This window comes from Balaenoptera ricei, chromosome 4 (genome assembly GCF_028023285.1).
Source record: "Balaenoptera ricei isolate mBalRic1 chromosome 4, mBalRic1.hap2, whole genome shotgun sequence".
NCBI classification, from domain to species: domain Eukaryota; kingdom Metazoa; phylum Chordata; class Mammalia; order Artiodactyla; family Balaenopteridae; genus Balaenoptera; species Balaenoptera ricei.
The window spans coordinates 145,351,815-145,423,903 of NC_082642.1; the positions used below are offsets into that span (position 1 = coordinate 145,351,815).

At 36.2% G+C, this 72,089-nt stretch overlaps 1 long non-coding RNA gene across 1 annotated transcript; it reads right to left on the minus strand.

Moving 5' to 3' along the window:
• Positions 1-13,181: 13,181 nt before the first annotated feature.
• On the minus strand, positions 13,182-57,220 carry LOC132364930 (uncharacterized). The gene is made up of 3 exons (XR_009502962.1): positions 57,150-57,220; positions 21,097-21,165; positions 13,182-13,203 (listed from the first exon to the last, which is right to left on the minus strand). It is a non-coding gene; the product is annotated as an uncharacterized LOC132364930 (long non-coding RNA).
• Positions 57,221-72,089: the final 14,869 nt, after the last annotated feature.

The window sequence follows — 72,089 nt, forward strand, 5'->3', positions numbered from 1 at the left end:
CTATAAATTATTCCATTGTATAAATATACCACAGTTTATTTATTCATTCTACTGTTGTTGGATATTGGGTAATACCTAATTCAGGCTACTCTACAATGGGACCAGGGTCGATCCTTGACAAAATCAAAGAGCATGAAGTTTGCCTTTGACATTGCTTATTTCTTTATACTGGGCATCCCACTGTATATTTTCCTCCCTTCTCAATGTCTTTTTCCTCTACAGATTCTATCCTGTTCCAGCTGCTTAACAATTAATAACAATAAGGTTTGCTGATTTGGTCTTCGGAAGTTACACCTCTGCCCAAATTTCCCTTTAGAAGGAGGTTCCAGAAGACCAGAAATCATTTAAACTGAATGGAATGCCTCTCTAGACTTGAACTTCAGAATGTGGGAAATATTCAGAGGATGGCTGGCATGATTTTTCCCAAATCAAACAGGAAAACGCATGGAGACTTTCATTACACAATAAGACCCACACATAGTGTGCTAGTAGATACCACGTGATAAAATGATAACAGGTACATCATTACTGCTTCAATAATGCTGCACAGAAAACATCCACTTCGACTATCCATAGCTTAGAACAACAATTATTTATTCTCACAGAACTGAGTGTCAGCTACAGTTTGGCTGAGCCAGGCTGGACTCCTGATCCAAGTTGCAGGATAGGTTCAAGTCTGCTCAACATTTTTTTTTTCTGGGGTCCAAATTTCAGAGGCAAGAAAGGCAAGGTTAGTGTGCAAAAACATTTCAAGCCTCTGTTCAATTCAATGTCTCGACCTCACCTCAATTCAACATCTAATTGACTAAGGTAAGTACCATGACCAAGCAAACAGAAGTGGGGCAGGGAGGTATATTCCTCCATGGAGATGAGGAGAGTGAATATTTGCTAAATAGTAAGGTAATCCACCACAGAAAAGATGAGAAATTTCTATGTTTAGATGACATAAGGTAGAGATAGAAACAAGCTGAAATTATTTGCCTCTGACTTGATGATTTTCTCCGGTTAGCTAAGGGTTTCTTAGGCTGAATATCTTTCCTGATATTCAAGATATAATGGTGAGCTGACAAGATATAATGGTGATTGCATTAGTTTGCTAAGGCTGCCATAACAGATACCATAGACTGGGTGACTTAAACAATAGAAATTTATTGTCTCACAATTCTGGAGGCTGGAAGTCCAAGATCAAGGTGTTGACAGGGTTGGTTTCTTCTGAGGCCTCTCTCTTGGCTGGTAGATAACTGTCTTCTTCCTGTGTCCTCACATAGTCTTACTTCAGTGTGTGTCTGTGTCCAAATTTCTGCTACCTATAAGGACACCAATCATATTGGACTAGGGCCCACCCTAATGACCTCATTTAAACTTAATTACTTCTTTAAAGACCTTATTTCCAAATACCATTACATTCTGAGGTACCAGAAGTTAGGATTTCAACATATGAATTTGGGAAGGACACAATTCAGCCATAACAGTGGCCAAGAGCATAGGATCTGGAATCAAAGAGAAGTGGATTTGAATCATGCATCCACCACTTTCTAACTAGATGACCAACTATTCCAAACTCTCCAAACCCCAGTTGTCCCATCTCTAAAACTAGAGATCATAATACCTCCTCAGCAGATTGCCTTGCCATTGTTTTTAGGAGTAAATGAGATAATACACATAAATTACTGTCACAGTATCTGACACAGTATTATAAAACTCACAAATAATTACAGCTGCTGTTATTATAAAACATTTAACATGTAATGCATTATATAACATACGATCGATTTATAAAATCATGTAATATAAAAATCCCCTTTCATCCCAATGAAAACAAGATACCTTCATTTGTAGGCCAGAAACAACCCCTAAATAATTTTATACATTTTTATAACAACTTGTTCTTTTTAATTTTTTAAAAAAACACTTTCTTAGTCTTTCCCTACAAAGGTCTTCTGAGCCAGGTATGCACGTTATTTTGCAGCTGAAGAATGTGGGGCACATGGAAGTTTAGTGATTTGACTGGCAACATGGAGTTAGTGGAAGGTAAGCTACTACAAGAATCCAATCTTTCTCTACAAGCTTGGCTCACAGATCTCAACTGAACTGACTTTACTCCTTTCTTTGCTTTGATGATCATATACAGTTTGATTGGAGAGTTACACTATAATTTCACAGTGATTACATGCCCCTGAAGATCATTTTGTAAGTAAATGTTTTGAAACCAAAGATAATCATTGTTATATGACCATAACCCTTTTTCTTATGCCATATTCTCCACCAAGAATTTAACCAAGCTAAAGTTACACTTCAGAGTCTCAGTAGCCTGCTCTGGGCTCTGTTCTGCAGTTCTGGAACTACAATGCCATCAGGCTATCTGGAGATGCATTACTGTTTTCTGGCCTCTGGGATAACCTCTATCCTTTCCACTTAAGCACAAGTACAAAGAAAGCTGCCACAGTGCTCTCAACACGAGGACTCTCAAACACAGCACGCTAAGATGAATCAGAACACAGGCCTTGCATAAGTCGTTCAAAAGTGGAACATCCTGTCCAGAAGCTCTGAAATGTGCTCCCAATATCTGGACATACCAAAGGTCCTCCTCTCTTTTTAGAAACTTCCTAATTGCTTAGCCACATTGTCTCCAGGAACGTTGCCAGGTTTGAGAATTCTCTACTCTAGGTTGGTAGCTCAGAGCTACCTCTACCTAATAACTCCAGAGAGTACCTCAGAACTGTGGCTTCCTGAGTTCTCTATTGACAAATAAAGCAATAAACTACAGTACTGGATAATAGGGACCCCTGTTCTAGGTAATCTACCTTTCCTGCATTTTCAAACCTGACTGAAATTTTATAACGAGTGATAAAAATTTAGATTGTACCCATTTATAGACCTTCAGAGTGAATAAGCAATTCTTTACCCATAAGATTATCCTTCTTGCTCATAAGTCCCAGAGTAAAGAGCAAAAGAGAAGTATCTTGACAATTATATCTGCCTTTGGCATTGGACAATAAATTATATTTATCAGCTACCATTTTTCCAGAGTCACAAGAGAAAATGTGACACTTTTTAAAGATAATAACATAAAAGGCTTACAGTTTACATTCCTTCAGTCTCTGTCACTTAGTTCTCAGAACCCTGTCTCACTCTTCTGTTGTCATGTGGTAAAACTCATCTGGAACACATAATGTTTATATTGATTTGCCTTTTTATTCCATTTTCACTGTTTGGTGTAAAAGCAAAGGCTTTCTGGGCTTAATAATGTTTTTCACTCATTTCGTGGCAATGATTTTTAGAAACAGAAATGATAGCAGTTTCCATATTCACAGTTCCCAATAAACTTGTCATCAAAAGTTCTCAAAGAGCTCTCATTAATCACTCTTAGTCATTTCTTCCATGCAAATGAAGAGGGCTAGAAATGATTTGAGCTGTGCTTGCAGTGGATTCAATGGCAAAATCTAAAATAATATTGCTTTTTTTTTTTTTCAAAGAATTGAAGATGTCCCTCTATAATTCCTAGATACTGATAACACTAGGGAATCTGACTTTCCTGAAGACAGGAAAATAAGGAGAATGCACCTCCTGTTTGAAGCAGGAAAAACAAGAAAAAGGAAAAAAAAAAGCACCTTCTTTAGAACAGTCTTAGGAAAAGATATAATTTAAGTTTAACAGTTTATATTGTGCTCATTTGAATCCGGTGGATATTGTTTTGAACACTGAACTATTGAAATCAAGAGATAAACAATGTAGAGGATCAAAATTAAAAGTTAAATCCTTGCATGTGTGTGGATGTGTGTCTCTGTGTGTATTTTCTTCAAATGGGCAAACCAGCTTGTACTTTCTTTCATCTGAAACCTGCTTTGGCAAGGATTGCCCTTCCAGAACTTCAGATAAACTATTTAGGTGAGATTTCTGGATTGGTTGCTGGAAATGCGATCCCAATCGGCTCCCTGATTTCCTGTGTAACCTGGAGAGCTTAATCTGTGTACCCTGTTTCCTCATCAGTAACTTTATTCAAATGTGGTTGGGGGTGAGGGTGGAGCGGTGGGAAAGTCACACGGAGGTCAAGAGGGCAAAGGGAGAAACACAAGGGATAACTTTTTTTAAGAGTAGTAACGTAGATTGCCTGAATATCTCATCAAGCCTTCATGGGCCACACATTTTTGCTGGGAGAATTCATTATAAAAAGCAAGAAAGAGAAAAGATTTTGTAGGTACATCTATCTATATATCCCAAAACTATTATAGGTCTTTAAACTTAGGCTATGGATAAGACATAGAATGAAGGTGGAGTGGTATATGTTTCTACATATCCATGACCCTCTCTCCCCAACTAAAGCTACTAAACCATCAGATTTGCAAGCAGAGAAGAGTGAGAATGTTATTTAAGTCAGTTTAGCTTTCTTAATGTGACTGTGAGACAGTGTTTTTCAACCCTGAGTGGGCAACAGAATCTCATCTAAATCTTTCAAAAAATATAAATGTTTGGCTCCACACTCATACTACTGAATCAGAATTTCTGAAATACTCATAAACCCCCACTGGTAATTTTGAGAAGCAGCCAAAATTGGGAAATATGTAGACCTGAACGATTCTGATTTTTTTGGAACTCATAAAGAACATTCTAATCACTGATTGCTATTTTTCCTTACTCATTTTAAAAACATTAAGTAGGCATAGTCTGAATTAAGCACTTGAGTTTGTGTTGAATAGTTACAGTAGGTACTTTCCTGCCTAACACTGTCCAAAAAAGTTATTTGTATTTCAAATTCCTACCACCCCACTATGTAGATCAGCAGAATCTTAGCCCTTGAAAATATCTTTCCCTGGGTCAAGGTTTCTCAGCCTTGGCACTATTGACATTTTAAGTTGGATGACTCTGTTGTGAGGGACTGCCCTGTGCATGATACGATGTTTAGCAGTATCCCTGGCCTCTGTCTACTAGGTGCAGTACCGCACATTGTCTCCCAGTTTTGACAACCAAAAATGTCTCCTTCATTGCCAAGTGTCCCCTAGAGGGAAGAATCAGCCCCAGCTGAGAACCACTGCCTTGTCTGAATGGAGGAAACACACAGCAATAGCATTACATTAAATATTTCTCACCCATCAAGCTTTCCTTGACTTGGGTCTTTCAGAACACTCAGGGGATCTTCCTGATGCTCTGGCATTAATGGAACAAGTTCTCCCTACTGCTACCACCACTTGTTGCATCCTTTAATTATCACCTCTTCTCTAATATCCCTGCTGTCTCTACTAGGGAGAGGTAATTACTAACCACTAATCACTGCTCCATTCCACCATCTCTAAGGGCAATCATGGCGCTGCAAAAGGCTATTCTCCTTCCACAGACCTCTCCTGTGAAGCTATCCCCTCCAAGTTAAGTCCATCTCAAAGAATTAACTGCTAGAGGCTCTAGACATCAGGCATCACTGTGACCTTAGCACAGTAATTTTTTTTTAAGCATCTTTCTTGGAGTATAATTGCTTTACGATGGTGTGTTAGTTTCTGCTTTATAACAAAGTGAATCAGCTATACATATACATATATCCCCATATCTCTTCCCTCCTGCATCTCCCTCCCTCACACCCTCCCTATCCCACACCTCTAGGTGGTCACAAAGCACCGAGCTGATCTCCCTGTGCTATGCGGCTGCTTCCCACTAGCTATCTACTTTACATTTGGTAGTGTATATATGTACATGTCACTCTCTCACTTCGTCCCAGCTTACCCTTCCCCCTCCCCGTGTCCTCAAGTCCATTCTCTAGTAGGTCTGTGTCTTTATTGGCACAGTAATTTGATGGACCCTGAAAAAGAGTGAATTGTCTTCCCTCTGAGGCATAATAACTATGTTTAATTATTTGTCATTGTACTTTTTCATTTCTTTTACCATATTCTTCCCTGAATAACTGAAGTAACAGGGAGGGCTTTCTTTATACAATCCTGGACAGATATAGTCTGAAACAAAGTTACTTGAAGCACTGAATAGGTTTTGTAAGTCAATAGTAGAAGCAGATGTCCTGAAAGCCAAGATGGTACATATGCCCATTCTGGGACTCAAATTACATCCAAAGGATAAGAAGGTAAATGGGAAAGAGAAAATCTTGAACTGACAAAATTTAAATACTAAATTGATAAATGTAAAGGCACAGTAATTATTTCAACTTAAATTGGAAAATCGAGTTTTCCTTGACAGTGGCAAGGAAGCTGTTATAGTTAGGCTTGGGTATAGAAAAGTTGTTTTAAAAAATATATTTCTGCAGGTGTGAATCTGTAAATGTTTAATGACAACCCCTACACCATTTTCACCCTGGACAAAAGCCTCTGAACTCCCCAAATGATCTTCCCACTTCTGCTTGAGCCAACAGTTTTTCCATTTCCCCCTCACTGGAAAAGCAAACTCAATTCTATGACAATAGGTTTTTTTAGCTTTTTTGTCCAAAAGATTGGTAATATCATGTAAAACTTTTGAGTTCACAAAGTGCTTTCTTGTCCATTATCTCAATAATTATCTTCATTTTTCAAATAAGAATCAGGCAAAGAAAGATGAAGTAACTTGCTCAAAGTTAATAAATGACAATTCTCAGACTACCATGTTGATCTGCTGATTTAAACACTGTGTACTGTACAATGTAGCCTGGTAGCTAAATATTCCAAAGTGCTTTCGGTTGACAGGAAATAATTTTATAAGTATCTTAGGTTATAAAATAATTGAAGCAGAGGACCACCTTCCATGTTTGTTTATTTGCATCACTTGGTACATAACAAAACAATATTGCAAGGGGCACAGATGGAAATGAGATCCTTGCAATGTTATGACAGCATCTTGGCTGGCTTCTTAGCAATCTATTTTATTTTATGTAGGCACCACTTTCTCTTGTCAGATCCCTGGCTTGACTTCCTTTTCATTCTGTACTGTTTTTGCTGCTATGGATCTCTGGGATAAGCCTCATCACGTACTGAAAGCCTGTGTCCTGGAATGGTTTGTCTTACAGCCCAAATACTGACTATTCAAACCTCCCTGACCCCTTCCTCTAAAGGTCAGTACATAATGGAATCATTGTCGCTCATGCTCAGATGCAAATACTGTGTTCAGTTTTATATTCCATTCTAATGAATATGGCGAATACATATCATTCCTCTTCCTGTCCACACCCTTCCCAAGGATCTATAAAGAGGGAGGGGACAGGTGGGGTTTTCCCTTTTCTTAATCAGGTTTCCTGGAGTTTTCTATTGTTTCAAATGGGAATAGTCTACTAATAAGCAATTAATATTCTGAATTTATCATCTTATCACAGAAATTTCCAAATCCTTTCTGATAAATAGAAATCATTTTCCAAATGTTCTCAAGGGAAGCAGGAACATCCCTAACTACTAGTCTCCTGGTACAAGAACATTTGGTCATCCTAGCTCACAATCCTGATATAAAAATTTTCACCCAGTATGAAAGGCAACTGCTTAATATTAGTCATGACTAGGAAAATTCTGGGACAAAAAACCATTAGTGATGCATTTTATTAACTGGATATTATTCTCATTCCTTCACTGCTGCCTATTTATGGAAACTTATGGGTAGGTGAATTATGCTAGTTGCAACCATTAGAAAAACAAATTCTCTAAATAAAATTCTCAGTAAATTGGGTAGGAGGAGAGAAGAGAGAGAGGAGAAGGGGAATGTGAAAGATAAGAAGCCCATAATTATCATCAGTACAGAGTGAAATTATTACAGCTATAGATTTGGCTCCTCTTAAACTCTGGAGGCTCGGCAAAAAGATGTAAATCTGCAGGGTTTTTCCAATGAATGTGTAAATACAGTATGAATTGTCATTTCTATAAAAGCCCTTTGAGATTGTATGTGACTGTATTTTTTGCTGTTTAAGGCAATTTCATCTTATTCCGTGACTACCACCAGCTGAGGCTTCTTCCTTTGACTTCCCCATAACCAAAGGTCTACCTGACATCTCTGCTCAAATGGTTCACTGGTACCAGAACCTCATATATCCCAACTGAAGCAATTCCTTTAAGTAAAATGGAACAAGCATCTGAAATTCCTAAACTTGGCATATTTTATGTCTATTAAAAAATATGTTTGACAGGTGAATACAAAAGTAGAATATGCTAGGGACTTCCCTGGTAGTCCAGTCGTTAAGACTTTGGGCTTCCAATGCAGGGGGCATGGGTCCGATCCCTGGTTGGGGACTGAGATCCCACATGCTGCAGACAAAAAAAAAAAGTAGAATATGCTACTATAAAAAACTAAATTAACTATACGGGAATGAGGACATTAATACCTTAGTTAGTATTATTCCAGTGTTTACTTGCTTTTTTGATTCTCCTAAAGGCATGGGTAATTATTAGGTTTAAAAAATTGATGTTATTAAGTACCTTTATTCTAATCATAATGTGTTCCTATGACACCATTTTCCCCTAAAACTCCTGTGTGTCTTCCCTCCTTCTTCCCATCCATATTTACTTACCTATTATCCTTCATTTTATTTACTTTATTATTTAGGATCTTTAAGGCTCAATTAATTAAAAATATATGATCAACTATCTAAACAAACTTCTTTATTTTCAAAAACAAATATGGATCACCAGCTATTTAAAAATCAAAATATTCAATATATCAGAAAATAGACATTACTACAAGTGGACTTATTTTTGCTTATTTGTAACACTTGGTTACTGTTCTAATCTAACAGTTCATGGTGATAATTTTTACTTTAAACAATCCCATAATGCTATTAATGGTTTTATTTTTTACACTCGACCCATCCATAAAAGTACCTACATGACATTATAATTTAGCATTATTAGTGGTTAAATTCCAAACTAAAGCACTCAATCAGAATGAGACCTCTGATTCTTGAATCAACAATTTTCATATGTTCTATTTTTAGAATGTATAAGTTATGTAGTCTGTGGTGTGTCCAATAGGGTGAACATGATGAAATGTATAAAACCTTACAAGTAAGAATGAGGTCCATTAGTCAAATTGTGCTTTTAATCTGTAAAAGCATTACATCATGAGTCATTTAGAGGAAAGGGTAGAGTTTCCTCTTGAATTCATTACAGCATGAAAAGTAACATTTAGAAGGTAGAGTGTACAAAATGAAATTGTACCTCTAAGGTATAAGTATTTTTCCCATGAGAAAGTACACCTTCTATTTAAAAAGAGAGTAACAGTATTCTTTCTCTAATTCTTAATGTAAAAATAACTGGAAACCTATGAGCTCATTAGTAAAATCTCTAGGACTCCTGATGCCAAAAAGAGGGAGTGAAAATCAAGGCTATATAAAAATATAGCAAAGAGAGATTGTTTCATTTAGGGAAATGGTATATGTCGATTTTTTAACTTGAGTCTAGAAAGTTTTCTAGCAACAAAAAAATCCAGTCAAAACATATTTCTTGAAGAGCGCTGAGTAAATAAAATGGATGGCTTCTCTCACATTCTTATCTTATGATTTACCAACTTAATATTCAGGAATTTCCAAAATTTGTATCCTTGATTAAACATTAAAACACCAGAAAATTAAAATTTTAATGTAATTTTCTGTGACCTAAATTTATGTCTAAACTGTTTCTTTCTTGCAATAGTTATTTTTTTTAAAAGATGGCAACAAGGAGGCCATAATATAAAAAGCTAGTGGGTATCAGTTCTCTTCTCTTCCAACCAATATCCTAGCCTCTCAGTTTTCTCATTGTAAAGGAGTTTTACAAATCCTTACCTATTTTACAATGTTACTCTGAGAATAAATTCAAGTGACGTATGTGAAAGAATTAGAAACCTGAGCTATATCAGGATCATGTAATGAATAGGTGAGAGAATTTGAGCGTATTTAGCCTAGAGAAGAGATGATTTGGGTTGCATGGAATAGATGTCATCAAATATTTCAAGGATTAATCCATGGAAGCAAGATTAGAACTGCTCAATAGTACCTTCAACATACACACACACACACACACACACACACACACACACACGCACGTGTGCATGAACACACAAACTAATAGATATATATTAACAGAGAAATGGGTTGGAGTCAATGGAAAGGAAGGCATTTCTAAAGAACTTTGAGAAGTATGCATTTTCCTACACTGGAGATGTTCAAATATAAGTTAAGAGACATCAGACATTATTATAGGAGCTGAAGGGAAAGTTAATTTACCAAAGGGCAACTGGGCTATATGATCTTTATGTCTCTTCCAGAGTTAAGAACCTAGTATCTTGAAATGTATAGAGCATAAACATATAGAGTTACTACTGATCTTGTTATTTTCAACGTTCTTTGCATAAGTGCCCAAACTACCTGAAGTGTGGGCTTCATAAAGCTATAAGGTTCTTTCACAGGGACAGTATTTTTATACCTTCATCATCTCCATATGAAGGAGAAACTAAGCAAGCAGAAGTGCTAGAAATGTTAGTAGGAGCAAACCAAGTACATAAATACATATGTAACAGGCTGGAGAACTGGGCAGGGAGGAAAGTCACAAGAGAAGTATGAGGGCTTACCTAATGGCATTGCTTTGCCCTGGGATTAGCTCTGTGCCTGCAAAAAAAGGAAGAAATATATAGGTCACTTATATGGCTTGGGTTTAACCAAATTGATAGGATCTGTGATGTTGAAGTCTTTGTATCTAGCTGTGAATAGATAAAACTTGTGTAAAAAAATCATTTTAAGTGATTATACAAATAATTTATTATAATTATTAAGAATAAAATTGATAATCACTAAATTAAATAAATTACATATAGACTAATTAATTCAGGCCCTAACCTTTCTTTTCCTCAATATCATTGTTCCTTGTTGTTGTTTTTCCATGAATTACCCAGATAATTTCCTCAAAGCTCTATATCTTTGCTTTTCTGCAAACACCCTGGGTGAGCTGTGAACACAATGCTAACACTCCGACAGTATTCTGAAGAACTTTGGCAACATCTAGCCTTTTGCTGGGAGGCCTGGAAGTGCCTCTTAGCCCAATTTTAGTATCAAATTCAAAATATACTCAATATTAAATCAAAGGGACATAAAAGTTTATTTAATAAACATGTTGGGGTGTCGTGCTAGAAGTTGGAGCCATGAAGATAAACATCACCAACAATGAGATCTTGTGGTTCAACAGACCCATTTCAGTCTCTCCGGATCCCACCTTAAAATATATATGTACACATATTCAGGAGTCTCAGATGAATCCTTCATAAGGTACTTGTGTACCTTATTATAAAGAAATTTCACAAATATGGTAAATATTTGTCCTAAAAGCCCTTTAAATAGAGTACCATGTTGACCGATAAATTTTAGTCTAGATCAAATGGTAATTTTATAAAGTTTTTTATAGTAAAGGCATATATATATAACCCACTAAATGAAACTTATTTCAAGTATTATTTCTTAAATTAGCTTTTAACTATAAATAGCTGAAAGAGCAATTTTAGATAACTATGGCAATAGAGTTAAGCTGTGGCTTGCCTGAAAACTCAGATATTAGTGTTCAGATATCTCACCAGAAATGGAAACTCAGTGAAATCTAAAGTTCTCAAAATGTTCAAGAAAAGTCATCCTATTATATAAACAGCAATACTTCATTCCTTAATCTTTTTTTTTCTTTTTAGCCACTAGAGTCCACTAAAATAGTTATCCATGTTACAAATCATTTCAACAGAAAGAAAAGCTCAGAAAATTAAACATATTTAACTATCTAGAAACCATCAACTAAACAGGAAGTTCAAACTAAAATTTTGAACTTATAAGATGATAACAGTTATATGTGCTTTATTCAAATCAGAAAATATCAATTTGTAGCAACTAAATAGAGTCCAGATGAAGGCAGAGATGTAAAAATTCACCTCTTTCCTGGTAGCTCAAAATAAAAATGGAAATACAAAAATGTTTGAACTTGGATGAGACACAACAACAGGCAAGAACAACTTGTACAGAATTTTTCGTTGCCCTTGTTTCATCTTCTTCCTCTCTCCTTCATTAATCTTGATTCTCTTAAGATGGGGAAGGAGAAGGACAGTAAGATGGGAGTGGGGGTGAGTAGACAGAATTGCTGGGAAGGAAAATAACATGGGCACCTTCTTCTAAGAACTGGGTCTTTTCAATTTACAATTCCCCAGGGTCTAATATAGTCCTTGTAACAAAACAGACATACAATAAATATACATAATGGAATTAATGTTTTCTTCCAATCTTTGAGTTTCATTTCTCCTCCTTTCTTCTCCTCATTCTTCTTTCCTTTCACCTCTTTCTCACACCATTACCCGATTTAAGCATATGTCTTTCAAAAGCATAGCCCACTTCCCAGATACCTTTTCTAGATGAATTCAAGCTCCTAGATAAAAGTGAAAGACCATAAAAATATCAATATCTGGAGATAAAAATAACTAAAGGGGTAGATACTCTTTTAGTTCAGAGCCAGGCAGGAAAATTCTTGCCCTATCCATCATGGTCTGCCCAATCCCATTAATTTCTTGGTCTGGTTTTGTTAGGGGATAAAATCCAGAACCCCTATGCTGACTTAAAACACTGAATTTCCTGGTACACCGACCACCTGAGTCAGAATCACCTGGCATCCTTATTAAATATACAAATCCCAGGGTCTCACCCCAGACCTGTTCCATAAGAACTCTCTGGGGAGCAGAGACAGGGTATTTGCCTTTTTCTTGAGCTCCCAAAGTGATTCCCAATGCAAAATATAGTTTGAAAATCACCATTCTAGAACATCTGACCCAATTTCTAACTTCCTTGAACTTAGGTTTTCTCCACATTTTCCTCAAGAAGACTTTTATTCATTCATTCACTATTCATTAAAGGCCTGGTTCAGACTTCCAGATTCACAAAGAAAACTAGCCTGAGCTTAAATATGTTAAGTGTCTTTAACCTCCTACAGAAAACTACCTGCTTAATCAAGAAATTAATATATTCTGCAGATCATGGATTTTTAATTTTATTAATTAAAATTTAATTAATTTTATTAATATTTCCTTTGGAATAAATTTCTAATGGCAAAAACAATTTCTTAAATGTTTCATTTGAATCCATCATTATGAATATCAATGGCTCCATAAGAAAGGTTATAAACTTGGTACATTAATAAAGAGTGCGGGACTTCCCTGGTGGTCTAGCGGTTAAGACTCTGCTCTTCCAATGAAGAGGTCACGGGTTCGATCCTTGGTGGGGGAACTAAGATCCCGCGTGCCATGCGGTGCAGCACCCCCCTAAAAGAAAAAAATAAATAAAGAATGGCTTATTTGAATCAATAATGTTACAGATAGGAGATCTGTGGGATAGGGAAGGTGGGAGGGAAACACAAGGGGGAGGAGATATGGGGATATATGTATATGTATAGCTGATTCACTTTGTTATAAAGCAGAAACTAACACACTATTGTAAAGCAATTATACTCCAATAAAGATGCTAAAAAATATAATGATACAGATCCAATTTGGAAGCATAATTTCCATCACACCTTCCAGCATGATGGCCTTCATGAGTGTTACACCTGTGTAGTTACACAGGGTCTCACTCTCAGAAGAGGCCCAGCACTTGGTTTAATGAACTGCTATTGCCTTCTTGAAATTATTAATAATCCAAACTTTGAATCTGAGTTGTGTAAGCTGAGCCCACTGGGACCATGAAGCACGTACATGATCAGAGGAGCTATAACCCACTGGGAGGCAGCCAGCACATGTGCGGGCTTAGGAGGTGAGCTCAGCCCGTCACTGCTGGAGGTAGGCAGCGTGGAGCGTCTGGCCTGGCTAATCATTGTGCACACCTGGGGTAGCTCTGGGCTCCTCAGGGCCTCCAGGAGCAGCCGTGGTAAGATCGGGACCCACATGGGCATTGACAGTGGCAGCAATAGCAGCAGTGACAGCAGCGGCTGCAGCCCTGGAGGAAAGGAGGGCCTCCCATGGGGGAAGGACCCTCAGTGGGAAAGCAGCTGGTCTGACCCTGCCTGGAGCTCATCCTCACAGCATCTGCACAGCTATTAACTCTCTGGACTAGCACAGGGACAGAAACTTCCAGTACACAAGCAATAAACTTTGTCAGTAAATTATTACAAAGTCAAAGTGGACATTGCAATAAGACATATCAGGGAGCTATTAGATTTGTCAGAGTTTAGAGCCTCTGGTTTTGAAAACGGCTGCAACATTGCAAAGCAGTTATCTGCAGGCTTGGGAAGGGAACTTTAAAGATCATCACATTTGATGGAAAAGATGTAGTATTATTATTTTATTCTGGCACAGAAATACTGTATTTTGTATTTGCAAGTTTATGCTGTTATACATTTATCACTATTACTCCTATTTCATTTTATAAGTAACAGAATATGTTTTAAGGAAAAAGCTGTATATTTTACTCTTTCAACTGAACTTCATAAATTTTCTTTTTGAATGAGGGACCCTGAATTATCACTTTCAATTGTGTCCTGAAAATGACATAGCCATCCCTGCCTGAGAGGAAAAGGCCTTTGAGGCCATTTTACCATTGAGAGGACTAAAATCCATGAGGGTTAAATGGCTTGGCCATCATCCCAAAGCCAGCTAAGGAGAGTCGGTTCCTAGACTTGGAATTTGAGAAGATAGAGCCTTGAGCCCATCAAGAACCCACCTAGAACCCATCTAATTATGAGAAGGAAAGACTCAGGAGTGTTTGCCTGGTTAATAATAACCACAGGGAAACAGAGGAGCAGCCAACGGTACACAGTCACCAGGGAGAGCAGAGGAAACTAAAAAATAGGCATGCTCTCAGTGCCTGGCATCCAGCAGGGAAAGGAGTCCTCCGATTCAGCAGAAACTATTTATCTTTTTCTTCTCAGTGAAAACCAGCACTCTTCGGTGATTGCCTGTGGGCACCAGCCAAAATCCCTGTGCATTGTAAGTAACTGAGGCCTATTTTGTATACCATCACTTCCAAAATCGTAAGGTGCACACTGATGACATGGGGATCGTGTCAAAATGCAGGTTTGGATTTGTCAGATCTCAAGTGGAACCCAGGAATTTGCCTCTTTAAGCAGCTCCCAGGAGCTGCTCCTGCTGCTTGTCCAGACATCATGTTTTAAGAGACAAAGTTAGAGAGACCACTTCACCCTAGAGCAGTGCAGATGTGATAGTGTGTACTTACTATGGTGCCATGCCAGTTGTGAAAATACTGACATAATTCCATAGAGACTAATAAACAGCCATTGGACCAGGGCCCACTCTCCCTGGTAATCCAGCTTCTCTCTAGGCCTCCCCAGGACCCAACAACAATTGACAGATGCCACTGGGGGCCTCCAGAGTGGATTCAGAGCTGCCAGAATTCATTATGATGGGTCAGTGACAGGCTGACCAGGTGTTCAATGTTCCGGCTGTCAGTCTGGGAAAGGGCTCCCAGTAAATAAGTGTTAGATAACCCTGTGGAAAGGGTTCAAGACTTGCTGCAGTAGAGACCCCTGCTTATCTTTCCCCAAACTTATTCAACTACTGGTCCTTTTTGGGCAAACATTGATCTAGCCCACCCCACTCATCTTGCTCATGAGAAAACTGAGAATCAGAAAGTTAAGGTTATTCACCCAAAGTCTGACAGCTAGGGAGAAGCCAATGTGGGGTCAGAAATCAGTTCTCACTCTCAAATGTCATGCCCTGTTGAATTTTCCTAAGATTAAAGATGATTTAGTCTGACTCCCATAGACTGGTGACAATCTATAAAGTTGATATTGTGAATCAGTTAAACTATTTGAATTAATGTTACTTAATATATAGTGCCATTTCTTTAACTTCAAACTCTCAGCCTTGAAATATATTTTTATTGGGGCTTTAAAAATATTATAGGAAAATTCTCCTGTATCTAAAATTTTTAGGTCATACTGTTCAAAACGCCTCATTGCAGATGCAGAATTGAACTAAAGTGACTTGCTTAACATCACATAGCTATTTAGTGACAAATCCAAGACCAGGACCCAGATCTCTTTACTCTCCCTGTGGCACTCACTCCTCACAACCACAACTGCATTCACGTTTATTTTTTAAAGGAAGTATCTGTGTGAATGACCAGTTTAGCACAATGCAAGCTGACGTGTAGCCAGTGTAATCATGTAACCTGACTACAAGTTTACTTTTCTCTAGGACAAGGTGTGAACAACCACACCTGAGAAGTGAGGGGAGCTTAGCAATGATATACTACTGTAGGCTTGAGGAAACTGCCCTCTACTGGGATGAAGAGGCGCATCCCTTAACTGTACCTAAAGGAACAGTTTTTGAAAAACAGGGACTGAACCATTGAGTTCCCTGAGTTTCAATGAGAAACAAAGGGAGTAAGCAGAGATATCAATAGATGGAAGCAAAATGTCTTGCCATGTGCCTTGATAGAAAATTATTTTCCAGCTGCAATCATATTCACTTTTACAAGGGCATGTGCAATTGTAATACCCACCGTCCAGCATCCGGCTTCTCCAGCATGACCTTAGGGCATATCTGTTACTGGGCTGGATGCTCTCTTGTGAGAAATCTGGGAGCTACATTCCCTGCTTTACATCCATCCCAAACCATGAGGACACAGTGGTTACCTTTGTGTTACCAGATAAGATTACAGAAGGAATTAGAGAGGTGCCTGTGATTCCGTTTAAGGCCAACGTAATTGCTACGACCTCGTCATTGAAGGGTTTTGCAGAGGAAATAAGCATCATCAGGTTGCAAGGGTGATTTTCCTGTCCAGTCCTAAAAAGGAACTGCCCTCAATAAATCATCTTCCTAATGGAAATGACAGAATTATTCTCCCAGGAGGGGTCAACCCGGAGGACTGCACAAACCACACGTCCCTCTCAAGGGTAATAGGAAGGAAACGCACAACCATCGCTGCCTGGGAGGATCTAAGGCTTCCTAGGGACTGTTCATCTCTCTCCCTCTGGGGTCACTTTTAATGCCTTTTACAAGTCATTGTTTACATATAAAGATAGAACTCCTCTTAGTAAGTAGGCTATATGTTTTCTGTTTTGTTTTTTTTTAAACTGTCTCTGTGGTTAATCACAGAGGAAAGGGAAAAAAGCCCATCATGTATTTTAAGTAAAAAGGAAAGGTGTAAAATTAATGTAAAATAACTTTGTATTAACGATGCCAGCAAAAATTAAATAATATTGGGGGGAAAAATCAACTGGTAACAGTGGTAGCTTTTGTGTAAGATTGTATGTGATTATCTTTCCTTCTGTGTGCTTTTTTAATTTTAAAATTTTCTATGCTTTAAAATTGGATTTTAAGATACTTGTTATTTAAATTCATTTATTCTATAATCCGTAATTAAAATAAGGGTTGGGCTGCATACTAATATCAGAATCTACTTTTTGAAGTGGAACAGAAAGATATGGATACTGTAATGGAATTTTAAAACCAGAACTAATAATTCACTTTCTTCATCAACTGCAGTAGTTTAAGAATTTGTAATGAGCTTTGTAAATGGCATTAGGCAAAGAAACTTCAGCTCATTCTTTCTGAAATGAATTTGTTAGAACTCAAATTTTCTTTTCCAATCAAAATGTTAGGAAATGCCACTCCCAATCAGACTGAGCAGTCAGGCTTTTGATTTCTGAGAAATTCGTGCCCAGGTCACCAGAGAATGAAAGGTCAGCTTTGAGGAAGTTTCTGGAACATGAAGAATCTCAATGAAATTGGCTGGAATTTTTTGAATGGTGAAAAAAATATCCCTTCAATAAAGCATGGTATATGGGAGTTAAGATCACAGTTTTATCAAATTCAACCTAGGCATTTAGTCAGATCCTTTGAAACTTTTTCCCATGATTAAAATTCTTATTTGTTGCATTTTTGGCATGATGACTAAGTGATTTGGGGCACTGGCCCAAAAATCATAGATTTTATTTTTGTTCTTGTTACAACAAATTAGAGGAAACCTTTTTTTTTTTTTTTTAAACATTCACCGTGAATAGCCAGTTTGGGGAGAAAAAAATCACAATTTGTTATATGTTCTTTTTGCATTTTTAACTCTTTTTCCAAAGATTGCCATGATAAACTCTATGGAGAACTTGAATAGAGCAGTTCTCCAAGTATGGCCCAAGGAATCCTAGGGGTCCCCAAGACCCTTTTAGAGAGTCTACAATTTCCTCCCTCTTCCATCTAAAGATCTGCATAGAGTCATATCATAATAGATTCAATGCAGATGTAGATAAGAGAGTTTAACTTCTATTAATCCAGACAATAAAAAGATTTGTGAAAAATTTAAAATAATGCCACTTTCTCAATGTTCTATTTTGAATAATATAGTTATTTTTCACAAATATATGTCATTTATGTTAAAATTTTTATTATTGCTTTTTATTACTTTTGTTTATTACTGTTATTTGTAATGTAGTAATAAAGATTTTTAATTTTTCCATTTTAATTTATAATACAGTAAATATTGATAGCTATAACCAACCTAAATCAAAGGTCTTTGGGATCTTCAATAATTTTAAGAATATGAAGGGTTCCTGAGATCAAAAAGTTTGACAATGGCTGAAATAGAGAAATTCCTTTTAGAACAAGCTCAGAAAGGAGGCTAAAGGATGAGAGAACACATGGAATAGAGCTATGTTCTTCCAGCTGAGGCCATCCTCAATCAGCTGGCCCACCATTTGTATAAGCCCAGCCAAGGGCAGATGTATTTGGCCTAGATTAAAAGATACCCAGCCAAACTGTAAATTTCTGAGAACTAATAATTTTTGTTTTGAGCTACTAAGTTTTGGGGTGGTTTCCTGTTAACATTATTTTTGCAATAAATAACGATTTGTTCCTCCTCTCATTTCCGCAGAGAATTCACCATATATTTACAATGAATCCCACACATTTATGCTTCATTATATATTGTCCTATATTGTGAAGTGATGTTTCTAAACTGCTTGAAGGAGGAGGAAGATCAAGATAGCAGAGTGGAAAGATGGTGAGCTCACCTCCCCCAAAAACACATCAAAAATACATCTACATGTGGAGCAACTCTCACTAGAAACAAGACTGGCAGGAAAGCTCTTCTACAACGAAGGCTGTAAAGAAAGATCCACATGGAGTCAAGTAAGAAGGGTAGAGAAGCAATCAGATTGAGACCCACATCCGTGGAAGTGGGGGGTGGCTATCACAGACTCAGAGATCCTCCCTGGGGAGTGAAGAGTTCAAGCCACATATTGGGCACCACAGCCATGGGGTTCAACACTGGGAAAAGGAGTCCACTTAGCTGGTTTGAAAACAACTATAAGAAAGTGAGACTCTTTTCATACATGCAAGAGTGTATGTACATGCTTGCTCACTCCCAGGAACAGCATGGTGGAAGCAGATTGAAAACTGCCTGAAGCTCTGACCGGCTCGTTGGGACCACACCAGCCTGCAACCCAGCTCACACCAGATGCCTGTTCCAGCCTCTCTTGCTCCAGCATTGCTTTCCACTAGGCTGGACGCTGCCATTCCCAAAGAGGGTACACATATACATAGAGGAAATGAAACCAGCTTGGACCCAACCCTCAGGACTTTTTCTCCAACCCTTTGGGCCCCAACCAGCTCATAAGGTGGTGACTGTCACTGAGCACAGGATAAGCCTCAGTTCACACCTGGATCTGGCTCTAGCCCTACCTCACATCAAGACAGCAGCTGTCAGCACACCCAAGGATAAGACATGACCCATGCTCACTTAAGATCCTGCTCTCCCACCAAAGTCACTGGCCACATACAGACCACATAGGGACTCTCCCATAAAGTACACCCCTTCAAGACCAGGACAGGTAACTCTTTCACCTAATTTCATAGAGGCAAAGAAATTTAAACAACTGAGAAGATAGAAGAATGTTTCAAACAAGAGAATGAGAAAAAAAAAAACCTGAAAAAACCCCTAACGAAACAGAGATAAATAATTACTAAATAAAGAGTTCAAAGCAGTAGTAATAAAAATGCTAACTGAACTTGGGAAAAGAATAAATGAACACAGTGAGAACTTTAACAAGGAACTAGAAAATACAAAAAAGAAACAGAACTAAAAAACACAATAACTGAAATGAATAGTACTCTAGAAGAAATTAACAGCAGACTAGGTGATATAGAAAAATGCATAAGCAGTCTGGAAGATAGAATAGTGGAAATCAACCAATCAGACCAGCAAAAAGAAAAAACAGTTTTGTTTTGTTTTTAATGAGGATAGTTTAAGGGACCTCTGAGGCAATATCAAACATACTAATATTCACATGATAGGGATCTCAGAAGGAGAAGAGACAGAGAAAGGGGCCAAAAATAAATTTGATTAAATTATGGCTGAAAACTTCCCAAGCCTGAAGAAGAAAAGAGGTATATCCAGATACAGAAAGTACAGAGAGTCAAAAACAAGATAAACCCAAACAGACCCACACCAAGATATATAATAATAAAAATGGCAAAAATTAAAAATAGAGAATTCTAAAGGCAGCAAGAGAAAAACAAAGAGTAACATGGGAACCCCCATAAGGCTATCAGCTGATTTTTCTGCAAACACTTTGCAGTCCAGAAGGGAGTGGCATGATATACTTAAAGGGATGAAAGGGAAAAACCTACAAGCTGGGATACTCTACCCAGCAAGGTTATCATTCACAATTGAGGGACAATAAAGAACTCCTCAGACAAGCAAAAACTAAAAGAGTTCATCAATACTAAACTGACCCCATAAGAAATGTTAAAGGTTCTTCCCTAATAGAAGAGAAAAAGCTACAAGAAATAAGAATTTATAGGAAAGAAAAAAAAAATCCCACTAGTAAAAGCAAAAATTGCAAAAATCAACTATACTAGAATAAACAGTTAAGGGATAAACATGAAGGTGTGAAATATGACATCAAAAACACAAAATGTTGGGGGGGGGACTAAAAAATGTAGATCTTTTAGAACATGTTAGAACTTAAATGACTATCAGTCTAAAATAAGTATATATAATTATAAATCAACATATATGAACCCCATGGTAACCACAAATCAAAAACCTACAACAGATACACAAAAACAAAAGAGAAAGCAATACAATCGTATCACTAAAGAAAATCATCAAACAAGGGAAGAGACTAAAAGAAGAAAAAAGGAACTGAGAAGAACTACAAAAACAACCAGAAAACAAGTAAGAAAATAGCAATAAGTACATACCTATGAATCACTTTAAATGTCAATGGACTCCATATGAATGACCCAGCAATTCCACTCCTGGGTATACATCTGAAAAAAACAAAAACACAAATTTTAAAAATACATGCATCCCAATCTTCATAGCAGCACTATTTAAGATTGCTCAGATATGGAATCAACCTAAGTGTCCATCAACAAATGAATGGATAAAGAAGATGTGGTATATATATATATATATATATACAATGGAATACTACTCAGCCATAAAAAAAATGAAATTTTGCCATTTGCAGCAACATGGATGGACTTGGAAGGCATTATGCTAAGTGAAATAAGTCAGAGAGAGAAACAAAAATACTGTATGATAACACATATGTGGAATCTAAAAAATACAACAAACTAGTGAAAATAACAAAAAGAAACAGACTCACAGATATTGAGAACAAGTTAGTAGTTACCAGTGGGGAGAAAGAAGGGGGAGGGGCAATATAAGGGTAGCAGATTAAGAGGTGCAAACTGTTAGGTATAAAATAAGTTACATAGAAGTATTTTACAACATGGGGAATATAGCCAATATTTTACAGTAACAATAAATGGAATATAACCTTTAAAAATTATGAATCATTATGTTGTACCCTGTAACTTATTACACATCAACTGTAATTCAATAAAAAAAGTCAGTGCACTAAATGCTCCAATCAAAAGGCATAGGGTGGCTGGATTAAAAAAAAAGACCCATCTATATGCTACTTACAAGAGACTCACTTGAGACCTAAAGGCACACACAAACTGAAAGTTAGGTGATATAAAAAGGTATTCCATGAAAATGTAAATGAAAACAAAACTGGGCTAGCAATACTCACACCAGACAAATGAACTTTAAAATGAAATCTGTAACAAGAGAAGAAATATATAACAAAGAAGGGCATTATATAATGATAAAGGATAAATACAAGAAGAGGATATAATACTCATTAATATATATGCGTCTCATGAAAGAGCACCTAAATATACAAAGCAAATATTAACAGATATAAAGGGAGAAATTGAGGGAAAAGTTGACTGTAATGCAATATTAGTAGGGGACTTTAACACCCCACTTACATCAGTGGACCGATTATCCAGAAAGAAAATCAATAAGGAAACAGTGGCCTTAAATGACATATTAGACCAGTTGGACTTAACAGATAACTGTGGGACATTCCATCCAAAAACAGCAGAATACACATTCCTTTCAAGTGCATACAGAAAGTTTTCTCCAGGGTAGATCACATTCCAGGCCACAAAACAAGTCTCAACAAATTTAAGAGGATAGAAATTATATTAAGCATCTTTTCTGACCATATATGCATGAAACTAGAAATCAATTTCAGGAAGAAAAATGGGGAAAACACAAACACGTGGATATTAAACAATATGCTACTGAAGAAAACCAATGGATCAATGATGAAATCTAAAAGGAAATCAGAAAATACCTCAAGACAAATGAAAGTAAAAACACAACTTCCAAAATCTGTGGTTCACAGTAAAAGCAGTTCTCAGAGGGAAGTTTATAACAATAGAGGCCTACATCAAGAAACAAGAAAAATCTCAAACAAACAATCTAACATACCATCTAAAAGAGTTAGAAAAAGAAGAACAAAATCCAAAGTCAGCAGAAGGAAGTAAATAATAAAGATCAGAGAGGAAATAAATAAAATAGAGACCAAAAAATAACAGAAAATAATCAATGAAACCAAGAGCTGGTTTTTTGAAAAGATAAACACAATTGATGTGTTTAGCCAGGTTCACCAGGAAAAAATAGAGAGGACACAAATAAACAAAATAAGAAAATAAACCAAAGAAATTGCAATAATCAATATCACAGAGATACAAAAAATCATAAGAGAATACTACAAACAGTTATATATGAACATATTGGGCAAGCTAGAAGAAATTAATAAATTGGGATGAATAAATTCCCAAAATCATCCTACAAGGCCATCATTATGCTGATATCAAAACAAGACAGGGCTTCCCTGGTGGCGCAGTGGTTGAGAATCTGCCTGCTAATGCAGGGGATACGGGTTCGAGCCCTGGTCTGGGAGGATCCCACATGCCGCGGAGCAGCTGGGCCCGTGAGCCACAACTGCTGAGCCTGCGCATCTGGAGCCTGTGCTCCGCAACAAGAGAGGCCACGATAGTGAGAGGCCCGTGCACTGTGATGAGGAGTGGCCCCCGCTTGCCGCAACTGGAGAAAGCCCTAGCACAGAAACGAAGACCCAACATAGCAATCAATCAATCAATCAATAAAAATCTTTAAAAAAAAAAAAAAAGACAAAGATTCATAAAAAGAAGAATATTAGAGGCCAATATCTCTGATGAATATAAATGCAAAAATCCTCAACAAAATATTAGCAAACTGAATTCAACAATATATTAAAAAGATCATACACCAAGATCAAGTGGGATTTATTCCAGGGATGCAAGCATAGTTCAATATCTGCAAATCAATCAATATGATACACCACATCAACAAAATGAAGGATAAAAATCACACGATCACCTCAATAAACACAGAAAAAGGATTTGACAAAATTCAATACCCATTCATGATAAAAACTCTTATCAAAGTTGGTGTACAGGAAATATATCTCAACATAATGAAGATTGTATATGTCAAACCCACAGATAACATCATACTCAATGGTGAAAAGCTGAAAGCTTTTTCTCTAAAATCAGGAACAAGACAAAAATGCCCTCTCTTGTCACTTCTATTTAACACAGTTTTGGAAGTCCTAGACACAGCAATCAAACAAGAAAAAAAAAAATAAAAGGAATCCAAATGGGAAGGGAAGAAGTAAAACTGTCACTATTTACAGATGACATGATACTATATATAGTATACCTAAAGTCTCTGCCAAAAAACTACTAGAACTAATAAATGAACTCAGTAAAATTTCAGGTCACAAGATTAGTATATAGAAATGTGTTGCTTTTCCACAGACTAAAGATGAACCATCAGAAAGAGAAAGCAAGAAAACAATCCCATTTAAAATCACATCAAAAAAAAATAAAATATCTAGGAATGAACTTAACCAAGGAGTGAAAGACCTATGCTTGGAAAACTACAAAACATTGATCAGGGAAACTGAAGATAATGTAGAGAAATAGAAAGATATCCCGTGTACACGAATTGGAAGAATTAATATTATTAAAATATCCATACTACCCAAAATAATCTAGATTTAATGCAATCTCAGTTGAAATACCCATGACATTTTTCACAGAACTAGAGAAAATAATTCTAACATTTATATGGAACTACAAAAGACCCCAAATAGCCGAAGCTACAATGATATATTACACAGTAAGGGAATAAAGCCAATATTTTATAAAAACTTTAAATGGAGTATAATCTATAAAAATATTAAATCACTATGTTGTACACATGAAACTAATTAATAAAATAAAAAATTTATACTTGAGGGAATATATCTTAGCTTTTCTTTTTTGGTTCAGTAAATGTTTAATTAGTTCATGGACTATTTGGGAACCTAAAATTTCTAGACAGAGAAGGATTCTTTAAAATTCCTTATTTCTTACCTCACCCTCTTTTGCCCCCCTAATGTCAAAAGAGAGAGAACTTCCCTTTTGAGGAATTAGTTTATCTTTCCTGTGTTTTTTTTTTTTTTCTCCAAGGCTCAACCTCAGTGAGCCCCAGAACTCAACGAGCATAAAACAACAGCCTGATCATACAACATACAACAATGGCCTGATCTGCCAGAAGAAAGCATTTTCAGTTTAATAGTTTTCACATTCCTATCATCGAAATTCTAGAACTCTGTAATCTGCTTTCTCCATCACTTTTACTATTGCTATTATTTGGGGGACTGTTAAAAAGAAAAGTGAGGAGGAGAGGAGCCAAGATAGCAGAGTAGAAGGACATGCTCTCACTCCCTCTTGCGATAACACCAGAATCACAACTAGCTGCTGGACAATCATCGACAGGAAGACACTGGAACTCACCAAAAAAGATACCGCACATCCAAAGACAAAGGAGAAGCTATAATGACACGGTAGGAGGGGCACAATCACGGTAAAATCAAATCCCATAACTGGTGGGTGGGTGACTCACAGACTGGAGAACACTTATACCACAGAAGTTCACCCCCTGGAGTGAAGGTTCTGAGCTCCACGTCAGGCTTCCCAACCTGGGTGTCTGGCAACGGGAGGAGGAATTCCTAGAGAATCAGACATTGAAGCCTAGTGGGAATGGATTGCAGGACTTCGACAGGACTGGAGGATACAGAGACTCCATTCTTGGAGGACACACACAAAGTAGTGTGTGCATCAGGACTCAGGGAAAGGAGCAGTGACCCCCAGGAAAGACTGAACTAGACCGACCTGCTAGTGTTGGAGGATCTCCTACAGAGGCAGGGAGGTGGGGGGCTGTGGCTCACCGTGGGGACAAGGACACTGCAGCAGAAGTTCTGGGAAGTACTCCTTGGAATGAGCCCTCCCAGAGTCTGTCATTAGCCCCACCAAAGACCCCAGGTAGGCTCCAGTGTTGGGTGGCCTCAGGCCAAACAACCAACAGGGAGGGAACCCAGCCCCACCCATCAGTAGTCAAGTGGACTAAAGTTTTACTGAGCTCTGCCCACCAGAGCAACAGCCAGCTCTACCCACCACCAGTCCCTCCCATCAAGCCTCTTAGATAGCCTCATCCACCAGAGGGCAGACAGCAGAAGCAAGAAGAACTACAATCCTGCAGCCTGTGGAAAAAAAACCACATTCACAGAAAGATAGACAAGATGAAAAGGCAGAGGGCTATGTACCAGATGAAGGAACAAGATAAAACCCCAGAAAAACAACTAAATGAAGTGGAGATAGGCAACCTTCCAGAAAAAGAATTCAGAATAATGATAGTGAAGATGATCCAAGACCTCGGAAAAAGAATGGAGGCAAAGATAGAGAAGATGCAAGAAATGTATAACAAAGACCTAGAAGAATTAAAGAACAAACAGAGATGAACAACACAATAACTGAAATGAAAACTACACTAGAAGGAATCAATGGCAGAATAGCTGAGGCAGAAGAACGGATAAGTGACCAGGAAGACAGAATGGTGGAATTCACTGCTGTGGAACATAATAAAGAAAAAAGAATGAAAAGAAATGAAGACAGCCTAAGAGACCTCTGGGACAACATTAAATGCAACAATATTCACATTATAGGGGTCCCAGAAGGAGAAGAGAGAGAGAAAGGACCAGAGAAAATATTTGAAGAGATTATAGTTGAAAACTTCCCTAATATGGGAAAGGAAATAGCCACCCAAGTCGAGGAAGCACAGCGAGTCCAAGAGAATAAACCCAAGGAGAAAAATGCCGAGACACATAGTAATCAAATTGGCAAAGATTAAAGACAAAGAAAAATTATTTAAAGCAGCAAGAGAAAAACGAAAAATAACATACAAGGGAATTCCCATAAGGTTAACACTGATTTCTCAGCAGAAACACTACAAGCCAGAAGGGAGTGGCATGATATACTTAAAGTTATGAAAGGGAAGAACCTACAACCAAGATTACTCTACCTGGCAAGGATTCATTCAGATTCGATGGAGAAATCAAAAGCTTTACAGACAAGCAAAAGCTAAGAGAATTCAGCACCACCAAACCAGCTCTACAACAAATGCTAAAGGAACTTCTTGAAGTGGGAAACACAAAAGAAGAAAAAGACCTACAAAAACAAACCAAAACAATTAAGAAAATGGTCACAGGAACACACATATCAATAATTACCTTAAGTGTGAATGGATTAAATGCTCCAACCAAAAGACACAGGCTTGCTGAATGGATACAAAAACAAGACCCATATATATGCTGTCTACAAGAGACCCACTTCAGACATAGAGACACATACAGACTGAAAGTGAGGGGATGGAAAAAGATATTCCATGCAAATGGAAATCAAAAGAAAGCTGGAGTAGCTATACTCATATCAGATAAAATAGACTTTAAAATAAAGAATGTTACAAGAGACAAGAAAGGACACAACATAATGATCAAGCGATCAATCCAAGAAGAAGATATAACAATTATAACTATATATGCACCCAACATAGGAGCACCTCAATACATAAGGCAACTGCTAACAGCTATAAAAGAGGAAATTGACAGTAACACAAAAATAGTGGGGGACTTTAACATCTCACTTACACCAATGGACATATCATCAAAAATGAAAATAAATAAGGAAACAGAAGCTTTAAATGACACAATAGACCAGATAGATTTAATTGATATTTATAGGACACTCCATCCAAAAACAGCAGATTACACTTTCTTCTCAAGTGCTCATGGAACATTCTCCAGGATAGATCACATCTTGGGTCACAAATCAAGCCTCAGTAAATTTAAGAAAATTGAAAACATATCAAGCATCTTTTCTGACCACAACACTATGAGATTAGAAATGAATTACAGGGGAAAAAATGTAAAAAACACAAACACATGGAGGCTAAACAATACGTTACTAAATAACCAAGAGATCACTGAAGAAATCAAAAAGGAAATTAAAAAATACCTAGAGACAAATGACAATGAAAACACGACGATCCAAAACCTATGGGATGCAGCAAAAGCAGTTCTCAGAGGGAAGTTTATAGCTATACAAACCTACCTCAAGAAATAAGAAAAATCTCAAATAAACAATCTAACCATTAGCCAGACTCATCAAGAAATATAGGGAGAGGACTCAAATCAATAAAATTAGAAATGAAAACGGAGAAGTTACAACAGAAACCGCAGAAATACAAAGCATCCTAAGAGACTACTACAAGCAACTCTATGCCAATAAAATGGACAACCTGGAAGAAATGGACAAATTCTTAGAAAGGTATAACCTTCCAAGACTGAACCAGGAAGAAACAGAAAATATCAACAGACCAATCACAAGTAATGAAATTGAAACTGTGATTAAAAACCTTCCAACAAACAAAAGTCCAGGACCAGATGGCTTCACAGGTGAATTCTATCAAACATTTAGAGAAGAGCTAACACCCATTCTTCTCAAACTCTTCCAAAAAATTGCAGAGGAAGGAACACCCTCAAATTCATTCTATGAGGCCACCATCACCCTGATACCAAAACCAGACAAAGATACTACAAAAAAAGAAAATTACAGACCAATATCACTGATGAATATAGATGCAAAAATCCTCAACAAAATCCTAGCAAACAGAATCCAACAACACATTAAAAGGATCATACACCATGATCAAGAGGGATTTATCCCAGGAATGCAAGTATTCTTCAATATATGCAAATCAACCAATGTGATACACCATATTAACAAATTGAAGAATAAAAACCATATGATCATCTCAATAGATGCAGAAAAAGCTTTTGAAAAATTTCAACACCAATTTATGATAAAAACTCTCCAGAGAGTGGGCATAGAGGGAACCTACATCAACATAATAAAGGCCATATAAGACAAACCCACAGCAAACATCATTCTCAATGGTGAAAAACTGAAAGCATTTCCTCTAAGATCAGGAACGAGACAAGGATATCCACTTTCACCACTATTACTCAACATAGTTTTGGAAATCCTAGCCACGGCAATCAGAGAAGAAAAAGAAATAAAAGGAATACAAATTGGAAAAGAAGAAGTAAAACTGTCACTGTTTGCAGATGGCATGATACTATACATAGAGAATCCTAAAAATGCCACCAGAAAACTACTAGAGCTAATCAATGAATTTGGTAAAGTTGCAGGATACAAAATTAATGCACAGAAATCTCTTGCATTCCTATACACTAATGATGAAAAATCTGAAAAAGAAATTATGGAAACACTCCCATTTACCGTTGCAACAAAAAGAATAAAATACCTAGGAATAAACCTACTTAGGGAGACAAAAGACCTGTCTGCAGAAAGCTATAAGACACTGATGAAAGAAATTAAAGATGATACCAACAGATGGAGAGATATACCCTGTTCTTGGATTGGAAGAATCAATATTGTGAAAATGACTATACTACCCAAAGCAATCTACAGATTCAATGCAATCCCTATCAAATTACCAATGGCATTTTTTACGGAACTAGAACAAATCATCTTAAAATTTGTATGGAGACACAAAAGACCTCGAATAGCCTAAGCAGTCTTGAAGGAAAAAAACGGAGCTGGAGGAATCAGAATCCCTGACTTCAGACTCTACTACAAAGCTACAGTAATCAAGACAATATGGTACTGGCACAAAAACAGAAACATAGATCAATGGAACAACATAGAAAACCCAGAGATAAACCCATGCACATATGGTCACCTTGTTTTTGATAAAGGAGGCAAGAATATACAATAGAGAAAAGAATAAGTGGAGCTCTTCAATAAGTGGAGCTGGGAAAACTGGACAGCTACATGTAAAAGAATGAACTTAGAACACTCCCTAACACCATACACAAAAATAAACTCAAAATGGATTCAAGACCTAAATGTAAGACCGGACACTATGAAACCCTTAGAGAAAAGCATAGGAAGAACACTCTTTGACATATATCACAGCAAGATCTTTTTTGATCCACCTCCTAGAGTAATGGAAATAAAAACAAAAATAAACAAATGGGACCTAATGAAACTTCAAAGCTTTTGCACAGCAAAGGCAACCATAAACAAGACGAAAAGACAACCTTCAGAATGGGAGAAAATATTTGCAAACAAATCAATGGACAAAGGATTAATCTCCAAAATATATAAACAGCTCATGCAGCTCAATATCAAAGAAACAAACAACCCAATCCAAAAATTGGGAGAAGACCTAAATAGACATTTCTCCAAAGAAGAAACACAGATGGCCAGGAAACACATGAAAAGCTGCTCAACATCACTAATTATTAGAAAAATGCAAATCAAATTTACAATGAGATATCACCTCACACCAGTTAGAATGGGCATCATCAGAAAATCTACAAACAACAAATGCTGGAGATGGTGTGGAGAAAAGGGAACACTCTTGCACTGTTGGTGGGAATGTAAATTGATACAGCCACTATGGAGAACAGTATGGAGGTTCCTTAAAAAACTAAAGATAGAATTACCTTATGACCCAGCAATCCCACTACTGGACATATACCCAGAGAAAACCATAATTCAAAAAGACACATGCACCCCAATGTTCATTGCAGCACTATTTACAATAGCCAGGTCATGGAAGCAACCTAAATGCCCATCAACAGGCGAATGGATAAAGAAGATGTGGTACATATATACAATGGAATATTACTCAGCCCTAAAAAGGAACAAAACTGAGTCATTTGTTGAGATATGGATGGATCTAAAGGCTGTCATACAGAGTGAAGTAAGTCAGAAAGAGAAAAACAAATATCTTATATTAACGCATGTATGTGGAACCTAGAAAAATGGTACAGATGAACTGGTTTGCAGGGCAGAAGTTGAGACACAGATGTAGAGAACAAACATGTGGACACCAAGGGTGGAAAACCGCAGTGGGGTGAGGATAGTGGTGTGCTGAATTGGATGATTGGTATTGACATGTATACACTGATGTGCATAAAATTGATGACTAATAAGAACCTGCAGTATAAACAAACAAACAAACAAAATCAACCTATACTAAACTTTCTTTGGGTTATTTGTATGGAAATATGTTAATATAAATGTTTCAGACATTACATGAAATTTCTAAAAAAAATTTAAAAATAAAGAAAAAAGTGAGTCACTGCCTGCAGAGAGATTGTATCCTGCTCTGTGGTAACCCCTAAAACAATCCCTAAATGCCTGATTATCTCTGCCATATGTCCCCTGAAACCTTGTGCTCTGAGAAGCCCAAGACAAAGATGTGAAGTTTGTCTTCCAGATCCTCACATTTCCTTTCCTGTCTCTCTCTTTTCTCACCTCAACCTCCTAGGAACTCAAGGCCTCCATTCTTTTTCTGACTAACAAAAGCCCTACAATAAACCACCATTTTCCCTTCAAAATATTCCACGCTCCAAAAGTTACTTGCTTTCTTCCCCGACTGAGTCCTTACCAATGTCACCACTCTCACTAAAGTGTCCTTTACCTCACCATAATGTCTAGTAGAAGAATTCTACTAAAGTAATTAACATGAATGAACATTAGCTTAATACATTAACTTGAACAAGCGTTCGCATAAAGGAGACACTTGTTAATAAAATTATACCAGTGATAATGATACTATGTGTGGCAGAGTTTGCTATCTGCTTACCATAATATTCTGTTCTATTTTCCTTCCTGGGAACACAGCCTATTTCATATCCAAGTTTACTTTGGAAGCTGCCTGTTGAAGAACTTGCATTTACCAGGTTCCCTGAATGACTGTGTGGAGGAGGGCTTCTTGCTAACCTCTTAACTGTTAATATACAATACACAGAAACTTTGATTTTGTTTACATTCAAAAATATTGGGGTTAATTTGTATAACAGCTATAGTTACCCTAAGTAATACACCATTCTTTTTTTTTTCTTTTTTGCTCACAACTCACACACACACACACTGTATTTTATTTTTATAAGAGATAAATAAACTGACATCAAGTATTGTAAATGGATGACCACCACAAAAGCAACAATGATTGCAAAGTAATACACCATTCTTTTTTACATAATGTGACCTATCCTTTTCATGGCACTTTATGTCCATTCATTCACAAACAGAAGTACCAAACTTTTTCTCTATAAGGCCAAATAGTAAATATTTTAGGCACTGTAAGCCATAGGATCTCTGTTGTGACTGTTCAACTCTGTCATTGTAGCATGAAACAAGCCACAGACAATTCGTCAAACAACCGGGCATGGCTGTGTTCCAAAAAAACTTTATTTACAAAAAGAGGAGACATGCTGGATTTAGCCCATGGTATACTTTGTCAACCCCTCTGATAAATGATAGGTAATCAAAAATCGAATAACAGTCCCTTCACAAAAGAAACTAGAAACTTAGCTTTCAGGGTGCTTGATTAGGGCTGGAACTTCTAAGATGGTTTCACACTCCGATCTGGTGTCTCACCCATTGTGACTGAAACATCTGGGGGCTGACTGAGCCCAAGCTTCTTTACACAGATCTCTAGAGGTCAACAACGGAAGCTGCAATCCTTAAGACCTTAAAACTTGTAAACTGCAAAATGGTGGGCTGAGTGCATTGCTAGAGGTTTGTGCAAGTTAGAGTAGGAAGAGCAAAGAGAGCGAAGAGTGGTAAGAAAAGTACTACAGAGGCTTCATACAGGAAATGACGCTTCAGCTGAGCCCTGAGTATAGCTGAAGTGTAAAGTACGATGTAATCAAATGTTCATTTCAAAAAAATTATTGGTATGAATGCAGAGAGATTAAAAATTAATAAAAGGGAAAAGCAACTTCAAAACCTGACTTTTGAAACAGTCTAAGCAAGAGAGCTTAGCTAAGGCCATGGAATTGGAAATGACCAGCAGAGGTAGAAATCATAATATATTTAAGACACAGAAACTGATAAGATTCAGGAGGTAAGGGGAAGTCCAGAAGAGTAGGATCAAGCCCATGTTTCTGACCTGGCAAAACGATTATGCTAACAAACAAAACACAAGAGCCAAGGTTTGGCAAGTTTGTTTTTGTAGGTCTTTTTCTTCTTTTGTGTTTCCCACTTCAAGAAGTTCCTTTAGCATTTGTTGTAGAGCTGCTTTGGTGGTGCTGAATTCTCTTAGCTTTTGCTTGTCTGTAAAGCTTTTGATTTCTCCATCGAATCTGAATGAATCCTTGCCAGGTAGAGTAATCTTGGTTGTAGGTTCTTCCCTTTCATAACTTTAAGTATATCATGCCACTCCCTTCTGGCTTGTAGTGTTTCTGCTGAGAAATCAGCAGGGGTGGCAGCAAATATAAAAAATGGAGGCAGAATGGAGAAGCCATCTAAAATACAGAATACAAATTATTCACCTTATTGTTAATAATTGAAAGCAAGAGATAACACTTCAAACCAAATGTGAGATGGTAGGAGAAGAAAGGGAAAAAGAATATACTAGTTAATTTTAATACTGTTTGTAGTAGGAAATTCATAACCAAAATATATAATCAGCAGGGGTGGCAGCAAGAAATTACTGAGTTTGAATTACCTCTCACATATTCAGGCAGAGCGCTTCAAAAGACAGTAGGATAATTCAATAACAGGGACTAGACCAAAAACATACTTTAATAATCTTCAGGCAAGAGGGAAGAAGTATGGGAACATATGTATATGTATAACTGATTCACTTTGTTATAAAGCAGAAACTAACACACCATTGTAAAGCAATTATACTCCAATAAAGATGTTAAAAAAAATAAATAATCCTCAGCATGTAACATAATAAATGAGTTAAATCAGGGAAAGTCTAATGAGAAAAGAGGCTTGAAGAAAGAACACTGGTCCACAACCCTACATTAAAAAAAAAGTGATTGATGAGCAGTTAAAACATGACTGGAAGCAAACAGTGAGAAAGATGAGTGGAAAAACCACAAAAGCACTGGGAAAAATAGGTTTCCTGATGAGGTGAGTATTCGCACTAGATTTGGAAGTTCAAAGATCATGGGTGAGTTGTTCCAGCAAAAGTTCAACTGAGATGGAAATTTACTTAGAGTAGGTGATAAAAAGTGAGGAAAGTGTGTGTAAATAATCCCCATAGCACTCAGCCATGAAGCAAAGAAAAAGAAAAGAATTTAGAAAGAGTTCAAGGTGAGAGGAGAATCATAATAATAGTGGAGAGACTTGAAATGTTGAGGAGGAGCTATTGCAGAGGTTATGATAGAAAATAGAGAAGGAAGAAGTGCTATTTTATGAAGCAAATCCATAAGGAAATAAAGTGGGAGATAGCAAAGAGAAGAGATGGAAAATGTAAATAGAGGAACACCCCATCCTCCCATGAAGAATGTATCCGTGTGGAGGCAGAGTTCACGCTCTATCTCATCTCTGAAGAAGGACTTGAGGTTATCTGCATGGAGGGATGTGAACTGTGAGCTCCCACGTGACACAGAGGACCTGCCTAAATACTGTGCTAAGAGACTTGACCAAATGTCAGCTTGGCTTCCACCTGCACTAGACCATAATCCTAAAAGTAACCATAACCCTCAGGCTGTCTTTGCTCAAGAAAACACAAAGCTGCCAAACTGCAAAAAAATACACTGTCCCAACCCACCTTGCTAAACCATTCTCAGTAATTTTCCGCCTATCTCCTTCTGTAATTTTTCTACTTCCACTTCGCCCCCTAGTCCCTTCCCATTTTACTTCCTTATGGTCCCTTTTTGTTCCCTATCCGTTCTCCCTTTAAAAACCTCAGTCAATGATGTCTTAATTGGAGTGAAATTCACTTTATACTGGAGTCCCTCTTCCCTATTGCAGTAGTCTGAATACAATCAGTTTTGCCTCATTTAACAGTCTCTGTTTTTCTTGAACAAGGGTATGGGAGTAAGTGGGGGGAAAACTGAAGAAGGGCTCCATCATCCCCAACAACTACTTCACTATACCACACTCTACTTCCACTCCGAGAATGGAAGTGTATGTGCAAGCAAAATCATCTTTTGACTTGGTGATTGTATCAGTTATCTATTGCTGCCTAACAAACTATCCCAAGTCTTTGTGGCTCAAAACAACAAAAAGCTTTATAGTTTTCTTAATTCCATGGATTGGCTGAGCTCAGCTAGATGGGTGGTTTGCTTCTCATGATATTACAGTACACTTAACAGGGTGTTGGACTGGAGCTGAACTTCTAAGATGGTTTTACTCTCAGTATTTGGTGACATCCAGAGTGACTAAAAATTCTAGGAGCTGATGAAGCTCAAGCTCCCTTGCATGATGCTGGATCTCAAGAAGCCGATAATGCTCTTTAAAACTTAAGTCTGACAACCCTCAGAATGGGAGAAAATGTTTGCAAATGAAGCAACTGACAAAGGATTAATCTCCAAAATTTACAAGCAGCTCACGCAGCTCAATATCAAAAAAACAAACAACCCAATCCAAAAATGAGCAGAAGACCTAAATAGACATTTCTCCAAAGAAAATATACAGATTACCAACAAACACATGAAAGAATGCTCAACATCATTAATCATTAGAGAAATGCAACTCAAAACTACAATGAGATATCATCTCACACCAGTCAGAATGGCCAACATCAAAAAATCTACAAACAGTAAATGCTGGAGAGGGTGTGGAGAAAAGGGAACCCTCTTGCACTCTTGGTGGGAATGTAAATTGCTACAGCCACTATGGAGAACAGTATGGAGGTTCCTTAAAAAACTAAAAATAGAACTACCATACGTCCCAGCAATCCCACTACTGGGCATATACCCTGGGAAAACCATAATTCAAAAAGAGACATGTACCATAATATTCATTGCAGCACTCTTTACTATAGTCAGGAATATGGAAGCAACCTAAATGTCCATCGACAGATGAATGGATAAAGAAGATGTGGCACATATATATAATGGAATATTACCCAGCCATAAAAAGGAACGAAACTGAGTTATTTGTAGTGAGGTGGATGGACCTAAAGACTGTCATACAGAGTGAAGTAAGTCAGAAAGAGAACAACAAATACCGTATGCTAACACATATATATGGAATCTAAAAAAAAAAAAAAAAAAAGGTCATGAAGAACCTAGGGGCAAGATGGGAATAAAGATCCAGACCTACTAGAGCATGGACGTGAGGATACAGGGAGGGGGAAGGGTAAGCTGGGACAAAGTGAGAGAGTGGCATGGACATATATACACTACCAAACGTAAAATAGATAGCTAGTGGGAAGCAGCCGCATAGCACAGGGAGATCAGCTCGGTGCTTTGTGACCACCTAGAGGGGTGGGATAGGGAGGGTGGGAGGGAGGGAGATGCAAGAGGGAAGAGATATGGGAACATATGTATATATATAACTGATTCACTTTGTTATAAAGCAGAAACTAACACACCATTGTAAAGCAATTATACTCCAATAAAGATGTTAAAAAAAAAAAAAAAACCTAAGTCCGAGATCACACAGTTGCATCTTCTCTGTGTTCTATTGGTCAAAGCAAGTCACAGGGTCAGCCCGGATTCAGTAGGAAGGGAAATAGGCTCCCCTTCTTGAGAATGGAGTGGCACATAACCAACAGACAGGGGAAGAATTGGCAACTGTATTTGCAGACATCCTACCACGACAATTCACATCTTTCCCACGTGTAAAACCCTCTCACCCCCCCTCCCAGCACCTTGAAGACCTCCCAGTATCTTGATCACCTAGTGTTATTAAGTGCTTATGGGAATATCCCACACTTAGATGGAGGAGAAAAAAAGGATTGATCAAAGTTTGGAGTTTGTGAAAGGCTCCAATGGGAGAGAGCAAAAAGCAAGGTTGCTGTGGGATGGAGTGCAAACCTTGAAATAGCTCACTTGAAAGAACATGGGGTGGGTCCAGGATGAGTAATGAAGACTGTAAGGTGAAGAAAGAGATGATAGACTTTTACATTTATCCCATTTGATGAGATAAATCATCTCTTAAGTGGGGAAACATTTATCCTTATCCTTATCCCCTTCAATTACATCATTGGTCTTGGTCTTAATCCAAGGGAGTGACAGTTTCCAGTACAGTCACTTTCTGCAAGCTTCAGCTTGAAAAATAAAAATTAAGAAGATGAAGTTCAGCACTTGCCTTTCAAACAAGCAACTGTACAAACTGCAATAATACTTTCAGATGCTTGTTATGCCTCTAGCATCTGCATTTCACAACTATTCTGAACACGTAATTATAGCTTCTAGCAATTTTTTTTCCCATTGGGTCAGGAAATTCACTATTTTATGAAAGAAAAAGTCAACCACATTTGATATATGTCATTCAAGGACAAGGTAATAAGCAAGATTTTCATAATGCAGTGTAATATGCATCTCTAAGACAACTTATGAAGGAATAAAAGTACAGAGAGATTGGCATGAGATATCTCATCAGTTGATTTCTAAGGCAGACTGGGTCTCCAAAACCTTCTAAGACTAAGGGATTTGGGGGAGAAAGGAAGAAGATGAAGGGTTTATTTGCTGACATCAAAAAAGAAACACCTTTTATTTTATTTTCTCAATGTGGTACTATAGTGTGAAGGGGAAATGTGTGGGAAAAAGGAAGAAAAAATTCTTGGGAACTTCCATGGAAAACCACTCACTGGGAACATTTTGACCAATATTTCTAACTAGCTTTGTGTTGCATTTTACATCCTTCTCTTTCCCCTCCCACTGCAGAGCTCTCCTAACCAAACCAATAGAAGACCCTTTTTCCTAAGGTCACAAGGCTTGACTAGGTTTTTCCCAAACCAAGGAAGGGAAATTGAAAGTTGACAGGAAAGGAATAAATAGAGAGAAATGATAGATGATAAATAGATAGATAGATAGATAGATAGATAGATAGATAGATAGATAGATGATAGATAGATAGATAGATAGATAGATAGATAATAGATAGATAGATAGATATAATTCATTTCCCATTTCATTTGCTTTTTTTCTTTTATTCTCTTTGTTAAAAAGACCTTTTAAAAGAAATTTCACTTATTTGAATCTAGTATTTCATTCTTAAGTCAAACTATGTATAAAGCCAGCTGAGGTATGAGGCCACACCCAACAGGCACCAAATAATACTACCAAAGCTACCATAGATGGGTGACAGAAAAAAGTTTGAGAAAATTTATTGTGCAGGGGAATTTTTTGTCCTCAGGCTATATCCCATGAGGGATGTAGAAAACCAACTGGGTTGTAGAAACAACTGAGATGTTTAAAACCCAAATGCAGAAGATCTTCTCTGTAGAATTATACATTAACTGGACACATTTTTATGGCCATTTATTCCATATTATTTTTAATTTTTAGAATTTTAATTGACTAGGAACCAATTTTAACTGAATTTTGTTTTATAATTATATAAACTATTTACAGGATGCAAAAATTATATCTGCAAAATGACATGTACTCAAAGAAGCCTAATTTCTCCTCCAATCTCCAATGTAACTTCTTTAATTTTATGGTTTATCCTTTAATTTTTTTAATAAAAGCAGATGTATATATGCATAATACTTTTTCCCTCACAATTAATAAACTGTAGCATATTACAAAATTGGTTTCATCTCATATTTTCACTTATCCAGACAATTGCTCCATAGTAGTGTATGAAGACTACATAGAAAAGTTTCTCTGATTTTCCAAAGGGTAACCTGTATACAATATCTTTATATAATTCCACTAGGCTCCATTTTTGGTCATTATCAATTGATTTTCTACTATATACCATACAAATATAATGCATATAAATTATGTATATTTTGGTTATGAATTTCCTACTACAAACAGTATTAAAATTAACTAGTATATTCTTTTTCCCTTTCTTCTCCTACCATCTCACATTTGGTTTGAAGTGTTATCTCTTGCTTTCAATTATTAACAATAAGGTGAATAATTTGTATTCTGTATTTTAGATGGCTTCTCCATTCTGCCTCCATTTTTTATATTTGTACTATGTTGATATTGCCAGAGAATATAGCTATTACATATGTGTGCTTCTCTGTTATAGTGATCATTTTATGTGACTTATACAGGTCAGTATATATTTAAGCTCACAGTAACTCTGTTTTCAGCACTTTTCCAGTCATTTGGTTGTCTGAAAAATCTTCCTCTAGTAGATTCCTTAGGAAGCACTCATGAAAACAATAAATTCTAAGTTCTCATATGCTCATAGTAGTTTGTCTACTAGCCTTTATAGTTAAAAGGTAGTTTGGCTGAATATAAAGCCCTTGGCTCACATTTTTTTCTCAAATATCATAATAATGTTACTCCATTGCCTTCTGGCATAAAGCATTGACATAAGCAAGTCGTACGAAAATCTGATTTTATTTGCATGATTAATTTGTTTTACTAAAATTTATCTTGATATTGATAAATCTGGTTGATTTTCTCTGTATCAATTTTCTGTTGCTGTGCAACAAATTACCACAAATATAGTAACTTATATTTATTAAATATAGCAACAAAATTTATTATCTCTCTGTGTTCATGGATCAGGAGTCCAGGAACTTAGCAGGATTCTCTGCTCAGGGTCTCACTGCAATGAAATCAAGAAGTTGTCAGGGGCTGTAATCTCTTCTGAGGCCCGTGGTCTTCTTTAAATCCTGCTGGTTGTTGGCAGAATTCAGACCCATACAGCTAAATGACTAAGATCTCTACTTTCTTGATGGCCGTCAGTTGGGGGGCACTCTCAACGCCAAGAAGCCATCCATCATTTCCTGCCATGTGGCTCTCTCCACAATATGGAAGTTTGCTCCTTCAAGGCCAACAAAATAGCCTTGTTTTAAAAGACACTATAAACATATTTTTTCTGAATATTTTTTAGAAGTCACCCTTTCTGTGTATTACTTGTTGAGTTATATATTTATTCCATGTTTAGTGTTTACAAGGAGTTATAAGATCCTAAAAAATATGTAGTATAAAAAACAGAGTAAGGAAATTAAGGCAAAGAGAAATTAGTGTAGAAGGAATAATGATTTATTAACAGGATTCTCCAGAGAAACAGAACCAATCGGATGTGTATATAAGCAGAAAGAGATTTATTTTAAGAATTTGGTTCACAAGATTATAGAAACTGGCAAGTCCAAAATCTGCAGGGTGGACCAGCAGACTGGAGATCTAAGATGAATCAATGTTGCAGTTCAAGCCCAAAAATCATCTGCTGGCAGAGTCTTTCATTCTAATCAGGCCTTCAACTGATTGAATGAGGCCCACCCACATTATGGAGCACAATCTGCTTTATTCAAAGTTCACCAATGTAAATATTAATCTCATCCAAAAAACACCTTCACAGAAACATCCAGAATAATGTTTGATCACATATCTGGGCTCTGTGGCCCAGCCAAGCTAACCCATAAAATTAACCATCACAAATGGCCAAGTTTAAAGTTATACCCCCAAATGCGTAATATGAAATCATATTTATATAGCTGGTCTACAATTATATTCTAAGTTTTCTATCTAACGAAGCAGGGAATGAAATAGACTTTCCCTCTGAAAAACTTTTTTCTAATAGAGAAACTTAAGAGAAATTTTTCCTGTGGATCCTCATGAAAAGGGCACTTTGCGGTACAGTAAGCAACCTACCAGTTGGCTTCCCTAAATAACGCCAATGGTGTAGTTCCAACATTTAATTTCCATAAAAATAATTTTATGAGCAAACAAAAAATGTGGCTTAATTCAGCATCATCTAAGGTGGAATTTAGAATATTTCTGGAAACACATGGATTACAAATTCTTTAGTCAATTCTCCATGAATATTATTACCCCCAACTCTTTTTTGATAAAAATTGCATAGCAGGGAATTCTCTGGCTAGAACCTGAAGGTCATATGGCATGTAGGCATGTAAACAATAGCTAGCAGAATTTTATATGTTAATGGGCCCATAGGGAGACTGACATCCCCTTATTAAAATGAGAAACCCAACCAAAACTCAGGCTTGAATAGACTCTCATCCAACTACTGCATGGATTTGATCCAAGATAGTGACTCTGGGAAGACCTAACCTTTTACTTAGTTCTCAGCTGCAACTGAGGCCCCAAAGTCATCCATTATAGACCATGGCTACAAGTATTTTGACATGGAAAATATTGTGAACAGGTGTTACAAATCACCACAGCACCCATTTATAATGTCAGTAAAGCATTTGTAGAACAATGACTATTAAACCTAGAATTTAAGCTATGTTTGCCTTCTAGTGACCTTTTATAGTGAACAAAAAAGACTTGTAAGGTACAGATTTTTCTCCAGTTCTACTAAGAAGCCAGGGTTGAAGATTGTTGAGATGTAGTGACAGATTTACCATAAATTTCATGAATGGCAGGAAAGAAAAATGAAACCAAAAGAAAGATGTTAGATCTGGAGAACACAGCAGGTCCAAGAAACTGACAATTATGGTAAGAGTTGAAGAACAAGCAAGAAGGGAGTGAGAAAATTGGAATGATAAAATAAAAGACCCAAATGCTAAAATGGGGAAATTCCAGCTTTCAATTTCAGAAAAGACCCAGTTCCACTTAGAATTTCCAAAGTGTGATAACATAAATTAATTACTGATGTGAAAGTAAGAAAAGTTTTTAGAGGAGAAAAGGCTAGGGGCTGTAAACCTGGAGTTGCCAGAGTCTCAATGTCCATTAAGCCAACATATGCTCACTTCTCAGAATTACAAGCTGAATTTCAATGATTTACTAATTGTTATTTCCTGTTATTTATGTAAGGTGCTTGATTGAACTGATTGGTTGGAAAACAACAGCTAGAAAATTAAGCACAAATTGGTTCATAATTCATCCATTTTGTCAAGTCAATTGAACTCTGCATGTTCGAAACTTTGTCATCAACAATAGTGATTAATGATTGAAAAGGGAAATATAGAAAAGTTAAATGAAGGAAAATGAGAACTTGGATTTGTACTGTGGTCCAGTTGACTAGTTGTGAAATAACATTGACACACTGATAGTAAATGAAAAAGACTAATGGTAGAGAAAGTGGTTAAAATTTCACAGAAAATTACTTCTAAGAGAAATATCATTTTTGATTGTTCATCTTCTAAATGAATATTTTGTTAACAATCATCATTTTCAAGATGATTTTTCATCTTTCCATTGTGATTACTAATGCATCTGAGTGCCTTGTACATTCTTCTCCAGTGTTGTATATAAAAGGTCAATGGAAAAATAAATCACTTTTTTACAACCTATACTGTTGTAGGTTGAATTGTGTCCCCCAAGAACCCACATGTTGGAATACTGGCCCCCAGTACCTCAGAATGTAACCTTGTTTGGGGATGTAATTGATTCAGCTAAGGTCATCCTGGAGTAAGGTGGTCCTCTAATCCAATACAGTTGGAGTCCTTATAAAAAGGGGAATGCATACATGCATACAGAGATTGAGTGATGTGTCTACAAGCGAAGGAACACCAAAGATTGCCAATAAACTCCAAGAATCTAGGAGTGAGGATAGAACATATTCTTCCTCAGAGCCTTCAGAGAGAAGCAACCTTGCTGACACCTTGATCTTGGACTTCTTTGCTCCAGGCCTGTGAAGCAATAAATTTCTGTTCTTAAAGCTACCTGGTACACAGTATACTTTGTTATGGCAGCCCTAGCAAACTAATACACACAATACTGGGTAAATATTTTAGACATGGGTAGGGTGGATTAAAAATTTGTTCATGAGGTTTAGTAGCTATAAATTAAATCGAATCCCTGAACTAAATAAGATACGACAGAGCCAAGAAGGACATTTCTCTGTGCTTTAAGAACATGTGGCAAATGAAAATAAAAGAATTGCTAGCACAAGGAATGACAATCTTTGGTGCTTTCTCAGCTCAGACTTCAAGTATCTTCATTTGCTAACTCCCCTGCATTTATTCGAAGACCAGCTAAGAGAAGAGAATTGCTGCCCTTCGTTGGGGAGTTTGTATTCTATCCAACGAAGTGGATAGAACGGGATACTGAGCCTCCCATTAACAGTTTGCTTGGGTAACAAATTTGCTACAATTCTTGAACCCTGTGGTCCATCTCTTCACTGAGAGATTGCTGAAAGGAATGAGAAGCTGTCCCATAACAGGTAGTGAAAGGCAAGGGACTAACAGACATCACTATTCTCATTTTATAAATGAGGAAACCAGTGCTTAATGATAAAGTATTCTGCTCCCGCTCTTACAGCTAGTAAATAAAAGGTCAGTATTTAAGCCCAGAAATGACTCCAGTCCTGTATTCATAACCACTGCCATATGCTGTCTCCCAAAACTTACTCATCAGTATCAGATGATGATAGTGTTTGGAGAAAGTTTTTCCACTCTGGATTTTTTTAACTTAAAAAATAATGCATGGATAAGCCAAATAATATTGAGTCACATAAAGAAAATAATTAATGTTACTTACTTTCATTTTCCAGATTATAACCTCACTCCCTTGAAGTAACCAGTGTCAACAGTGTGGAGCTTATCTTTCCACATGTTTATCTACATTCATGCAACTATATCCCAGAAAAGCACAGAGGAGTTTTTATTCCTGTATTTTATAAAAATAGGATGCTACTCTTTATATTGGCCATTCTTTCAGGTTTTGTTATAGCTATATAATGATACATAGATAGACATACAGATATACATACACATATGGATATGGATATAGATAGTACATGTGATTATACCCTATTGTTGAGCGTTCAGGCTGCTTCCAAGATTTTGCCACTATAAATGTTACAATAAATATTCTTCTATATATCCATATATGCTAGTGATTTTTTATCTGCAGAGTAGATTCCAAAAACTGGCAATGCTGGGTCAAGGAACATATGTACTTTTTAATTTTTATAGCAACTGTTAAATTACTTCCCAAACTGTTGTACCAATTCACACTCACATCAGTGTTGCTGAACACTGATGAAAATGGCAATTTCCCCACATCCTTGCCAGTCCAGAATTTTATCAACTATGTCGATATGGAGGCCCAAACACAGGCAATGCCAAGGCTGGTTAATTGAGCAGCTCCATAATTTTAGTTCTCTGAGTTAAATGATATAGGATTCCTTTGGCTATCAGCTCGTACTTATAAGTTGGCTGCTGCATGTCTAGAGGTGTCTTCTTCCTGTGGAGATGTAAGCAACTGAGTCACTCAGGGTGACTTAGGCATAAAAAGCACTTATTAAAAAGATAATAGGTAGCTCACAGAATCATTGGGGAGGTTGAAGAACTAGGCTTAGGGATAAACAGCCTGAATGACAGACAAACCATGACACAGAATTGGTCTGAAAAGAAATTTTAGATCATTTCAAAGACTGTGAAACAAAAAAGTTGATAATACTGCTAATTCCGCACCAGGAAACTTGAACTTGCTGCAACTGCCACATCCCTCCAAAGAATGCCCTACCATCCCTGCTTCTTGCACCACATCAAGGAATCTAAGTCATAGTGCATGGGAAGCTGGGAAAATTTAGTATCTGAAGTTCAACTTTTCTAGTAAGAGGCAGTCTCTGTCTCCCACAAAAACTCATAAGATGAGTTACTCAGAAGGAAGTTTTTCAAACCATAGAAAGAGGGTTTCAGGGCAGGGCAGCAAGAAAGAATAATCAATGTCTACAGCACCGATTCTTTTTGAATGTAGCCCTTCTAACAGATGAAAACTGATTTCCCATTCTTTCTTTCATTATATTTTCCTATTAATATGTTTAAAATTATAAGTTGTATTTTCTTTATCTAATTTATATTTTATCTTTTTAAATTATTATTTTGTGTACTCTAGTTTTTTAAAGCAGTTTAAATTTTTGTCATATCTAAATTGTCAATTATTTTATTATTCATTCACCTGAAACTGTTGCTATGATTTGGATCTTTGGGTTAAGTAAGGACACTGTAATTCACCCAGCGCTGACAGTAAATATTAGTGTTTGGGATGCTATTAGAAAAAAAGCCCTGGTTCCTGAAAGTGTGGCCCTTCGTGTGGTCATAGAGTACATGCACATCCTGGTTTGGTGTAATCCAAGATGCACTGAATGGCCTGCCTGCCAAAAAATATATCTCCCACCAGGTTTCTATAAAAACTAATATTACCAACTTGAAGGTCATTTTCTGATTTAGGGCATTAAAACCTAAAACCATGTTAAAAGATTGAAATTAACATTAATTGACTTGTCCATTCATTAAGCACTTAATGAGTATCTCCTATTAGCCAGATTCTGTTCAAGGCACTAATGACACAGAGGTGAAGGAAATTAAGTTTGAACCTCTCTTCTTGGGCATATAATCGTGGATAAATTAACTTTTGAGACAATTTCCACATTTAAAATAAGGTTGATAATAGTACCTGTTTCATGAGTTTTCTCTAAGACTTGAATGATACAGTAAAGTTCTGAGCACTGTGTTTGGTGTATAGTTTACATTCAGTAACCTTCAGATACCTTAATAACTATTATTATCATTAATAAATCCATAGTCAATTGCCACATGTTGTGATAAATCTATGCTCTACATAGACTAGGATGCTGTGGTTGATAAGAGTATGGAGGGACAGCACTGTCCAAATTGGAGCTGTGGGGGAGGTTTATAGGATGGTCCTAAAGGAGATAAAACTTGAGCAAAATCTTTAAGAATGAATATGAGATATCCTGGAGAAGGAACTATTGGCATTGATCAGGAAGTGGGGAGAAGAGAGATGAAATAGCACAACTAAGCTATGGGAATGTGAAATAATGTGGAATGTTGTTTGCCTCACAAATGTGTTTGGGCCACGGCATCATCTTAATGTGGGAGAGTAGTGAAAGAGGAGTTTGTTCAAATTATGCATGATTTTGTATGCCATGCTGAGTTGAGACTTTATCCTCAATAATACGAGGAGACATGAAATGACTTTCAACTTAGTGGGAGGTCACTGAGTTTTAGAAATCCTATTCATATAACAGTCAGGAAGATGATTGAAGGAGTTTAAGATTAGCAACTGAGAGGCCCTCTCCCATCAAGTCATTGCAATAATCTCATAGTGAATGCTGATTGCTGGACTAAGGTAATGGCAGTGCAAAAAGGGAAAAGATTTAGATACATATTTATGGGGTAGAATGGGCACTTGAGCCAGATTGGCTGGAAAAGAGGAGGAAATCTACAAAGTTTAGCAGGTTTCTGGCTTGGACGTCTGCGTTGATGTGGTGTCATCACCAAGAGTGGAACATAGAAAATGAGGGTCAGTTTGGTAAGGATGTGTAGACTGAGATGTCTGTGAAACATTCTTCCAGGGAGCCCTGGAACACACTTTGTGAAGTTGTATTTTTATGATATGGTGGATGTGTATTTTGTCAAGTGGACTGGATCTCCATATCCCAGATTTTCTTCTCTTCTTATGTGAGTAGGTGACCAGAGGCACCTTGCATAAGATTTAAAAGACAGAAGTGAAGTAGCAACCAGATTTTTTTGTTTTGTAGTTGTTGTAACTGGCATGAGATGCTGTAGCTACATACCCTTGTTCTACCTGGTAACTAATCATGGTGGCAGCATTCAGCATTTGAGCCTGCATAATCTTCTGTCCCTACTGTAGACCCCTCTTCAGCATTGCATCTTTGACTCCTGGGCCAGGTGAATCACAAATTGCCAGATTCTTCTACAGGACACCCCCCTTTATCAAAGTAGGGTCCCATTCCATCTTCATGTGTCCACTCATCTCATTGGCTCCAGTGTGCCCTCAAAGTTTCTACCTCATCATCAGAGGTTACAGCTTGTCCATGTTTCCCTTCTTGAATGCCTGTTTTGATGACTTCAGGTTGCAGTACCAGATACAGAAGAAAGAATCTCTCATGTACTGTGAACCAGCTCCCAAAATTGCATAAGGTCAAATCTCTATAGGAAATCCCTATTAGGTCTACTTCTCTGATTAAACCCTGAGGGACATAACAAGGGTAGTGTTTATAGACCGCTTTGTCATTGTACACAGCTTTGAATACATAGTCCAACGCTCCAGACACTTTGGCCCCTGGGACAAAAGGTCAGAAGTTTTAGGGTTCCACCATCCTAGGGCACCATTGTTCAGTTTTAGCATTAAGCTAGTGGTCCATCTCCTCAAGCTGAAAAACGATGTGTACAAAAATGGACAATTTAAAGCAGAGTGTGGCAAATGCTCTCTATAAAGGGCCAGATAGTAAATAATTTAGATTTGTAGCGCATAAGGTCTTTGTCACAACTATTCAGCTCCCATTGTTGAGCAAAAGTAGCCATTGACAACACATAAATGAAAGACTATGGCTGTGTCGAAATAAAACTTTACTTATAAACACAGATGATGTGTTAGATTTAGCCACGGACCATGGTTTGCCAGTACCTGATTTAGACAAAATAGTACAAGTTCTTTATCATAAAAAGTGCACTTTAAAAATTCATTAATACATTTAATACATTTAGCATGGAGAAAAAAATTAAAGTTGGGGTCAGATAGCCTAGGATGTAATCTCAAGTCTGGCACTTTCTGATGCTCCATTTCCTCATTTTAAATGATGACAAAAAGATAAGTACAGTGTTGTAAAATATGGCCACAAACTTTTTGACATGTCTCTTTTCAAAAAAATAGCATCTAATTCCTTTCCCCTTGAATATGAACTGGACAAGGTGACTCATTCCAAGTGAATAGACCATTGCTGAAGTGGCATTTACATAATTTCCAAGGATAAGTTAGAAAAAAGTGATTCAGCCTCAACTTGACTCTCTCTTCAGGTACTCACAACCTAACTGCCAAGCTATGAGGAAGCCAAGTGGCCAAATGGAAAGGTCGTATATAGGTTTTCTGACCATAACCACAGCAGTAGTCCCAGCTGACAGCCAGCATCATCTGTCAGACATGCAAATGATCAAGATATCCCATGATTCTAGTCCCCAGCCTTTGGGCTGGTCCAGTTAATGACAAGTGGAACAGAAACATTTGTCTCCACAAGCCCCACCTAAATTGCAGAAACATAAGTAAAATAAATGCTGTCATTGTTTTAAGTTGCTAAGTTTTGGGGTATTAGTAACACAGCAATAGATTGCTAGAATATAAAGACTCCTCAGTTATTACAGTAAAAGAATTTTGTAGGAATCTCCCAAACCTACTAACCTACTGACTTGTATCTTAGTACCATACACAAGCATGTGTGTCAACTATTATTTTTTTAAATGGAAGTATAGTTGATTTACAGTGTCGTGTTAGTTTCAGGTGTACAGCATAGTGATTCAGTTATATATATATATTCTTTTTCAGATTCTTTTCCCTTATAGGTTACTATAAAATACTGAGTATAGTTACCTGTGCTATACAGTAGGTCCTTGTTGATTATTTTATATATAGTAGTATGCATATGTTAATCCCAACCTCCTATTTTATCCATCCCCCCACCTTTCCCCTTTGGGTAACAAGTTTGTTTTCTATGTCTGTGAGTCTCTTTCTGTTTTGGAAATAAGTTCATTTGTATCTTTTTTTTTTAGATTCCATGTATAAGCGATATCATATGATATTTGTCTTGGTCTGGCTTACTTCACTTAGTATGATAATCTCTAGGTCCATCCATGTTGCTGCAAATGGCATTATTTCATTCTTTTTTATGGCTTAGTAATATTCCATTGTGTATGTATGTATATGTGTGTGTGTATGTGTGTATATATATATATATATATATATATATATATATATGTATATATATATCACATATTCTTTATCCATTCATCTTTATCCACTCATCTGTCGATGGACATTTAGATTTCCTTCATGTCTTGTCTATTGTAAATAGTGCTGCAATGAACATTGGGTGCATGTATCTTTTCGAATTATAGTTTCCTCTGGATATATGCCCAGGAGGGGGATTGCTGGATCATATGGTAGCTCTATTTTTAGTTTTTTTAAAGAACCTCCATACTGTTCTTTATAGTGGCTGCCCCAAGTTATATTCCCACAAACAGTGTAGGATGGTTCCTTTTTCTCTGCACCCTCTCCAGCATTTATTATTTATAGACTTTTTAAAGATTTTTTTTTAACGTAGACAATTTTTAAAATCTTTATTGAATTTGTTACAATATTGCTTCTGTTTTATGTTTTGGTTTTTTTGGCTGTTAGGCATATGGGATCTTAGCTCCCCAACCAGGGATTGAATCTGTACCCTTTGCATTGGAAGGTGAAATCTTAACCACTGGACCACCAGGGAAGTACCTATTCATAGACTTTTTGATGATGGCCATTCTGAGCAGAGTGAGGAGATACCTCATTTGTAGCTTCCCAACAATCCAAAGAGAGGATTTAAGAGGCCACAGAGAAGATTTAAGAGGCAGAACCCAATGACCTAACCTGGAATTTGGCCAAAACTCTATGCTTAACATTTCTAATTATTTCAAAAACGATGTCATGGGACTTCTGATGACCAGCCTAGAATAGGACTAGAGCTGGCCAAAACCACCTTTATTTGAAATGAAACACCACTGCAAACTTAAAGCCTTGTGAATTTTGAACTAGAAAGTTTGGCCTTTAATTTATTTTGGCCAGAGTGCTTTCCAAAAGAAGTGTAAATCATATTTTTTAAAAAGTTACCTCGGAAAACACATGAATAGCTACAGGTCAGTTACAATTGGTTCATTTAAAGTTCTTTCTTAAGTTCAAGATAATAAGATGGAGTCCGGGGCTTGGGGGAACAGAATGTCTACACTTTTGGTCTAAATATTAGATCTATGTTTGGATATTTTTATTTTCATGAGGATGGAGATAATACTGAAAGCGAAAAAAAACAGAGACAGAATAAACCTAGAAACATGGGTTTGTAGTTTGATGTGATGACATGTATATGCCGATCAGAGAAGTAAGGGTGATAGTTGTATACGTGAGTAGATGTGAGTGAATATAAACATTGAAATTACAGGATAAGCCTTAAAGAGAACGGAATACGAGACAATACTTCAACTTTATTTCCTTATAGCACATTTCCCTTTCCCAGAGCTACACACTGGTGACACTTGCTTACGTTTTCTCCAACTTACCATTCTGTCCCCAAATGCCATAACTTTGCCACTCGAGGATCTTTTCCTGGAATGTCTTCGGTGTAGTGTTTTGAAATGAAAAAAAATATCAAGTCATACAGTCCTGGATTTGGAGGACAGCTGCCTCTAGCTAACTGTGTAAACTTGAGCATTTGCTATTTATGAGCATCAATTTCAAGACCTGTAAAATAGAGATATAGAATATCCTTCTATATGGTGGTTATACAGTTCAAGTAAGAAAATATTCATGAAACACTTACCACTACATCATAGGATAAGATGTAGGGCAAGTTCAGTAAAGGATTATTTCCCCAGAACCCCTAATTTCTTACTCAGTGACTCCTACTTATGCTTTGCAATCCTTTTTTTTTTTTTTAAACATCTTTATTGAAGTATAATTGCCTTACAATGGTGTGTTAGCCTCTGCTTTATAACAAAGTGAATCAGTTATACACATACAATATGTTCCCATATCTCTTCCCTCTTGCATCTCCCTCCCTCCCACCCTCCCCATATGCTTTGCAATCCTTATGCCGTGTCACTGCCTTTTTACGGTCCTTGCCAAGGCCCCCAAGCAAAGTTTAACTCTTTCTCCAGGCTGTAATAGAATGTTGGCCACGTTGTATTGCCTTAATATGATTATGTGTCTGGCTGTCTCATGTAGATTTGGGACCTTATTAATTCCTTGTGTGTTTTGTCCCTTCATGATGATAGTCTAGAAATTTTTATTTTGTAATAAAGGCATTTATAAACATGTCATTTATAAAAATTAGTATGTGCCATTTGAGAGAACTGAAGGGTGGATTACTCAGTATTTGGAAATGTTTTAGTCTGCCTTATAGAGTCCATCACTCCCCCTCATCTGGCTCCCACTTACCCAACTGTCACTATTATTTGATTTATGGCTGGCCCCTGCTCATCTTTATGACCTTGTCTTCATGTTTTCTCAAGTCAGAGGGGATTTTTTTGGTAAACCTATACCCTTATTAATGAAATACGACCAATCAATGCTATAAAGTACTCTTGAAATGTGTAAATATTATACATTGTCCAAAGGGGCAGTACTAATTGCAAAAGGAATGGATGGAAAAACCACTGCTGCACAAATTTAATTTTAGAAATACATTTTTCTCCTAAGTAAGGTGTTCACAAAAAGATTAAACTCTGATCCTTTTAAATCTACATATTCTCTAGCTGCTAAATTTCTAGAAATAATAATTATTATGTAGCTAATATTCTGTAGAGGATTTAATATGGCACAAGCACAAACCTGAAAACTTTTTCATCTCATTTTTATCACTATGGCAAACCTTAAGAGAGATATTATCATTGTGTCAGTTTCACAGATGAGGAAGTCCAATTAACAGGAGACTAATTCAAATTTTATTAGCCTGGTTTGAACATTCTGTACAATTTATATACGGACTCATGTATTGGCAGAATTAACCACCACCTAGGGTTTATGAAATTTTTATTATTACCTTTTCTCATATTTGGGTAAGTGTATCAATGACCTATGTGAATACTTTATTGGTCATCAATAAAGTGAATTTGCTTATCTGATTACCTTCTCTCATCTTAGAACTCGCATGAATGGGAAAACAGATAAATACATTTCATTAGATCAAAGGAAGCAGAGAAAGAAAAAGTCACTAAAAGTTCAGGATTGGATGCTTCTTATTACAAGTAGTAAAGGGAAGGAATCTGGGCAGTCAGACGACTTCATGAACACATGTAACTTTGTGAGCAGATGAAGCATTCAAAGAAAAAATGTGGTCATCCTGGTAATCATTTTTATTTTCTTTTACCAGTGCTACAGAGGTCTAAGACCTAAAGTAAATCATTCTTTCATTTACTCCACTGACTTTGATGTAATAAACAGAAAGCTGATCTGAGGTAGCCTTTCAAATTACTTATATATACTGTAGGATTACTCCAACATCTCAGACAATTCTCCAAAATAAAATCATGTAATCCTGCAGACCAAATATTCTTATTGATACACATTTCACCCTAACACACATATTCCTTGAGGGTAGAGGTTAAAGCACCTATGGGTTCCTAACATGGCCCACTAGTCTCTAAGGTATAAAGACTTGGGGTCATTTTTGCAATCCATCAAATGTGGTTGAATGTTTTCTCCTGGCATCTTCCTAGACCATCACTGTGGACTGGATCCAATAAAAAATCTCTCATTAGAGCAAACTCCAAAAACTTGATCTTCTAGAGGGAGGAAAGCAGAGGGAAAGAATACTGTGCTTCAGTGAGAGTAACTGGATGGAGAAATAAAAGATAATACTCCCATTCTGTGATTGGTTCCTCCAGGAATTTTGCTGTTTATATCCTTGATAAGATTGCCTGTCTGCAAATTATAAAACACCAATATGTTGTTTCTAGATATGATTAGTATGTATGCTGGTTTGACTACTTCATCAAAAGTGGCTATAGGTTTTATCTTGTTGCTATGCAAACTAGGCATCCCTAATGTATTGATGCTGATAGGTTTAGTGGTGTTGATTAGTGCTGAGGCAAGAACTGGACTTAGAATCATAATTCATATATTCAAACTCTCTACAACTTTGCCATGAGGCACTATAATGTAGTAAAAGACATCATCTTTGAGATCATATAGTTCTAAATTCAAATATAAGATACACACACACACAAAAAAAATTAACCTCTTTGTGTCTTATTTTACACAAATTTAAACTAAGAGCAGTAATATTTTCCCTGCAATATTATTTTGAGAATTACAGATAAATGTTATAAAATGCATGATGCACATGGTGGGCACGCAATAAAAAAATTATTAATATTATGAAAACAGGAAAAATACAACAGAGAAAATCAAAGTCCAAGTGTTGGGTTTGAAATGATTAACAAAGTGTATAAACATCTAAAAAGACTAATTTTTAAAAAGAAGGAAGGTAGAAAGGAAAGAAGTGATGAAAGGAAGGAGGAAGGAAGGAAACATCGGTAACCAATTACCAACATTAGAAATGAATGTGGGGACATAACTACAGATCCTACATCAAACGGTTATTAAGGAAATATTTTGAAGACATTTATATTCAAAATAATTCAGTAAATTTGACAACTGAGATAAAGAGACAAATAATTCCTTGAAAAAAAAAAAACACAACTCACAAAAACTGATGCAAAGAAAGAGAAAAATCTGAATAGCACTAAAGAAATTGAAGTCATAATTTGAAACCTTCCCACAAAGCTACAAAGAAAACTTCAGACCAAGATGGTTTCACTGATGAATTCCATCAAACATTTATACCAGTCTTGAATAAACCCTTTTAGAATATAAAGGATGAGGGAATACTTTTCAACTGATGTTATGAGATCAACATAGCCTTAATACCAAAACCTAATGAGGACATTATAAGAAACAAAATCCCTAATGAATATAGATGTAGATATTCTTATCAAAATATTATTAAGTCAAATCCAGCAATATGTAAAGGATAATACATCATGACCAAGTATTCACGACTGACTTTACAACTGTAAATCAATCAATGTAATTGATTAACAGAATAGAGGAGAAAAATCATGTGAATATATCAATACATGCAAAAAAAGTTGAGAAATTCAACAAAAACTCATGAAAAAAATCTCAGTAAACTAAAAGTGCAGGAGGACTAACTCAATATTATAATAGACATCTATTGAAAACCTACTGCTAACATAGTACTTAACGGTGAAATATTGAACACTTTTTCAAGATTAAGGATGTTGACTTTCACCACTTTTATTTAGTATCGTTCCAGAGGTTCTAACCAATGAAATAAGGTTGTAAAAATTGAGTAAGGTCATAAAGATTGGAAAGAAGGAAATAAAAATGTATTCAGACATGATTATATATATAGCAAATCCTAAGGAACATTACTGATACTCAGAATATCACTAATGTCAAATTAATTCTATGCTAAGGAATGAGAGAAATATCCATTTATTGTTTGTATGCTTTGTCGGTTAACATATTCATCAACAAATTGCAGGTTGTATTTGACTATTACTTCCATGTAGAAGAGGAATATTAATTCAGGAATAAAGCATATGTAGGTTGAGTACCTACCATCAAAATTGACCCCTGCTCTCAAGGAGTTTTCAGTCTTATAAATTCCAGGGCTTGCTTAATATGGGACTAGGATCACACTCACATTTTACAAGTAAATTCACAACCAGCTAGTATGTATGTTGGTTCTGCTGCCCAGGAACTACAACTTACTGGTCAGCCTCCCCACTGTTATCATATACATAAATCTATTGTTCCATGACCATTTACTAGTCAGATGGGATAATAAGTAAATCTGAGAAGTGATAATTCTTGGGTAGGACAGGGTCCTAGAGAACTTGTCACCCAACACAAGGCAAAGGAAAACTATTATTCAGATTACCTTTAGATAATCTTCCTAGAAAATAGATTTCATATAGCTCTTTTATTATTTCCATTTTATAGAGGAGGGCAGAATCCCATCAGAGTAACAATTTACAATTTCAGGAGTCAGAAATTAAAGACCTGGGACCATAATTTTAAAACCTGTGCAGCTTTTAATGTTATTCTTTTTACCCTCATGCCATAGGTCAGGTTGCCCAGGAAACAAACTAGACAGGGATGTGTATGCAGGTGGTTAATTAAGGACAGTCCTCAGGAACACCTGTAAGGGAGGTGGGAGGAGGCAGCAGGACTGAGCAGAGGGAGAAGTTGAACTGTGATGTGGTTGCAACAGAGGCTATCAGTGATGCCTCAGGGAGCTCTAAAGCTGGTTGGCCCTTTAATGATGGGCAAAGGGGGCCATCTTCTTTGCACCTTTGCACCTTCTCATCAACCAGTCATTGAAGGTGGGCTGTTCCACCCTTAAGGTGCATAACCATAACCGTGGGCAAGGTTGTTTCCTTTGGCAGAGGGCAATTCCTGAAGATGGACTCAGCTGTGAGCTGTCAGCAGGTAACATTCTTTGCAGCAGAAAGAATGAGTGTCTTCAGTGCTAAAGGGGGCACCCAGTAATGTATAACAACATCCTGTACACCCCACAGTAAATTGCAATAAAATTCTGGAGCAGAAGGAAACTGTGTGTTTTACTGAAGGCATCTAAGAAGTAGGGGTTTATGGAGCTGCATCTCACACTGAAGCCAGGGGATGGAGAGAAGAACTAGAGGCTCTCCCAAGCAGAAATGAGCAAGCATCAGGCTGTTTGGGCACCTGATTCTAGAAAGAAGCAGAAGCAAGGAGTAGGCACAGGTCTAAGAGGCAGCCCTGATGTCAAGCAGTTAAAAAGTGGTTGTGTGCAGAGCTCCCTCACATGTGACAGGGAAGCAGTGACTCGAATAGAGAGATAGCAGAGCACTGCTCCTGAGCCCCATTTATGGCTCAGGCTGTACTTCTTGATAGACTGATAGGTCATAGGAAAGCCAGAGCTTCTGGTGATGAGGTGGCAGCCACTTCAAGACGCATTGTTAGAAACTACTAAAAACAAACGAGAAACAGTGGCTATTTCAGTAGGCAGAACTGGAGAGATAGAAGATATATTTTCATGTCTTTCTTTTTATAAATTCATGGGGCTAAAGGTAGTAGAATTAAAGTGATTTTTACTTCTTTTTTGTGTGTTTTTCTGAATTTTTTTTTTTATTTTTAATATGTTTTTTAAATTTTTTTTACTAAAGTATATTTGATTTACAATGTATTTTTAAAATAGAGTAATTGAATTAGTATCATCAGGGTCAGCAAAATATTACATAAGAAAGGTTATATGAGAGTGTCACCTCCACCTTACAGCCGTTCTACCATGCAAAGTACTCTTCTGAGCTCAAACACTACTTGGGCCATCAAACTTTCTTACCTTGCTTTCTTTCTATTTTTATTTTTATTATTTTATCTACTAGTATTTATATTATTATAATACATAATTAACACATATTATATATGGTATATTTTGCAATTATGTATTTTATGTATAAATGTAATATTTTATAATTATGATACATAATTGTTTTATATACTATTATATTTAATATAAATCAATATTTATTATTCTATTTTATTAATGCACCCTATTTATCCTTTGCTTGATCTATAATAGTCCTCATAGGTTTCAATATTTTTATCCCAAAGTGCATGCATTTGGGGTGAGTTAGCTAAAGAAGATAGCTTCTATAGGAAATGAAATTTTAATCTGGAAGAAATGAAAATTGCTTCATCTCATATGGAGAGAAACTCACTCCAAAAAAAAAAAAAAATGCAAACCCGCCCTAATGTTGCAAGACATGTCTTTGGCAGCGACCTTTTTTGTGCTGTGTAGCCATTGGGTTATCTAGAGCCCTGTTAGGTTAGCCAGAAAACTTGGAAATGTTCAGATAAGTCAGGGTCAATGTGACCTTTTATGTACTCAGTTCTTGGGAAGGTTGCTAGCTTAAAACGTCTCTGAACGTAAACAAGAGAAATAGTTACTATTCCAAAACTGAAGCTAAACTAACAGGTTGGAGAAGATCATTTACTGCTCCAGAAATTTGCAAAAGGAGATGATGGCAGTATAAATTTATGACAGTTTTATCAAATAACTGAAATGCCTTGCATGTGACCTTTATTTTGAACATGCTGATAGTTTTCATATAATTTCTCTGTATTATCTATCAGGTTGTTAAAATGTTTTCCATATGCAAAAATTAGTTGTAAAAAGCATCCAAATTATTATTAGTGATTGATTATTCAAGAAAAAAAAAGCATAGCTCTTTATGTCATATGAACAAACTTTGGTTCTGATGGTCATGTAAATATGCAAGCTGAAACATATAGGGTGATAAAAGCTGACGAGACTGAAATATTAGAGTCAGCTTGCTGCAGTAGTGTATGTCCACTTGATTTCTGAGGAAGCGATGAAATATGGTGAAGGAACAGGGGTGATATAGAAGAGACCCAGAGAGAACATTTTAAAACATTTTTATAGCTTCAAGTGAAATGGTCAGATGATGTTGTCTAGTGTTTTATAACATGGTTTTGAAGCCAGACAAGTGTGAATTTACAGCCTGGCTTCCCACTTACTCCACACATAACTTACGAATGCATTCCCTCTGAGACTCAGTTCACTTCTCTGTAAGCTGGGGATTAAAAGATTGCCTCGCTCATAGAATTGGTATGTGTAATAAGTGAGATAAAAATGAAAAACAACTAGCAATTACTTATTATTGTTGTTAGAGTAAATGAGTTTTAATTGTTACATAAGCATAATAAATGGTAACTTTATTATGATAATTGAAAGCAAAAAGTCTAAACAGGATATTGTGTTTCACCTCCTTGGCTAATATTTTTCATTAAGCCTGCATCTAACAACTAATATATAACATATTTTCCTTCCAAATGCAAATCTTAACATTTTATCGCATCGTTTAACCTTCCTTTTGTTTCTACCAATCCTAACAAAACAACGTATTTCTTCCTCTCCCTAATGATTAACCTCCAATAGGATATATGAGGGAAAATCCAGCACCAGCTGCTAGCCTGATGTATTTCGCAGTTTCTAAGAGAAAAAGGAACAGAAACATTTGTTCTGACCATGCTATAGCTCCCAGGGCTGGGATGGCGCCAGTAGGAGTCCGTGTGCCATGGTCCTCAGCACGGCTCTGCCAATCCTAAAAAAAAAAAAGGTGTGTTTATATTGCCTGATTCATTCATGTTTTTTTTAAAGGAGCAAATATTTATTGAACACTCATTATATGCCAGAGAACTGTATAGATACAGATAATAAAATATATATTCCTATCTGAGTAAAACATAGTCCCTTATTTCAAAAGAACCCATGACTCAAGTTTCAGGCAGAAACAGATTCTCGACATGCTACATTAACCAGTTATTTTTATTTTATATCGCACACAAGGTGTTGTTCCACTCAACATAAATATGGAATATAATAGAACTATAGCTTTTTCATTAATAAAATTGAATTGCAGCATATACCTACAATTTAAGATCAAATTCCTATTTTTAATGTTTCCACTAGCCATCTTAAATACTTTGTGGAAAAAAGTTCAACTAATAAACAATTCAATATCTCTGTTGAATAAAATGGGTTAATGAATTCATTGACAATTAATACTGTAATCATAGAATTAATTGAAATGGTTTCAAAGCCTATCTTCCAAAGGCCTAGATGGTTTCAGAGGTGAATTTTTTCAAATGTTTAATGTATAATGTTTTGTTGTTCAAACTATCCCTTATCTTACAAAAAAAAATTCATATGTATAATCATATAAGTAATAACAAAATTTTATATATCACAAAAAATTACAGGCAAATGTCACTAATGAGTATAGATTTTAAAGTACTAAATAAAATATTTGCAAATAAAATCATACAGTAAAACTTTATAGGTATAATTTATCACATTTATAAGTCAAAGGAGAAAAATCATATGGTTTCCCAATAGGCACCCAAAACTTAATTTGTAAAAGTTAACTTCTATTCCTGACTGCTTTTTTTAACTTAGAATAAGAATAGATGACTATTAATTTAATGTAGAAAATTATACACATTTATGTATATATAAATAAAATAAGCAAAAATCAGGTCTAATGGTGAAATTTAAAAGCATTTCTCTTAAAATTCATCACAGGCAAGATGCCCATTTTTCCATAATTATTTTCCTGTAAGTACCAGTCAATGAAATACAGTATAAAAATAAATGAAATGTGAAAATATTAAAGGGGAAGAAAATACCACTACAATTATCACATGTGATATAATTTTATATCTAGAAGCCCAGTTAGAAAATAGTAAACTCAGAAAGGTGGTGAATTGTAAAATTAAAATACCTATAAATCAACAGTTAGTTGGAGTATTCCAGTCTCTTGAAGTCTAGTTAATATGAGGCATTCTATGCACTGTGGAAGTTCAAAGCCATCCTCAACATTTCTTTTTAATTTCCAGGAGGCTTGTGTTCTCATAAGCACATTTGGCTCTGCACTCCTGTTTTGACATGGGCTACATCTCTTGTGTTAGAAAATTGTATTAAATAGTAAGAATATAGGCTTTAAAATAGAAGTGTATACAGAAGCATTATTCATTTACTTATTTTTCACCCACATTAAAATCAGGTATCATTTATAAACCTGTTAAAGAAAAAAGCAAAATATATTCTCTCTTCATTTTTTTGATTGTTTATTGAAGGGGAAATGGTATAACATTTTAAATTGAAATAGTATGTCCCTTATTCCTCATTCAATAGAGTGTTTATTTCATAAGTCTTAAATTTACTGAGAGGAAGAAATTTGTTAACTCTATTAAAGAAATAACATGCTACTGCAATCTCCATAAGACAAGATTTCCCTTTTATACCTCTTGAAAATTCTCACTACAGATGTGAGAGATGTTTGAATTGAATGTTTAACCTGTAAATAATATGATCATAATTTCATGAGTTCATTAGTTTTAACTTGCATGCTACAAACTTGTACTTTTTTATTTCATTTCAGTTATCTTAATAAGCTGATTTGTCATCTCAGCATTACTTGAGAATCTGTGAATATTTTAAATTACTAATAGTGTCTTCAAAACGTGTTCCATAAGACACAGGACAGAGGTTCATTCTTGGGAAAAATATTTTCTAGAGAAAAATATGTTTGAAAGTAGTTCTTAAAAAGAAATAATTTTGAGTAGCTCTTTTTTAAAAAGTCTTCCCAGTGATTAAACAAGCAAAATATTTGAAAACAATGTCACATAATTTGCAAACATGATATGCTCTTTAAAAATACATAAATCTTCTCTCAAGACTTTCTCTCTTTTTAGATATTGTTGATTGATGCTGTGTGCATGAGACCAACCCTATGTGAACTGATTTGAACAAACTCTTCAACTTATTCATCAGTCACCACTCAGGACAGTAACACAAATGAGAAAAAGAAAAAGACTGATATTTCACAATACGTACTTACCACTTGGGTTTCTACTAAGATCTTTTACATATGTAATTTTATGCATATTGTCTCAGAGAGGACGGTGAGTGTAAGAAATTTGGATGATATCAAGAGAATCTAGAGTGCAAACCTGAGCCTCTTACCCTTCTCTCCAATGACAACTTGTGTTGCCTTTGCATTTTCATCTTTCGTGGCAGAAAAAACCATCTGTGTAATTTATTCTACTCACAAAATAAGAAAGAGTTCTATCACTGTCTATTTTTCTATTATCTTTTTAATTGTGGCATAATTTACATGGAGGAAAATGCCCAGCTTTTAAGTGTAGAGTTCAATTAACTTTGGCCAATGTGTACACCCACATAACCACAACCCAATGAAGATACAGAGCACTTGCATCACTCCTGAAAGTTCCCTCTCTGCCCTTTTCCAGCCTATCCCACTCCATACCACCTCTGCGCAACCATTGTTTAGATTTCTGTAACATCATATAAAGTCACATAAAAGGAGCCATATGGTATGTTCTCTTTTGCACCTGGCTTCTTTCACTCAACTTAAAGTTGTGAAATGCACCCATGCTGTTCTGTGTATCAGTAGCTTGTTTCTTTTTTCACTGAGTGTTACTGCATTGTATGATCACGGCACAACTTGTTTATTCACTGGTTGACGGTTATTTGGATTTTTTTCTGTTTGGGTTTATCATGAATAAAACATCCATGAATTTTCTTATATAAATTTTCTTGTGGGTGTATGTTTTATCTCTCTGGTATAAATACATAGGAGAGGAATTTCTGATAGATATTTGTTTAGTTTTATAAGAAACTGCCAAACCACTGTCCAAAGAGGTTGTACCATTTTATTCTCCCACCAGCATGTCTGAGTTTCAGTTTTTCCACATCCTTGCCAACAGTACCGTCAGCCTTTTTAATTTTAGCCATTCAAGTGGGTGTTAAGTGCTATCTCATTGTAGACTTCAGGAAAATACATTTCCCCGAACACTAACGAAGTTGATTATCTTTCCATGAGTTTATTGGCTGTTCATGTATCTTCTCTAGTGAAATATCTTTCTTTTTTTTGTCTATTTTATATTAGGTTTGTCTTTTATTATTGAGATTTAGGAGTTTTAAGAATATTTTTAATACAAGTCCTTTGTCAGATATATGTACTTTGAATATTTTGCCCAATCTATGGATTGTCCTTTCAATTTCTTAACAATGTCTTTGATAAACAGAATTTTAATTTTTCTAAAATCTGACTTACAAATTTCCTCTCTTATGGTTTTTTCCTTCCACATCTTATTTAAGAAATCTTTGTCTATCCTGTGATTGTGAGGTATCCACTATGTTTTCTGTGAGAAGTTCTATAGGTTTAGCTTTTACTTTTTGGTTTATGATTCATCCCAAATTAATCTCTGTGATTCATTACCTTTAGATGCTGAGATTTAATAACCAGAATCTCACTTATTTGCCTTTGAAAGTTAATAAACCCAACTACTTTGTTGAGTAGAACAACCTCCCTTAATATAAAGTAAAACTCACATATAACCACAATGAAAAGCAGAAACAAGCATAACTATAGTCACCTGACATCAAAACAATCCAAGGTCAGGGTCTTCTCACCTTAGACCCTACTCACCTGCCCCTAAACAGAGCTCCCTTTCACAATATACTGCTACTTTATCCTCTCATCTTTTACTTTATCCTATTTCTGACAGTTCTTCCTTTCCTCCCAAGGAAAAAAAATCAAAATATACCATGTTTTATGGAGAAGATCAAAATGTAAAATCACTTTCACAAACATGTGTTTTTGAAGTGGGTTTTCTTTGTGGAATGTTTGATTTGTAATAAGCATTCATATTCTGAGTAAATAGAAAATCCTTGTTTCACTCCTCTAACAACTTCATACTTCAAAAACCTGGGAGTCATCTAACTCCTCCTTCTTCCTCAACCACACATTTAGGGTTGTCAAGTAAATACAGGTCACCCAGCTACATTTGAATTGCAGTTAAACAATTAATAATTTGTATGTCATCCAACCATTGCTTGGAACATACTTACACTAAAAAAATTATTTGTTGTTTATCTGAAAATCAAATGGAAGTGAACATCCTGTATTTTTATTTGCTAAATCTGGCAACTCTACCCACATCCAATTCATCACCAAACCCACTAAATCCTAATTTCTCAATATTTCCTAAATTAAGCCCATTTATTTCCATCTCTACTATTTGTACTCTTGGAAAAGGCACCATATTTATACCCAGATTGCTTTAATGACTTCCTTACTAGCTACCAATCTCTATTCTAAACATTCTTCACTCTTTGTTAAAGCCATAAAGATTCTTTTAAACACAACCCTGATCACATAACACCCTCTGCAATCATTCCCACTGCTCTTAAGATAAAGTCCAAATTCCTAAACTTGGCTTTCACTGCTACATCTTACCTGTCCAGCTTATCTCTAAGCAATCATGATCTTGTACTCTCCATATATTCCAGTCATTTTGAAAAAACTTTCAGTCTCTTGAAGAAGCTAGACTCTGCCCTTTGGTTTTAATATTCACACATGAATTTTCTTCTACTTAGAGCATTCTTTCAGCCCATGAGTCTCACTCACCATTTCTGCTGGACCTTGGTCTCTTTGCCCTTAGATATATTATTTTCCCTTCCCCTGCTCTGTTCTTATTCAACTCTCTAAACTGATGTTGTAACCACCCCCTATTTACCTATTGATGAAGGAGAGATTCCTACTCTCCAACTATGGTGATGGCTGAACCCTGACATGCAACAGAGGACAGATAAGACTGACAGTAGCATTAGTCATAGATACTCATAGCCTGGGAACCAAAGACATCGCAAAGAGACACGCAGGGGTTGCACTTGGGCCCAGAGTGAACAACCAAGGTCTGTGGGAGGCAGGCTTTGTAGTATCAAGAGGGTGAGGTGCCCCTGGTTACCACAGGAGGATGTGATTGGCTTGTTTGAATTACTATGTGGACTGGCAGAGAACACCATCTCTACTCAGGATTAAGCAGGAAATGTGCCTTGTCCCCTTGATAAGAAGAGTTGTTTGACTAAAGGTCAATATCAATGGGAGAAGAGTGGGGAGGAGAATTTGCGATTGGACCATTCAAGGCCCTCTTGGTTTCCTCAGATGTCAAGTCAGCACATGATATTGGACCTTAATTTTAGGCCTTACACTATAACAAATGAACTTGTAAGGATGTACAACACATCATGCCTCCATCCAAAATGACACCTGAAAAGGATTAGATTTATCTCTCACCAAAGTCAAAAATGTAATTAAATATAATGTCAGCCCAGCAATCCCACTCCTAGGCATATACCCGGAGAAAACCATAATTCAAAAAGATACATGTACCCCAATGTTCATGGAAGCACTATTTACAATAGTCAGGACATGGAAGCAACCTAAATGTCCATCAAAAGAGGAATGGATAAAGAAGATGTGGTACATATATACAGTGGAATAGTACTTAGCAATAAAAAAGAACAAAATAATGCCATTTGCAGCAACATGGATAGATCTAGAGATTGTCATACTGAGTGAAGTAAGTCAGACAGAGAAAGACAAATATCATATGATAACACTTATATGTGGAATCTAAAAAAAGGATACAAATGAACTTATTTACAAAACAGAAGTAGAATCACAGATGTAAAGAACAAACTTATGGTTACCAGGGGATAAGGTGGGGGGGAGGGATAGATTGGGAAATTGGGATTGACATATACACACCACTATACATAAAATAGATAACTAATAAGAACCTACTGTATAGCACAGGACACTCTACTCAATACTCTGTAATGGCCGATGTGCGAAAAGAATCTTAAAAAAAAAGAATGGATATATGTAGATGTATAACTGATTCACTTTGCTGTACACCTACAGTACACAACATTGTAAATCAACTATACTCCAATAAAAATTTTTTTTTAATGTAATGTCAGGAAAATTGTCCAACAGTTAAAAATGGGCAAAAGAGATTACTGGTTGTCCTTTCAGTGGAGTTATGGAAGCCAGGGGTTATCTGATTCTTTTTAACGATGTACATTTGATTCTATTTCTAATGGTTAGGTGATTTTAAAGCTCTGCAGAGGTAGAAGTCACATTGCAGAAAACTGATGGTAACGCAAATGATTCTTATTTATATCACTGCAAATGAAGTTTGTTAGTAGAAATATTTATCCCCAGCCTGAAGATGACCCTAAACATATATCATTAGATTATATTTTATCATCCTGTAGGATATTAATCAGTTTTGTTCCACCTATTAGTAAATTCATGTCAGCATTCCTGATTATGTGTGTGTATATATGTTTATATTTATATATTCTTCAAATTCTCATTTGAACAAGTTTGAACATCTTCCTGGTTCTCTCATTAATTAGGGAGTTTAATATCATCTTTGATACATGTTTACATTTTCATGAGTCACGATTTTACCTTTTTGAAAATTATACCTTAGCAATGAAGATAAACATAATTTAAAAGAAAAAAAAAAACTATCTTAGTAAAGGAAATACAAACATACTTAAATGTAAATATTGTCTTGAATGAGGCAGTGAAACTAAGATTTTTTTTAATTTTATTAGTTTTTTTAAAATAATAGACTTTTATTAGATTTGTACATTTTATTTAATTTGTGAATTTAAAATGATAAATATTTAAGAGAACTAAGTAAACATACCACAAAAAAAATAAAATGGGACAGGAAAGACATATGTGCCCATTTAAAAAGTGTAGCAATTTTTATTCATTCTAAAGTATGCATATTCGTTAGTCCTTAGTCTAACACTAAGGGCATTAGCCCAGGTCCAATCCTTTCCTTGGAAATACTGAAGAATGTTTCACCCTCAGGGAGTGCAGAAGGCTCCAGTTTTGCTTTCTTCCAAATTCAAAATTTGGCTGTTCACTCTGGTGACTAAACTTTCTTTGAAAAAGCTTAATTCCAAAACTCTTCTTACCCTGAAAGTAGCTTAGGTCACACCTGACAATTGCAAGTGTCATTTTGACTGACAAAGCATAAAAGAAGCTTGGCAGCAAATTTTTGTATACAAACAGTTGCTAAATGACAATTCTGAATCTCTAAAACATCATTAAGAAACCTGACAGTATGCAAAAACTGAGATTTTGTTGCTAAAAGTGAACATCATTAATTTCCTAATATAGTTTACATGTGACTTGGCTTTTACCATTTGAGGCACTTCTTATGTAAATGAGCTTGGTGAGAAGCAGCGGCTGCAGGAAACAGGTGGGCAGAGAGGTTCTTCCCAAAAGAAGCAGGTGATTCTCCACCACCATCCTCTCCCAAATCTGAACAAAAGTAAAAAGGAAGACCCTAGAAAAGTTCTCACTACACATTCTCTTGGACCCATTCCCATCACGATGGGTCCAGTGAATTATACTTTTCCACCTCAGGGCAGGGAGCAGTTATGTACTGGGCCCTGCAAGGTCAGATGGTTCAGAAAAAGAATGTAACCTGAGGGAAGAGGGAGGATGGGATGGGCAGAGCTCCACAACAAGTTGCTTGCTGAATCCTGTTTAGCCTCCCGCCCCACTCCCCACCCATTTAAGCAAAAAATGACAGCATTCCTGGCTTCTGGTGCATCATCCCAGCCATTTTTACCGAGTCCAACTGGCTTTGCTACAACATGAAACTCTAATGAACTAAAGAAAGCCTTCACATGCAAAAGCAAAGTGCTTACCCTGTTCCCTGTAAAACCAGTGAAAAGAAAATGTCACTGAAACTCACCACAAACTATGCCTCCTACACTAAACTCTCTCCAACTCATCAGCCAAAAATTACCCCTCCCCCTCAACATCTGTAAGCATTTATTGCCATTGCCCCTCATTCTGCTGTGTACATATACTGCTCCTGCTGTTATTCTCAAGTTTGTGCACAAGTTTTCCTTCCTCAACTAGAAAGTTAAACTAAGAAAGAAACCAAGAGAAACCATGGGCCATGCCTTTTGTATTTAGTAAGCAAGCTCAGAATTTATACTTAAGTATATGAGAGCTTAATAATAATGAGTTCCCCATACCTCGATACCCAATGTAGATTACAGCCTTTGCTCTGGAACCAATGAATCTTGTTATGTTAACTTAAGAAGGACAAGGGTAAATCTCTTGCCCCTCCATACCAAAAATATAAATCTTTTATATTTACGAATTAAAAAAGAAAACTGAGCTGAGGCCAGTGGTCTTAGGAAACCCTGAAATGCAAAAAAGCTTCATAGAAGCTTGGAATGGCTGATACATTAAGAAAGAAAAAAATTTTTAATGCCTTAAAAGTCATTGTTGATGATGTAGAGTAGATATAATTCTTACTACGTTCCTAAAGACTAGAGAATGTATTTCCAAAATATGTAAAGAGTTTTTATGCTTTCCCTTAAAATATTATAATCAGCAGCATATCATACAAATTCACTAAAAAGGAGTCAGAACCACTGAGGTTACTCCACCAGTTGGGGATTAGTTTATTGCTGAGTGTTAAAGAAACTTGTATAGCAAAGGACTGAGTTATTGGGTTTTCTGTTTGGGGACCACTTAGCTCTTATAGTTTAAACTGAAGCTGACATTTTAAGTGAATTTATTAGTCTCACTTCATTCCAGGACCAGATGGTAGCCCAGCTCACACACATGGACACCTTGGGTTATATAACTTAATCCAAAAGGGACATATAAGTATAACATCTCTTTCTCAGATGGTGAGCTTTCTAAGGCCAGTTCCTTAATTTGATGTCATATTCTAGCTTGCAACTGAAACTTCCTCTTATACCACCCAGGAATCAAATATGTTTTACCAGTAAAATATCATTCTGCAAATTGTACATTATAGCCTTCAGGGTGAGATTAAGCTACTGAGTTTCTGGTAACCTGTGATAAAAAGAAATGTTCACATATTGAGGTATGGGCAAGTCATTCTGGCTTATACATGAGTTAACCTGCATTTTATGCTAACTAAAATAGCCTGTTTGTGGCCTATCAAACATACATTGTACATCTGCTTTAATTATTAAAGAAAAGTGTGCATTGACCAGAAGTAAAGAATGTCCATGTTAAAAATAAAGATTAAATGCCTCCCTTCCTGGGATGCCAATGCTGGTACTCCTTCCATACTAAGACTCCCTTCCCAGGTGCCAAGGCCATACTGACTAGCTGTGCATGAGCTGATCTGTTTTTTTTAAACCTTGAAGGAATGTATCCCAGACTTGCTTGATGTTCTTTGTTCTCACAAGACATAAAACTGTACTGAAAACCAGGCTTCTCTAGAGCAGTTTCTCAAAGTAATCTGGGAAGCTGGCTTCCAAGCTATAGTCCTCAGTTTGGCTCAAATAAAACTCTTTTCTATTCCTATTGTAAAAAAAAAAAAAGGAAAGAGGACCAGCCCTCCAAGGCTCTGCAGAGGGTTTTCCAGCTTACTCAGTCCTAGAACTAAATATTTAAAGTAAGAATGAAGTTCTCCCAGAGGGCTAAGAAAATCAAGTTAACAAGATTATATAGTAGAGAATAAATTAGGAAAGATTAAGAGGAAATACTATAGTTGGTAGCTTTTTTAATACAAATTTTCATTTCATTCATTCTAAGATACACAATTAATGATATCTTATAATTGCTAGTAGCCAGGCTATTGTCATACTATAATTGCCATTACCTCATACAAACCAAATTGGTTATTTTTCCTGGTGGTATAACTATCAGCCAGCAAACTATTTAAGGATGATTTGATGAAGAAATGCGAATCCTGACTGTTAACTGAAAATCTTCCCTTGATATTGGCTCATAAGATCCAGAGAGTTTACATGTTGCATCAAGGTTTACAGAATAGGTGTCATTGGAAGAGAATTTCAGAAACAGCAGAGGAATATTCTTAAGAAATGCTGTGCTACCAACATTCTTAATGGCACAGATGATGATATTGTTGGAAAAGCACTAACGTCAATGCCTCCAAGTCAAAAAGTATTTCTGAAGAGATGTTATGTGAAAGCATCTTAAGAATAAACAATTTAGTTGGCATATGTTCTTTTTACCTATGCTAAATAATGACATGTGATAAAAAATACATCTCTAGATATAAAAGAACTATTTTAATGACTATAAAATAAAAATTCTAGGTTATAAGAGAGCATTACTACATAGTTCAATTGGTAGGGTTTCTCTGTTGTAGTACATAAAACAATGGATCTTCTTCCAATTGACTGCGTCTTAGATTAAATGATATACAATATCTTTAGATTATTGGGCACAAAAGCAAGATTCAAGCCAGAAGACCCCCTTAGGAATTCTTTCCCTTTCATCCAAAGCATGCAACCCTCTAAAAAGGTTTTTCTGCCCTCTGGTTGTCCTTGTGTAAGGGAGTCTGAGACTGTTGATGGGATTACAGAAGAAAAAATATCCTTACAATAGGGCTAAAGGCATCACAATGAACATCTCAAAAATGTAGTCTCCTGAACACATCACCTCAGATTTTATAAATCCAAGTGCCGAAAAGTGTCTTATCACTTTAATTACATTATATAATTTTAGAGATCACATCTATCATTATATCACAACTGGAAGTTTTGTTGAGAAAAATGCATTTAGCACCATAGCCATAGTTTGTTCAAACTGTACAGCACTGCACGGTTCTGTGAATGATGTTCCTTTTATCATTAAGTTGTACCATTTTATAAAGTGTTCTCAAACAGCTACTATTTTCCACTTGAGAACTGAAAGCATCTACACTCATACGTCTTACGGTTTCCATCAACAGGACTTTACTATTCCAGGAATATAAATGTTCATTTGCCCAGAATATAGAAGTTGCAAATCACTTTATTTTTCATTCCAAGATCTTCCTGAAATACCCATCAAATCTTCAATAGAAAGAACCAAAAGAAAATTTATAGCCCAAGACTCTTTGAAACCCTTATTTCAAAATCTTTGCTATACACAACAGAACTAAACAATTATATTATGATTCTTACCCAATCACAACCAAGTTCCTGCACTGAAAGACCTGCCTTAAACCAGAGTTCAAAAATCTCACAAATATCTCAATTTTATCCTCCTCAATCTGAGATACTAACAAGGTTCTCTCAAAGTAGTGTTCTCTTTTCCACAGTGAGAATAAACTCAGCTTTGGTTTATCAACCATTTGATGATATTTTGGTGGAGCTGCCATTCAACACAATATTTTCTATGAATTCTCAATAGATTTAGGATTCAGGAACTTGAGTCTAACTTGTAAAGATTTTGCTTTCTTCAGCAAACCCATACCAGTAGTAATGGAAGCAGTACTTACTAGTAAAATAAACATAGTTCTGCCTTGCATCTTCCACATATGATTGAGGAAGAAAATTAAATGAATTTATTACAATATATAAAGGCAACTGAAAAATTTGTTTCCAGTAATTTCTTGGACTAAAGATTCCAAAATCCTCCTGAAATATATCACCAAAAAAAATGCCAGGAAAATAAAACTTTTGAAATAAGAAGAACATACAAGGAAGTAAGAGAAATCACATCTCATTAAGGTGAAACCACTGCTCCAGGAATGAGAACTGTCCCATACCCTAAGGACATCATCAGAGCCTGGTGGTCTGGTGGTCAGAGGGCTTGGGTAGGTGGTAGAGAGGTCTGGAGTACTGCCAACTAAGCCTTGGATCTGGGTAGAGCAGAGAACCAGACTAATGACAACCCTACATAAAGCTGAGGCTGAAGGAGAGCCACACCCTAGAAAAAATAATGAAAAAGAAGAAAAACTGTACAACAGAGATAGAAAGAAAAGAAAGTCAACCATTTCTTCAAAACCCAAAAAACAAAGCCACCCACCATGGCATAAATGTATACTATGTGCTATGCAGAAACCCAGGGTGAGAATTTTAGTTAAAAATGGACACCAGTTGATGGTACCCCTGGGTATTCCATAGGAACAAGGGCAATTCCTTTCTAAATAAAATTACCTTTCACCCAAACCTCACAGGATTCCCAGAGGTGGTTACAATAAGCATATGCTCACGTTAAAAAAAAAAAATCAGAAGTAATCCAAAGTAATAAACTATGTTCAGTGAAAATCAGTTGTAACACCAAAGCATATCCATAAAGATCTGAGATATTAGATAAAGAGCATAAAGTAACTATGTATAAACAAATATGTGTAAGGAATAATAAATGTGTGTAAGGAAATCAAATATATGTAAGGAAATATGTGCAAGGAAATCAAAGGGATTGAAGCAGAACTATAAAAATGACAAAGAAGATTTGAAAAATAAAGAATTTCTAGAAGTGAAAAATATAGTAATTACAATTTAAAACAACACAAATGTAAAGCAGAAGAATAGACAAAGTTGAAAAGGGAATCAGTGAGTTGGATGATACATCTGAAAAAATTATATGGAAAATATGAGGTTAAAAAACATGGAGAAAAGTGTAAGAAAGTCTTAATATATCTATTCTGAGCTCTAGAGGTAAATTATAGGGAAAATGGGGAAGGACAATACTCAAAAAGATGATGGCTGAGTTTTCTCCCAAAGTTTTGAAAGACATGATTCCTCAGGTAAAGGAAGTCCAATGAATGTCAAATAGAATAAACACTAATATAACTATACTGGGAAGAGGGAAGAAAGCACAAGACACAGTATAAGAGAGTTCAATCCTGTGTCACCATAATATCCAGTAAGTAGATATTCCCTAAAATTCATGAATTATAACATGGCAGGATACACACATTATTTATAACAATAGAGATGCACAAATTCCAGGAGAAGCAATTCGAAAATAGAGTTAAATAATTGCCTCTGGGAAAGAGGATATGGGAGCAATAAAAAGGTATGAAACAGAAATAGTACATACCTAAACCTTTCCCTTTTCACTATAAAGCTTTCCCAGTCACCTGATAGCCTTTGAGTATCTACCAAACACAAGCAATGGTCGATGACTCCTTTGCTACGGCAAACACTGAATAAATGACCTCTCTTCATTCTCATTTGGGTGATCTTCCTTTATTTCCACAATGTATATGGTTCATCTTACAATGGGATTCTATGTCACTGGTAAAAATAATGGAGTAGATTTGTGTTCACATACATGTAAAACTCTCCAGGATATATTATTTTTTTAATGTAAGTTTCAGAACATTGTATTATATACTCTCTTTTGGGTAATAAAAATGACATATACATTGCTAATAGTAGATAATATTGGAGAGCCACCTGGGGGTGGGTAAAGTGTCCTTTACTTTTTAATTTTTTACCTCTCCATACTGCATGAATTTTCTACTCATATAGATGTTCTCTTGCAACATCAGTTTTATTTCTAACATAGGTCAGTTTTATTTCTTTTAATAATATATTAGGACTATTCCTAGATGGCGGAAGTTTTTCTCTTTTAGCTTTATACATCCCTAGAAGTTTCCTAGGCTTCTTGGAATGTTTCATTTAGAATTCCAGGGAGCCAAAAAACCTTGTCAAACATGAGAGTCTCTGCAATTAAGATATAGGCAAAGATATCCTAGAATTTAAAAACTTGAAGGTAGTTAAGGTCTTAAATGTTTCTATTTGTAGGAAGAGATAAAGGCATCTCAAACTGATAACCTGATCAATCTTTGTTTGATGGTGTAGGAAAATGTGTTACATGTAAAGCTACTCATCCTTTAGAGCACAACCTTCTGTTATCTGATTCTGATTCTAAGGAAGCTCTTGATCTTTCATTGCCTTTAGTAGATAACTGATGGTGATGCAAATAATTCTTGTCTATAGACATGCAAACAAATTCTCTCATTTGAAGAGACAACTCTCCCCACATCCAAAAGAGATCCACTTTTGCAAAGATTTGCAATTCATTTCAGTATTTCTGATTCATAAATATCTCTGCTATTTTACTTTTTCTTTGAACTAGTTGTATCTTCTGCTTGGGACCCTCATTAATAATGAGATAAATAAAAATCTTTAACATGTGTTCATTTTATATCTGTATGAGAGTCAAGATTTTAACTTTTTAGAATGTTTTCAATGACCTGTGCTACCAATTGATGGTGAAAAGAAACAAATGTTTTCTCTGGACACTGCCATTAAACATTGAGAGCCTGGGTTATGATTCCATATACAAGTGGAAATATAACTTATCTGAATCTCATTTTGTACCTTCTCTATCAACTGAGAATAACATTTCCCTCAGGAATTCTTGTAGTGATTAAACGAGATAAAATTCATTCAATGAGAGAATTGAATGAGGCTGATATTAGAGCAGCATTGCTTACAGATAAAGAGCATTTGCTGACAAGGTGACTCCTGGTGGGTCCCCAAATAGTTTTAGGATGGGGGTGGGCTATGTCATGCCATAAAGACCAAACATGCAATTGGAGGGTTGGGCCTTTCAGCCAGATAACTTCTGACCAACCTCCAGGGAGGAAAAAGAGCTAGAGGTTGAGTTCAATTGTGTGGCTAATTATTTCATCAATCACACCTAGATAATGAAATCCAGATAAAAACTCTAGACATCAGAGCTTGGCTGAGCTTCCTGATTGGTGATATACATGTGCCAGGATGGTGATATGTCATGATGACATGGAAGTTTTACG